This window comes from Budorcas taxicolor, chromosome 17 (genome assembly GCF_023091745.1).
Source record: "Budorcas taxicolor isolate Tak-1 chromosome 17, Takin1.1, whole genome shotgun sequence".
NCBI lineage: Eukaryota > Metazoa > Chordata > Mammalia > Artiodactyla > Bovidae > Budorcas > Budorcas taxicolor.
In genome coordinates this window covers 33458849-33530937 of record NC_068926.1, presented here as the reverse complement: position 1 = coordinate 33530937, position 72089 = coordinate 33458849, and the positions used below count along the sequence as shown (strand labels likewise).

General features: G+C 38.3%; 1 protein-coding gene across 1 annotated transcript; it reads right to left on the bottom strand.

Moving 5' to 3' along the window:
- Window positions 1–20596: 20596 nt before the first annotated feature.
- On the bottom strand, window positions 20597–51758 carry ANKRD50 (ankyrin repeat domain containing 50). The gene is made up of 3 exons (XM_052655031.1): window positions 51214–51758; window positions 27163–27392; window positions 20597–24144 (listed from the first exon to the last, which is right to left on the bottom strand). The coding sequence occupies exons 1-3, from the start codon at window positions 51756–51758 to the stop codon at window positions 20597–20599; spliced, it is 4323 nt and encodes a 1440-aa protein (XP_052510991.1).
- Window positions 51759–72089: the final 20331 nt, after the last annotated feature.

Genomic DNA, 72089 nt, shown 5'->3' with positions numbered 1-72089 from the left:
TATCTGCAGATAGAAGTGGGATCGTTGGATCAAAGAGTCCGAGTTTACAGTTTTCTTATCTAGGAAACTGCTTTCTGTAGGGCCTGCCACAGCTTTATGCCTATCTGTGATACAGGAGCATGCCTACTTTCTCATGGACTTGAAAAGATTTTTAAAATATCAAATTGGGGGATTTCAGCCATTCTGAAAGACCCATAAAATGCCATTTTAGTGCACTTCTTTCATTATTTGTCCCTCTTGGTTATTTTTTGTATATGTGAAAGCTACTGAAAGTATGTATTAATTGTGTCCCTCATTGCTTTATTAAAATCTCTAATTGTCTGTGGTAGCTTTTCAGTTGATTCACTTCAGTATTTCCAAGCATATGACATTGTCTGCACACAGTAATAGCTTTACCTTCTTTACAAACTCAACCTTTTCTTTTTCTAATTGTGTTGATACTAACCTCAGAATAACTTTTATAATGGTGGTAATAGTGAATTTTATTGACTTATACTGACTTTAGTGGCAAAGTAATTCATATTTATTAAGCATAAAGCTGACTTGTATACTAAGAAACACATTTTATTCTATTTCTGTAGTGTTCTTCTAAAGAACTATTGTCATGAGTCATCTGCCTTTTCAGTAGCCATGAAATATACATGCTTTTCTTTTTAGATATGTAATGAGAAGGAGATGGCACCCCACCTTAGTACTCTTGCCTGGAAAATCCCATGGACAGAGGAGCTTTGTAGGCTGTAGTCTATGGGGTCGCTAAGAGTAGGACACGACTGAGAGACTTCACTTTCACTTTTCACTTTCATGTATTGGAAGAGGAAATGGCAACCCTCTCCAGTGTTCTTGCCTGGAGAATCCCAGGGACAGGGAAGCCTGGTGGGCTGCCGTCTATGGGGTCGCACAGATCGGACACGACTGAAGCGACTTAGCAGCAGTAGCAGTAATGAGAAGAACTACTAAGTTAATAGCTTTCTGGATATTAAATCTTGCTCCTCGAATTTCTGGAATAACCCTACTGGTTATAATAAAATATTTTTTAAATGTGGTGCAGGCTTCTGATTGCTAATATTTACTTAAGATCTTTTGCATCAAAAATTCATAAGTGAGGTCAGTCTATTGGTCTGTTAATTTCTTTTTCACGTAAGAAATTTGGGATAGGTTGGGATGTGATTTTGGATAGATTTACACAGGCAGTCCTCACTTTATGCTGCAGTGTGAAACTAAAAATTACCATGCATACTGAAACCTTACACAGTGATCTTAATAATTCTTGGAATCTGGTGCAAATTTCACAGCAATGTAAATATTTGTGTTAACAGTTTCACCAGATAACTTCATATAAGTCAATTCACACTGACTGCTGAGATGACCAAAACAAGCCTTTACTGACTGTGAAAGGTCTTTTTTCAGTCCCCTCATGATCCCTGTTTTCTTTCAATGTAGCAACTAACTCTAGCTTTTTAGCTTGAATCTTAGCTAAACTGGTTGGGATTTTCTATACAGTCTCCACTTAAAAGTAGATGTAAATGCTATGTTTAAATCATAGTGGCTTTCTGTGTGCTTAGTACATTTTATTCCTTTTTTTTTTTTTTTTTTGGTATCAAGGAGTAGAATATGGGCTCTTAGTTTTCCAACCAAGGATCAAACCCATGCCCCCTGCAGTGGAAGCATGGAATCTTAACCACTGGATCACCAGGGAAGCCCCTAGTACACTTAGACGAAAGGATGTTCAAGAAAGTTTAGCTTGGTTTGCATAGTTATCAAACTTTTTCAACGTGGTATGTTCCTAACATCATGCAGATCTAGATCTCATTCTATCTTTGCTTTAATGTTGCTATTTTCACATCTTCTAATCCAATCTACTCTAACATCATCATTTCCCAGGGTGTGACTTTGCCACACTTAAATCTTTATTCACCAATTTCTTCTTTCCATAATCCAATTTTGAGAAGTGTCTTATAGGTTTATCACTGGGAGATAAGGAAGCAACCCAATTTCATGAGTTGCTGTTTGTGTATGAAATGAGTAACAGATAGTGACCAATTGACCAACTACCAACAGACTTTGAAAGAGAGGATATGATGGTCACTGATCACAGTGCATATCTGTTATGTTGATTTGTGGACTAAAGTCCTGTCCATGAAGTTTCTACCTATATAATTACTCATAGTTAATACATCATGGTGACTGAAAGTTTAACCCTGCTATTGAGGAACTTGTGTTATTTAACTAAACTGTAATAACTGAAATTCATGTATATTGGAAACATGTAGTGTGAAGACTACATGTAAAGTATCTGGAAATAGTTTTAAATAACATTTTAGAACAGTTTTAAAAACATTAGACTTTTCTGCTTAGTATCAGAATTTCTCTGTAAAATGATCTATTCTTGCCTCCTTTTTGTTTTCTTTCCCAAGATAGCTATATTTATTCCATGGAAATCAGATGCTTAGATTTTAAAAAAATTTTCTGGGGTCATTAAAGAAGGCTGAAGCACCAAAGAATTGATGCTTTCAAATTGTGGTGCTGTAGAAGATTCTTGAGAGTCCCTTGGACTGCCAGGAGATCAAGCCAGTCAATTCTAAAGGAAATCAACCCTGAATATTCATTGGAAGGACTGATGCTGAACTGAAGCTCCAGTACTTTGGCCACCTGATGCAAAGAGCCAACTCACTGGAAAAGACCCTGATACTGGGAAAGAGGAGAAGTGGGCAACAGAGCATGAGATGGTTGGATGGTATCACTGACTCAATGGACATGAATTTGAGCAAACTCCGGGAGATAGTGAAGGACAGGAAGTCTGGTGTACTGCAGTGCATGGGGTCACAAAGAATTGGAGATGAATTAGCAACTAAACAACAACAACAACAACAAAGGAAATGACTAATTGCATCCAGGTTTCTAAATTTTTAAAAATAACATTAAACATTAGCTCTCTGGGTATACAGCAGATATAAGTTGATTGCCTCAGTTTGATCCCTTACCTTAAGAAAGTGCACTCTTGCTGTTTTTTATTATTGTTGTTGCTGTTGTTATCTGGGATCTGTTGTCACTGGACCATCCTGCTATCTACTTTCCCTGAAAAAATATTTGCTGCTGTTCATTGCAAAAAAAATGGAGGCACTCTTACTTGTCATGGCAGACCTTACCTTTTTAAAGGAGTCTGAATTACCTGTCTTCTAATTTCACTGAAAATGAAGCATGCAGATTTTGTTAGTGTTCATCTTGTAACTTTTACATAATATTCAGACGAGAAAAGGGAAATTGCTGCCTAACATTTAATGATTACAGTAAAAGTAGTCACTGGCTTTTTTTTTCAACACAAAGCTAGATAATTCATTAATTAATATATATATATAATCAATGACATTGAGTTTTTAAATTGAAATTATTTATAAATTATTTTGTCATTGTAGCAACTAGGGGCTTGGTTTGTGGGAAAAGTGTGGTTATAAAAGAGTAGGTGACAGTTTTAGGTGGGGGAGTATTGAGGGGGTGATGAAACAGTTCTGTATGCTGATTGTGGTGGTGGTTATATGAATCTATGTGTGTGATAAAGTTTCACAGAACTATTAAAACATGAAGAGTGTATGAAAAACTTGTGAAATACAAAGAGGTTCTAAGCTTTTTATAACTGTCCCAATATCAACTTCTTGGTTTTAGTAAGTATACTATGACTATGTTATATGTTATCATTGGGAGGATCCAGATAAAGAATACACAGGAACTCTGAACCATTTTCGCAAGCAAAATAGAAAGCTTGCTTGCATTTGAGCAAATTCTTGCTCTAATTCTTTGATCGATTTCCTCATACAGAAACATAAACTTTTTAGATAGTTACATATGATTGTAGATAGTAAGAAACTCAATAATATTGTTTAGTCTACGCACATTCAAGGTTTATAATGTGTTTCATGTGCATCATGGTTGTATTTTCATATAGCATGGTTGTCTCTCACTTGAAAAACTGGATAAAAAAAAAGATTGCCAACAACTGGGTTATACACTGCTGTTTTCTATGCTGATTGCTGACAGGAAAACAGGAGCATCTCTGTTCATAGCATAGCAGGCTGAGAAAGGAAATATGATCCACTGTCCTTTGGAATTATCCAAGTTCACAGTGGATCCCCTTGTGGAAATGGCAGTATGTCGGAACAATCAATGTGAAAAGGAGAACAAAACATCTCAGAGGTTGGGGTGGGGATGGGAAACTATTCAGCTTGGCTTAGGAAGATTTGTCATATGACTGAGACCAAGTTTTCTGAGTCATTCTGTTAAAGGAGGAAGCTAAACTAGATGACCCAAGGCAGTGCTTCACAAGCACGGCTGAAATCCAGAAAATACTGTTGCTAAAGTGATTTTGATGGCCAGCTGGGTTTGGAAAGCCTTTGATCCAAGATAAATTATACATTAAAAAGTATTATTTTAAGCAGGACTATAACAACTTTCATTGCAGAGATAATGTTCCCAACTAACAACCAATTAATTGAAAAAATGTGACAGTTTTTAAACTAATCCATATGTGCATTTCCAGACTTATTTAAAAATTGTTTTTTATCCACTGGAAATTCTAGATCACCTTCGAATCTTCATTCTTAAATGAAGAGTGTATTTGACTGAAATATAAATAGCACCTTTATTGCAAGGAAGTCAAGTTCTCTTTGAAATATTATAACATACTGTGAGTAAATCATACTCCAGATTTGAATAGGGTCACTACCAAAAAAGGAGAAATACTTTGATAAAGCTTCTATATGACTTTATGAGTGATTACACATTTCTTGCTTAACATAAGTTTTATTTTATATTCTCATTAACTCTTATTTGCCTCATTTTCAACATTGACTAAGACTTTTTTTTTTTTCCCTAAAAATATATGTTTTATATTGTTCGTTGTGTTGTTGTGTTAATAGCTCTGTCACATCTGACTCTTTGTGACCCCATGGACTGTAGCCCTTCAGGTCCTCAGTCCATGGAATTCTCCAGGCAAGAGTACTGGAGTGGGTTGCATTCTTCTTCAGAGGATCTTCCCAACCCAGGGATCGAACTCTCATCTCCTGCATTGCAAGCACATTCTTTACCATCTGAGCCACTAGGGAAGCCCTTTATACTGTTTAACTAGAACAATTTTAAATAGTTTAGGTAGAAGAATCTACCTAACTGCCTTAAATCCTGGCTCTTCAATCTATTTTACTGCTCGCTTCAGTTTAAAAAAGTTTACCTTCAAATTCTTTTTCCTTTAATACTATATTTTACCCTTAAGCCATTGACATATTTTAAAAATAGAAACAAAGAAATGTTTCTTCAAATATCCCTAAGGGGCACAGTACAAGAGAGATGTGCAGGATAAGGAGAGATGTTGCCCACACTTGCCCATCTTCTCCCATGAAGGTTTTGGGTGTCACTCCTGGCTCAAGTCCCACACTTGACTCTCATCACTGCCTGTGGGAAGGACTGAGATCTGCACTGACAGAGAATGGCTTTTTTCCTCCCAGGAACCTGTAAGCCTGGGCAGAGAAGACATCTGCATCATATACAGTTAGGCTCCATGAGGAAAACATTTCAAACACAATGACCACAGTCTTCTTCTTTCATAGGAAATTATGAAAGGCCCAATGTTACTCTGGGAATTAACACCAAAGAACAGGTCATTCAGTGCAGCATCATGGGCAAGTGATCTGTCATTAGGCAATGGCATAAAGCTGATCTCTTGCTTGAATCCCAAACTGAGCTCTGGCTGATCTCAACATGTTCCTGTATATTCTTCATCTGTGCTGTGCTTAGTCGTTCAGTCGTGTCCGACAATCTTTGTGACCCCATGGACTGTAGCCCACCAGGCTCCTCAGTCCATGGAATTCTCCAGGCAAGAAATCTGGAGTGGGTTGCCATGCCCTCCTCCAGGGGACCTTCCCAACCCAGAAATTCAACCAGGGTCTCCTGCATTGCAGGTGGATTCTTTACCAGCTGAGCTATTAGGGAAGCCCTTATATTCTTCGTAAATACATGTGTATAATTCTTCAAGTACTACCAAATAGGTGGAGGCACAAACTGACAAAATGTCCACCAAGGATATGAACAGACATGACTCCCAGCATCTCTCTTCCCTCTTACAAAAGCAAGACTGATGAGGTTTGTGTAGCTCACAGGGAGGAGGGTGTTTTGCACTATTAGTGATGCCCAGAGCCACACAAGTTTCACAATATTGGTCTAGGAGAGAGTCACACCCTCAGCCAGTGATCTACCTTAGTATAAGGAACTTCTTGCTGCGCCATTTATTTCCATGTGATAATTCTTACAATGTCTGGGCATGGTTTATCTTTACTACAGAGTGGTGATAATAGTCAAAATCTAAGAATCTTTTAATGTAATATGCACCTCTAACTCCTCATAACTGTTATCACAAATCAGATTTTGACTAAGTCTATAAACACTCCTTAAACTTTCCCCCCAACAAAGTATGTTATTGTCTTTAACATAGCACATTATTAAATAGCAGATTTAAATATAAGTATTTTCATAGAAGTTAAAAATAGATTCATTATGTTAAGATAATTGGATAACTGAATGGAATCTTTAGGACATTTTAAATAGACTGCAGCATGCAAGTTATTAAACAATTACTTACTAAGAATTTTAGCCTAATATACTGAGAAAATCTAACTACAATATTCCATTTGCTATAATGATGTATTTATCAAGTGTTTTTGGTAGCTGCTAAAAATCTTAGGTCTAGAGTGTCTTTTGAGTTAGCATTTGGACATTTCATGATACATAAAGATCGAGCTACTTTTCAGTCACGGCAAGATAGTCACAGTGATTAGTCACATATGTACCAAAGTTAGACCGCTGAGGTTCACTCCTACCTTTTTGACTCATCTACTATATGCTCTTGGGCAAATTACTTAAACTTCAGTACAAACCTTGGGTGTCTCACTCGTAAAATGATGATACTAACGCTTACCTCTGTTGTGAAACTAAATGAGTATATAATATAAAATATCCAAGCCAAGTAACAAGTTGAAATTTCACATTTAATATTTAAAAACCTATAAGATCCTCCTGAAATAAAAACTATAATTAGAAATGAACAACACTTTCAATAGGATTATCAGCAGACTGTACATTGCACAAGAAAGTTAATGAACTTGAAGATGGTTCAATAGAAATTATTCAAACTACAAACATACAGAAAAAAAAATTAGTGAAAATAAACTCACAGAATAGAGGATCCAACTCTGGGACAATATCAAACAGTCTAATATGTATATAAAATTGAAGCCTCAAAAGGAGAAGAGAGAAGGGGGAACAAACTAATTTGAAGGTGCTATAGTCAAGAATTTTCCAAAAGTAGTGAAGAAAATCAAACCATATATGCAAAAATCTCAGAAAGTTCCAAGTAACAAGAAAGGGAACCACATCTAGAGACAGTCTCCCAGGCAATCTTCCCAACCCAGAGATCGGACCCATGTCTCTTATGTCTTCTGCACTGGCAGGCAGGTTCTTTACTATTAGTGCCGCCTGGAAAGCCCACTAAAAGTAATACATAAAAAGGAGATCTTGACGGCAGCCAGGGGTTGTGGGGGTGGGGGAGAACAGTAGCGGAGGTCAGAGGAGGGATTAAATACAGAGAATGACAGTGTTTATCTCACTAGAAACTTTGGAGTCCAGAGAACAATGGAGGAACACAAATAAACAACACAGATGTATATACTCAGAAAAAGTGTTTTAAAAAACTTAAATAAAAGTGAAATAATGACTTTTCAAGCAAACAAAAGGTGAAAGAAATCACTGCCAGTAGATATGGGCTATAAGAACTGTTAAAGGACTTCTTGATCAGAAGATATGGGCTATAAGAACTGTTAAAGGACTTCTTGATCAGAAGAGAGATGGCAATAGATAGGAAACTGAATCTGAAAACAAAGAAATGAAGAGTGCTAGATATGAAAAAGGGCTTCCCTGGTGGCTCAGATGGTAAAGAATCTGCCTGAAATGTGGGAGACCTGAATTTGATCCGTGGGTTGGAAAGATCCCCTGGAGAGAGGAATGGCTACTCACTTCAGTATTCTTGCCTGGAGAATTCTATCAACAGAGGAGCCTTAAGGACTACAGTTCATGGGGTCTAAGAGTTGGACATGACTGAGTGACTACCACCACCACCAGATTTGAAATAAAGGGGAGGGGGGAAGTAAATATAAAGGCTTCATTTTTAAAAAGATCTTTAAAAATAATTGAATGTCTAGAGGGAAAATATTTAGGAATACGTTGTGAGATTTACGTCATGTTTAGATATAAAAATATGATAACAATAAGAGTATGGGAAAGAGAAAGTGGAATTATGTTATATGTAAAGTGTAATCTTATCTGAAGAAACACAGTGATAACGTAAGGATGTGTACAGTAGACCCTAGAGCAATCATTAACAAACAAAATTAAGAGCTGTAAATAATAGCCAATAGTTGGAATAACTTGGAACCATAAAATGATACTCCAAAATTTATTTAGCTCTAGTCTAGCTAAAATTTCCATTGAGAGGCACAGGCCCTAGAAAAGCTGAAAAAGGTAACATGGGAGAAATCATGCTATTTCATATTAAGGTTTAGTGTAAATCTACCACAATCAAGATTGAGTGGTATTGGCAGTGTAAGATTTACACAGATCAAAAGACAGAGAACCCACAGATATACCCACACAAAGATGCAGAACTGATTTTTGACAAAGGTGCAAAAGTGGTGAAAAAAATAATAAACTTTTCAACAAAACTGCTTAAGTAATTGAATTTCATAGGCCAAAAAAATAAAAGAACCTAACCTAAACCAGTCCATTCTGAAGGAGATCAGCCCTGGGATTTTTTTGGAGGGAGTGATGCTGAAGCTGAAACTCCAGTACTTTGGCCACCTCATGCGAAGAGTTGACTCATTGGAAAAGACTCTGATGCTGGGAGGGATTGGGGGGAGGTGGAGAAGGGGACGACAGAGGATGAGATGGCTGGATGGCATCACTGACTCGATGGGTGTGAGTCTGAGTGAACTCCGGGAGTTGGTGATGGACAGGGAGGCCTGGCGTGCTGTGATTCATGGGGTCGCAAACAGTCAGACACGACTGAGCGACTGACCTGAACTGAACTGAATTGAACTTAAACCTGAATATGAAATGTAAACATTGTAAAACATTTAGAAAAAAAGGACAAAAATCTTTAGGGTCTCAGACTAAGAAAAAGGTTCTTAGATTTGATGGAAAAAGCACAATCTATAATTTTTTAAAAAATTGATAAACGGAAATGCATCAAAATTTACAACTTGTGCTCTGCAAGAGAGCGTATGAAGAAAATGCACACAAGCTACAGAGAGAAAATATTTGCAAACCATGTACCTGGTGAAGGACTAGTATCTAGAACAAATGAAAAGCTCAAAGAGCAAAATTAAAAATAAGAACCCAAATCCAACTGGAAAATAGGCAATCAACACAAACATTTCACTGAACAGAATATACAGATGGCAAATAGATACACGAAGAGATGTTATTAGGGAAATTCAAATTAAAACATGAGTTACTCCTATATACTTATCAGAATGGTTGAAAGAGAAAAACAGTGACAGTATCAAAGGCTGGCAAGGATGTGAGGAACTGAAGCACTCACATTGCTGACAAAAATGTAAAATGATATCGTTACTTTGGGGGCTTCCCTGGTCCCTCCATGGTAAAGAATCTGCCTGCAATGCAGGAGACCAGGGTTTGATCCTTGGGTCAGGAAGATCCCCTGGAGAAGGAAATGGCTACCCACTCCAGCATTCTTGCCTGGAAAATTCCATGGATAGAGGAGCCTGATGTGCTATAGTTCATGAGGTCACAAGAATCGAACATGACTTATTGACTAAACCACCACCACTAGTTACTCTGGAAGTTTGGCTGTTTCTTATAATATCAAACATGCAATTACCATGTGACCCAACAATGGAAGTTTGGGCGTTTATTCCAGAGAAATGATACTCTATCTTTACAAAGAATCTATACACAAATATTAATAGCAGCTTTATTTATAACAACTCAAAACTAGAAGATCAACAGCCCACATGCCAAATTGTGAGATATAGATACCATGAAATATTATTCAGAAGTAAAAAGAAACATGAACCTCAACATTATATACTCTGATTCTATTTATATAACAATTTTAAAATAATAAAATTACGAAAATGGAGCTTAGATTAGTGTTGCCAGGAATTAAGAATGGAGGGGCTTGGAAGAAAGCAAGTCACACAAGGGAGGCATGGAACTGTTTTGTATTTTGACTATTATACGGGATACAAGAACCTATGAAAATTAGTCGCTCAGTCGTATCTGACTCTTTGAAACTCCATGGACTGTAACACACCAGGGTCTTCTGTCTATGGGATTCTCCAGGAGAGAATACTGCAGTGAGTAGCCATTCCCTTCTCCAGAGGATCTTCCAGACACAGGGAACTAACCTGGGTTTCCTCCATTGCAGGCAGACTCTTTACCATATGAGCCACCAGGGAATCTGACTGATAAAATTGAATAGAACTAAATGTCCACATGTCTGGGCTTATGGGCACACACATGGGAACATGAAAACCGGGAGAAATCAAGTTCAGTTTAGTTCAGTTCAGTCGCTCAGTCATGTCTGACTCTTTTCGACTCCATGAACGGCAGCATGCCAGGCCTCCTTGTCCACCACCAGCTCCCGCAGTTCACCCAAACTCATGTCCATCGAGTCAGTGATGCCATCCAGTCATCTCATCCTCTGTTGTCCCCTTCTCCTCCTGCCCCCAATCCCTCCCAGCATCAGAGTCTTTTCCAATGAGTCAACTCTTCACATGAGGTGGCCAAAGTATTTGAGTTTCAGCTTCAGCATCAGTCCTTCCAATGAACATCCAAGACTAATCTCCTTTAGAATGGACTGGTTGGATCTCTGTGCAGTCCAAAGGACTCTCATGAGTCTTCTCCAACACCACAGTTTAAAAGCATCAACTCTTCGGTGCTCAGCTTTCTTCACAGTCCAACTCTCACCTCCATACATGACCACTGGAAAAACCATAGCCTTGACTAGACAGACCTTTGTTGGCAAAGTAATGTCTCTGCTTTTGAATATGCTATCTAGGTTGGTCATAACTTTCCTTCCAAGGAGTAAGTGTCTTTTAATTTCATGGCTGCAATCACCATCTATAGTGATTTTGGAGCCCAAAAAAGGTCTGACACTGTTTCCACTGTTTCCTCATATGTTTCCCATGAAGGGATGGGACCAGATGGAAATCAAGTGAGTACAAGTAAAATGGGAGAAATTAGAATGATTAGTGGATACCATTATCAATGATAATATCTTGCTTGTGATATTAGTCTACAGTTTCTCAAGATTCTACTGTGGGAAGAAATTAGAGAACAGGTACATAGGATATCTATTTTTTTTTTACAATTGCATATGACTCTACAATCACCTCAATAAAGACTTTAGTCAAAAAGATTGACAATTCCAAGTCTGGGTGAAAATGTGGAGAAACTAGAAATCTCATCCATTGCTGATAAGAATGTAAAATGGCACAGCCAACTTGTAAAGATTTTATTAGTTTATTATAAATGCAAAGGTATACTTACCTTGAAACTCAGCAATACCACTCCTAGATATTTACCCAAGACCAATTAAATCATATGTTGACACAAATATTTAAATGCAGATACTCATAAGAGCATTATTCATAATAGCTAACAGGTGGAAACAACTCAAAAGTCTGTTAACTAGTGAATGAATTAAAAAAAAAAATTGTGCTATAGCCTTACAGTGGAATAAATACTGCTCAGCATTAAAAGCCACGCTACTCAGCATTAAGAGCCAGGCTGCATACTACATGAATGAACTGCAAACCATTAGGCTAAGTGAAATAAGCCAGGCACAACTATACCTATGTGATTTTATTTATATTTCTAAAAAGGCAAAACTTAAGAAATCAGACCAGTGGCTGTCAGAGGCTGGTGGGTGAAAGGAGAAAATTGATTTCCAAAGGACATGTAAAAAGGAACTTTTTGAGATGATGGACATATTCTATGTCTCAATTGTGGTGGTATTGATATTGTATGTCAAAACTCATCAAACTATCCTTAAAGGATGAATTTTATTGTATGTAAGTTACACCCCATATAAAAAAATTCAGCAAGACTTATGAATACAACTATTTCTATATATAGCAACAAATAGAAAATAAAAATACCATTCACGGCAGGAGCAAGAAGCAACAGATTACCTAAGAATAATAGATGCACATACGTCTGCACAGAAAACTGAAGAGACATTACTGCAAATAATGATCAAAACAAATGAAATATATACAGGTTCATTGATTGGAAGACTAAATGTATAAACAAATCAGTTCATCCAACTCCAAATTGATCTGCAGATTCAATGCAATCTCAGTCAAAATCTTAGCAAGTTTCTTCTTAAAATGACAATTGAGAAGCCAATTTTAAAAGTTCTTTGGAAATGCAAAACACTAAGAAGAGTCAAGGCAGTCTTGAAGAAATGTGTGGAGATTCACACTGCTGTATATTAAAACTTATAAAGTCATAGTAAGTAAGTGTGTCTGATATTGGCTCAAAGATGAACAGGAAGATCCAGCCATGTGAGAATATCTGATTTACGATGAAGAGATACTAAAATACAGGGAGAGAAATAGATGATGCTGGGTTAATTTGCTATTTCATCAAGGTATAACAAAAACTGACTAGAAGAAAACATAGGAGACTATCATCATGACTTGCACCAGGCAAATACTTACATAACAGGACACAAAAAGCATAACTTCTTAAAAAATATTAAATAAGAACCTCTATTAAATCATGCCATTTTGAGTGAAAGGGCAAAGCACAGAATCAGATATTTGCATGGTGCATATTATAAAAAGAATTTACATCCAAAATACAAAAAATTTCTAGGAACCAAGAAAACCAAGGAGGAAAAACAGCAAAGTTCTTCGTGAGAAACCTGTATGCAGGTCAAGAAGCAACATTTAGAATGATACATCGAACAACAGATTGGTTCAAAATTGGGAAAGGAGTACCTCGTTTGTAATTGTCACCCTGCTTATTTAACTTATGAGCAGAGTACATCATTTGAAATGCCAGGCTGGATGAAGCACAAGCTGGAATCAAAATTGCCAGAAATACCAATAACCTCAGATATGCAGATGACACCACCCTTAGGCAGAACGCAAAGAGGAACTAAAGAACCTCTGGATGAAGGTGAAAGAGGAGAGTGAAAAAACTGGCTTAAACTCAACATTCAAAAAACTAAGATCATGGCATTCAGTCTCATCAATTCATGGTATATAGATGGGGGTAAAATGGAAACAAAGGTATTATATTCTTGGGCTCCAAAATCACTGCAGATGATGACTGCAGCTGTGAAATTAAAAGACACTTGCTCCTTTGGAAGAAAAGCTATGATAAACCTAGACAGTGTATTAAAAAGCAGAGACATCAGTTTGCCATCAAAGGTCCATCTAGTCGAAGCTATGGTTTTTCCAGTAGTCACTGAAGAACTGATGCTTTCCAGTCAATCCTAAAAGACATCAGTCCTGAATATTCATTGGAAGGACTGATGCTGAAGCTGAAGCTCCAATACTTTGGCCACCTGATGTGAAGACTTGACTCACTGGAAAATATCCTAATGCTAGGAAAGATTGAGGGCAGGAGGAGAAGGTGGTGACAGAGGGTGAGATGGTTGGATGGCATTATTGTCTCAAGGATGAGTTTGAGCAAACTCCAGGAGATAGTGAGGGACAGGGAAGTCTGACATGCTATAGTCCATGGAGTCATAGAGTCGGACACAACCGAGTGACTGAATGACAACTTCACAAGACTATGCTGCTGCTGCTGCCAAGTCACTTCAGTTGTGTCCGACTCTGTGCAACCCCATAGACGGAAGCCCACCAGGCTCCACCGTCCCTGGGATTCTCCAGTCAAGAACACTGGAGAGGGTTGCCATTTCCTTCTCCAATGCATGAAAGTGAAAATTGAAAGTGAAGTCGCTCAGTCATGTCCGACTCTTAGCGACCCCATGGACTGCAGCCTACCAGGCTTCGCCATCCATGGGATTTTCCAGGCAAGAGTACTGGAGTGGGGTGCCAAATGAAATTCATATGTAAAAGTGTCTACTTTCTGTAATCATCTGAGAAATGCAAATTCAAAGCTCAAATGCAATACTAGTACACAACCACACAATGAGCAAAAAAGAAAACAACTAAGCAGTACCAAGGTTGACAAAGATGAAAAGCAATAAGAAACTATTGTATATGGTTGGAGTGCATAAAAATGGATACAACCACTTGGGAAAATTGTGTGACATTATCTATTAAAGCTAATTATACACAGAAGACCCAGTAATTTCACTCATCATGAAAACAATGCTTACAGGTAGACATCAAAAATATCCACAAAAAGGTTACTGCCTGCAGAATTTCTAAGAGCCCAAAGCCAAAACAATCCTAATGCCTATTAGTAATAAAATGGCTTTTTGAGTGTATAGTAAACTCACACAATGCAATGCTATAAAAGTTTGAAAAGACAGCAATATATAGCATTGAAAAGGGGCAAACTATTATATATTCAGTGTGTTTAAGTTTTAGAAACATAACATTAAGGGGAAGAAAATAGCACAAAAAAAGACAGTTTGACTCTATTTCTATGAAATTTAAACCATCAGTAGCAATATATGGTGAAGAATAGTGGTTTTCTTTGTTGGAGGTTATGTCCAGGAAGTGGTCAACTTCTTGATCAGGGTGATGGTTCAACACGTATGTTCAGTTTTTATAAAAATGTATAGGACAGTTACTTAGAACCTGTGCATTTTCCTGTATATGATATAGTTCAACCTAAGTTTACAAACAAAATGAGTAACAGACACTCATTAAAAATGTAGCATCAGTTCTTTTGGGACATATTTTAGGATGCCTTACTGTATTAGCAAGACAGGCAGAGACCCTATCTGTGTGTGTGTGTGTGTGTGTGCGTGCGTGTGCTTTGCGCTCATTGTTTTTTTAATTGGAAGATAACTGCTTTACAATGCAGAGATCCTATCTTAAAGATGAGTTAGTGGTTAATATTTGCATGGTGAATAAAATTTTCCCAGAAATTCAGGAATCTATGTCTTTGGTATGTATCTCACTACTATTAGTTGGATTCCCTCCAACTTTCAGGTAAAGGAACGAAAACATTAGTCATTGCCAAGTTCCCAGTGTATTTCCTTGGACCACCAGCTAGAAAATTCCATGTATGTTTATTTAGTCAGACAGTTTAAAATTATTCTATGTACAGTACCATCTCTGTTAAAAATTATTAAAATTTTTTAGAGTAAGACTTTTACTATTCTAACAACTTTATAAAGAATGTAAGATAATTACAATAGAACCCTGTAATTACTGTAGAATTACCTATCAGAACATGCCTTGCTGACTTTACAAACTATTTGGAGTACACACACACACACACACACACATGCTGTGTTTCTTCTAGAGGAAGCAGAAAGTCATGAAGTGACTTAAATTTACTGAGTGAAGGATAGAAACTTATTTTGAAAATGAATGACAAGTTTTGCAACAAAATCGCCAATCTATTAAATTTAAAATGCCCACAGTGTTCTGAGGATCAGGGAGGATACATGCATACCATTTACTGGATTACTGTGATTTCAGAGGTGGGAAAGCTGACATAGTGAGAGATATGGTATGTTACTGGGGGAAGGGTAGAGAATATTAAGTCCTTAAAAAAGCTTTAGGAAGATACTAAGGCTAGATCTTTTTAATTTCTACCTTCCTTTGAAAGTTTTTCTCATTGTTTTCTTTGTAAAATGTTTCCAAATTCATCTCCTCAGTACTTAAAAGAAGTTAACAGACAGTTGTTTCTACTGTAAGCATGCCATGCACCTTCTGTGGATTCAAGGATAAAATTAAAACAAGGTATTCTCTGTAAAGCAAATATATTTATTATGCACTTTCATTTACATAGGGATTTTCGCTTAATATAATACAAGGAATAAAATAAAACTTTTACAATGTGAAATTCAATGTACATTTTTAGGCTATTTACATACCCCCAAACCAAGGGACAAATTCAAGAAGTAAAAGCATTTGTCTGCAACTACATTTGCTGCAAGGTGTAAATGGAGGACATTTAAAGTAAAACAAGTATTTGCATAGGCAAACAATATTGGACAAAGTACTTACTCTTGTATTTTGAGCAGTGAACTACTTTTGGTGAGGATTCTGGTAGACATGGGGGGTGAGGGGGAGGGACACAACATTACTGGCTGTATTGTGCAGAACACATTGAGTTCTGGTCCATTTTCCTTCCAAAACCTTTCTACACACATGGAGACTTTATTTTTCATTACTGTATATATATATATTTTTTAATCACTTTCTCTGCTATCAACTCATGACTTTTAGGAAAGGAACACAAATGGAAGGGATAAAACTGTTTAAAAGCATATGGCATCACAGTTGTATTGTGGCAGCAGGTGATTTACAAAATTTAACGTTTTTTATTTAAAAAATAGTTACTTAGGAGTTTTCTATTCATGGGTCTATTTTTACTCTCAATGGAGCAGAAGCTATTTTCAGTCATGGTATTAAATAAATCCCCACAGAAACCAATAAGCAAAGCAGGGCTTCTTCCACCCCCATATTAGCCTTATCCTAACTGAAAGCCACTGCTGTTCTATTCCAAAACTTAGTTCATATAAAAACATCCAGAGGAATATTTACTTCTGAAAAGCATATTTCTCCAACAGGTTCTCTTCCTACCAACTGTTTCAAGTGAATATAGTATGGATATGAAAACACTGAGCTCTTCAGAAAAACAGAAATCCCTTGTGTCACGAGTCATATCTTTGCCCGTTGGCCACAAGGTGCATTTTGTAAAAACAATAAAATTAAATAAATACAATTCCAATAATTCAAGGTTTAATAGAAAAACTGGCAGCTTTCAAGATTCTCTTTCTAAAGAAAAATACACCTAATAAGAAATTAGAGCTTCCTCTTCTAAATTACGTAAATGTACTGTATTTGAGATATGAGTAGAGTTGGTTCTAATAATAGGATGTGTTCATAGTTATTAACAGAATCATTAACACTTTTAAGGCTACTTTGCAAGAGTCCTATTAAGTGTATTTAATAAATGTCCCATAGGGACAAAAATTCAACACTTGAAACATTCACATTTGAGTTATAAATATTGCCATGTCACCTTAATATTGATTGAACTTATCTCCTATTCTGATTATGACTTACCGATGATATAAACACCCAAGTTTTGCTGACTTTAAAAAACAGAAGCAAACACAAAAGCCTTACAGGAAGATCAAGTGAAACATTTATCACGACCAACTACATATTTCTGTTTCTGTGAACAACGCATCATGTATGTGTCTTTCATATATGAAGATGACATTACTGACCTCAGATACTAAGACATTTTCTAAAGATTTTTTTCCAGTAGTCGCAATGGTTTTGTGCTGAATCTCCAAATTCTCTTTCCTATTCCTCTTCATCAACAGCACATGGAAGGAATAGAATTTCTGGGTTTTGCAAGATCCCAGGGCTTTTGCAAAGATCAAACCTGCACCCTTGGTTTCTAAACAATAAATTTGACCCTCTCCAGACATGCATACAACCCACCAAGCTAGCTCAACTGGTTAAAGTGTCCATCTAGGAGGTCAAGGCTGTAGGTCACATGCTCATCTGAACAGTTGACTTTATTTTCCTTGGTTACAGACTTCACCCATAACCCTGGCATCTATCATTCTAGAAGTGATTGTCCAAAGAGTAAAACAGGAAAGAGTATGTGGACAGAAAAGTGCAAATCCATTACTACTATTTAGCAAACAGCAATAAAAAAATACACCTGTGCTATGGCTGATAGGTTAGTAGTGTCATCTGAGAAGGAAAGCACATATTCATCAAGAATACTCATCCAACTAATCATTAAAATTGATCCAACTGATTCTGAGTGGGGGGCTATTTTGGACATGCAGTGATTTACAAAATAGAAATGACTGAGAGAGAAGCCGGCATCGCAGTTTACAGCGGCAGATGTTTTACATAACTGGCTGGAAGAAAGAGGGTAGTCAGTGAATTGTTCAGGGATCAGAAATACACCCTCAGACAGACAGGTGCATCCCCCTCTACACACATGCCACTGAGGCCCGGCTCTGTCCCTGAGAATTTTCAGGCCTCAGGAATGATCGCCTGTCTTCTTGGATGTGGAACGACAAGTGAGAGGAAGGTGAAACTGCATCCCAGTCAATGAAACAGAACTTTGTTCTGCCTATAGTCTGTGTGCGGGTTTTCTTTTTCTTTCTTTTTTTTTTTCACACCTTTAGCTGAAGATTAGGAGGATTCCACGGAGAAATCCAAATTTAAACTACTTAGAGCAGCTCTCTAAAATACTAGACTTTTAAAAAATCTTTCATGAAACTATTTTTTCACCTTGATGTAGCATTAAATAGAAACACATTTTTAACCAATGCTGAAGGTGTAGTGAACATAAAAGAGTTGCATGATTTATTTTATTGAGTGACATTTTTAAGGATACAGGAAACAAACCATACACACTACAAGGTAAATGTGACTGAAGCAGTATGCGTAAGTTTCGTTTGCCACAGAAAGAAAATAATAAATACAAGGAACACTGCCTTTTCATATATATTTGATCATGGCACATGCACACTTATCAAATATTAACTTAAAATACTCAAAATATTTTTCGTGTTTTATCAGGGAACTGCAGTATATATCTGCATTAAAAAAAAAGTGCTTACTCTTGGGTAGTGAATACAAAGCACACAAAATGAAATTTTTTGAGCACAGAGGGTTACATTGAGAAGGCAGCCTTACTACTTAGGCACATGACAGCATTTAAGGTAACTGTACTGCAGGTATCACATTCTTCTTTTTTTTTTTTTCCCAACAAATCAACAGGCATTTTATGTTTTCATCCAGTAGCTGAAGAATCTCTCCAATCACAATGTCTTCTGTTTCACAGAATAGGAAACTAATACAAAAGTTAAAAAAAAATTAATTTCTATGTTATACTTATTAAATATAACTACATACAGTTTCAAAACTACATAAGAAAGGGTTCAACCCCTAGGTTGGGAAGGTCCCCTGGAGAAGGGAAAGGCTACCCACTCCAGTATTCTGGCCTGGAGAATTCCATGGACTGTATAGTCCACGGGGTCGCAAAGAGTCGGACACAATTGAGTGACTTTCACTTTCACATAAGAATATATATATATATATATTTACTATGTAAAGCATAAAAGTAGACCTATTAGAGATTCACTAAGTATAAATTACTTAAATATTCCACAAGGGTTCACCTTAATTTGTATGTTTTATTGTAAAATATATACCCACACTTAATATTTACAAAAGATATCATGAGAATTAGAGGGCTGTACCATCAGAACTAAATATTTTAAAAATAAATCACACTGGAGAATGAATTAACTACTTTTATACAACTTATGTTTGAATAATATTTCACCAGTCTTCCATAGATTCACATTGAAGGGTGTTTATTATTAGACTGTATAGGAAATACTTGTGTATAATTATACAATTATATAAACATACATGTGTATAATTTAGCACATGTACAAACATACTTGTGTATAACTTAGCAAAAATGCCTAATAAAATCTTGAATTTACCTCAAATATGAGAAATGTATTTCTGAAAAAGTATCTATAAAATTATAATTCGATTTTCCCATTAACTTCCCCTCTATAATTAGAATAGCATCCACTGTAGTAGAAAGGAGAAAAAAGTTTTTTTTTAATAAATATAACTTTGAGGTCTAAAAAAATTCTTACACCTAAATATTGGGCCCTGAATACCTTAAATATCTACTTTTGATATGTGTACATTTCACTTGAAAGATTCTTACGAGATCTGTCATAATAAAAATTACCTTTTATGATTAAATTTTTTACTTCTTCCAGGGTGAAAAAAGGAAGGAAATTAACACTCACTACCTACCTATTAAGCATTACATACACTACTTTATTCAAACCCCAAAGAGAAACAGCCCCACCTCTGTTATCATAAAAGAACTTTTAAGGGGGGGAATGATTGTATAGGAAGGAATCTTTAATCTGAGATCCATAAATAGCATATTCATTCATTCACTAATACAAAACATTTTTACTGAGAAACTGCTATGGGTCCAAGCAGTATTCCAAGTACATGGAATACAGTGGCAAATAAGAGAGATTAAAAATCCCTACCCTCACAAGGCTGACATTTCAGATGACAGGGGACAAATAATAAACGTAATAAAGCATATAAACCATGTTAAGAAATAAGTACCATGGCTAATGGGAAGCAGAAAAGGGGGAAAGGGAGTGATGGAGGTGGGAGAATTCAAATTCCGAAGAGTAGGAGGGAGGGTCTTGCTGAGAAGAGGACACAGACAGTGATGAGGTGAAGAGGCAGGTCATGTGGATTAGGGAAAAGAGCATTCTAAGGGAACAATATATGGAGGGAACCATACTTTGGATGTTTATTCTTTATGTTTTATGAAATGTTACCTTTTATAATGGTGTTTCCTTTTTATAGTTGAAGCTAGGGTCAGAACCCTCAATCTGAAGCTTCAGAGCTTGTTTAAGGCTTAATTCCGTCTCCGAGGAAGGGTATCCTTCTAACACTTCCTGATGCCCTCTGTCTTGTATTGTCCGTGGGACTGAAACCCTACCGAGAAAAACCTGGTTGCTCTGCAGATGATAATTTGGATTTGTCATTATTCCGTTTCTCTTCTTCTGTTCCCCACTTTGTTGGTGAATAAGGAACTGCTGTTGAGATCGACCTATTTCTGGCTGAGCTGAAGGAATCATGATTTTACACTGTGAATCTGCTGGCATCGGCTTAGATGGTGCACTGGTCCCAGATTTGGCTGTGGGTCCTCTTTTATCAAACTGAGTCATTTCATATTCCAAGACCTTCGGCTGTGAAGAATTATTTTGTTTAGCTTTTTTCCCAGCTGACCCAGATTTGTTGGAATTTTCTGATTTCCCCCCTTTATTCGTTTTCGTTGACTTCAAGCTGGGCTTGACTTGACTCCACTCAAACTCACTACTCGGTGAATGATGGCTCTGGGCCAAGGACTGTGTTGTGGAAGACGGGGAGACAATCGACTGGCGACTTCTACTGCGCGGCAACGAGTGCTGCTGAATTTGTTCTGTAAATGACAAGCTGTGGAAGCTGTCGATTGGCACTGTTTGAGCCGTTGCTGTAGATGAAGTAGTTCTCAAAGATGAATTTTTTGAGCTTTTCAAGGAATTATTTGACAATGATGACTTCTGCCGATCAACTGTCGATTCAGGCGATTCTGAAGGAGAACTGAATGCATGAGCTGGCCCGTTTGGTAAACTGCGTAACGAAGGCTGCGCTTCCCCGCCACCAGTGCTGCCCGAGCTGTTTGATTTAATTGTTAGAGACTGCATTTTTGAAGACACTGACTGTAGAGGCTTTTGCTCCATCGTGTGAACAGGAGATGGAGAACAGCCATTCAAACTGGAGGCACCATATTTTTCTAATAATTTAATTATCTGAGAGTGTCCATTTTTGGCTGCAACTCGCATAGCAGTACGTCCAAATTGATCAGCATGGTTTGGATCAGCACCGTGCTCTAATAAAACCTGCACAACGTCAATGTGTCCTTCCTGGGCCGCAATGCAGAGCGCGGTGGCGCCCTGATTACACGTGTGGTCCACCACAGCACCATGCTCAATGAGAAGCTGCACCACTTTTACGTGGCCCTGCCAGGCTGCAGACTGCAGTGCAGAACGCTTTTCATTGTCAGCAGCATTGACATCAGCGTGATAGGTGATCAGAACCTGCACCATCTCCAAGTGGCCTTGCCAGCACGAGACATGAAGTGCCGTCCTGCCTTCAGCATCACTTGCTTCCACGTTTGCACCATTTTCCAAAAAATACTCAGCCATTGTAAGCTGATTTTCTAAGGCCAAAATATAAAGTGTTGGCCTACCATCAGCATCTTTGTAGTTAACATCAGCTCCATGGCTAAAAAGCAGTTCAACAATGTCCCGGTGTCCTTCTAATGCAGCAACCCGCAGAGCATTTCTTCCATCATAACCTCTCTGATCAATGTTGGATTTATTCTCCAGTAATATTTGAACACAGTCATAATGACCCTCTTGCGAAGCTAATATGAAAGGTATCCGCCCATCGTTGTCGATCTCATTTGTTCTAGCACCTTGTTCAATGAGTGCTTCACATATTAATCTGTGGCCTTCAAAAGCTGCCATGTGCAAAGGTGTCCATCCAGCATCATCTCTGTGATTTTCATCTAAGCCCCGGTCCAGCAGAGTACGGACTACTTCAACATTTCCTTGGGCTGAAGCTATGCTAAGCACTGTTCTCCCTTCACTGTCAATGCTGTCCACAGCGGCACCCCAAAACAAAAGCGTGTTTACAACTGAGGCATGACCCATAGAAGCGGCAGCTAGGAGGGGTGTACGCCCATTGTTATCCGTGTGGTCAACATCAGCTCCCCCCTCTAGAAGCAAATCAACCACATCGACATGTCCTTCATAGGCAGCAACCAGCAGGGGCGTCATGCCATCTTTATCGCAGTGATCCACTTCAGCACCTCGATCAATCAGAAGGCTAACGACTGATGCATGTCCTTTACTTGCAGGAACACAAAGTGCAGCCACAGAGAGTGCAGTCCTGCCGTCGACATCTTCATGATTCACTTCTGCTCCGTGATCCAGCAGATGTTCCACAATCTCTCTATGTCCCATGTAGGCAGCTGCTATCAAAGCAGTTCGGCCTTCGTTGTCAGCTTTGTTGACCTCAGCACCATGCTGGAGCAAGTTCAGCACAATATCCTCATGTCCTCCCCAGGCTGCTGCTCTCAGAGCTGTTCGGCTGTCGGCATCTGCACAGTCCACTTTTACGCCAGCATAAAGCAGTGCAGACACCACCTCGGTGTGACCACCCCAAGCTGCGGATCTCAATGCTGTCCAGCCATCCTGATCGGTGTGATTAATATTTGCTCCACAACCAATCAGACAATTAACCACCTTGGTATGTCCTTGTCGAGCAGCCAGGGTAAGCGGTGTGTGTCCGTGAGCATCTTCTATTTCTAAATCTGCTCCCCTAGAGACCAGTAAATTCACCACATCGAGGTTGCCACTGTAAGCCGCGTTAGCCAGTAATGTTCTCCCATTCGAATCACACTGATTTACTGAAGCTCCATTGTCTAATAATGTCCGAATGGAATCCTCTCTTTCTAAGGCCTGCCGGACGATGCATGATGTGCGATCATCTTCGCTGTTGACATGAGCACCAGCTTTTACCAACAGCTGCAGCACTTCTTGTTCCTTGGGTATTAAAGTAGACAGGGAGTCTCTGACAGGTGTGCCATTCCATATCATCCACAGAGCTAACTCAGCTGTCTCTAACTGTAAGTTTGAATTAATTAAGTGCAATGCAAATTCTTGTGCTTCCAATGGTGTTAAATTCTTGGCTTGACAGGTATAACTCATAGCCAACATTCGGTGTCCTTCTGCTGCATTGCATAAATACTTTTGAGTGCAGTGTTTCACATCCAGGAGCCACTCTGCAAAACTGTAGTGAAACAGTATTTTAGTATTTCCAAGTCCATCAACAAGAAGTTTGGAGAGGACATCTAACTTGCGTTGAAAGTCTTCCAAGGTTAATGACATATTTTTTGTCCATACTGCATGATATAATTCTGTTATGGTCAGAGGCCGGCAGGCTGCAAGAATCACATTCAAGATAGGCTGAACCTTTGCAAACTGTTTTCTTACAAAAAGTCTTTGACACAGCCAGAGATATAGACCATTTAGAGTTCCTGGGATGTCACGAATCTCTCTCAACATAATAAAATTTTCTACAACTCCATCAAGAACTCGTTCTAGATAAAGAAAGCATCCGCTACTTTTAATGTGCAGTTGATTTAACATCTCTGCAGTTTCTTTCGTGAGGTGTTGTCGCAAAGCTTCTTCTTGATCTAAACGATGAAGGATGTACTGCTGAACATCCTTAACGATATATGCCTTCCGAAGGTCATCTAAACTTATTTTTCGAAAACCTAAGGACAAAAGAGTAGGTGTCAATTGAAAATAATTATCAAAGTTGCCATATTTCAAAGAGAATGTGTTCAACATGTGACAAACTAATAATCAAACAAATTAATAGTAAGTCAATTAATACTAATAAACAAGTCAATCAATACCTAGAAATATAATAAACAGGTTTTTCTTTTTCCCCTGCTGGAAAAACACGCTGATGACAGATAAATGATTTCATTTTACTAACCACAAAGGGAACTATTTATTTGTTTAGTGGTTCAGTGCTCCTCTCACCTTCAACTAAACTCTTATCATTAGAGCATTAGACCTTTTTAGCTATATCAAGTACTCTGGGAAGTTTTTTTGGTCCCTCTCAAATGATTAGGAAAAAAAGTTGCAGAAGACATAAATAAGATTTGTTTTTATAAGCTGATCTTTTCCATGTGAAAAATTTACATATTTCTCTCCACATAACCGAATGTACACTAGTCTTAATTATAGAATTGAATATTTGCATACAATTAGAATAACACTTGTCACCACCTTTAAATTACATTATTTTACATGTTACCAAATTTAAATAATTAAATCTTAGATTGTCAAAACAGCTCCAATCTGAAGATACAACTTGGTTAAACCTCGTTAACAAAACTTCAGCACTGTTAAAATAAAGCAGCTTAATAAAATTCAAACCAACCTAAAAACATACTAGTTAACAGCTATTCAAAACTCACTTTAAGTTCTTTGAAAGGAATTATAATTTCATTTTTGGAAGGGAGATGATATCCTGTTTTATAGATATGGATTTATTAGACAATTGTGTAATTCATCTTCTGGAAGAAAAAACTGCTGAGTGAATGAACTTTCTTAAGAGGAATAAATCTAGAAATGCAGCAAAGATCAGTGATGGTCAATTAATACTGAGTAAAATATTCTCACTCAATTGAATAAAACAAATATGAATACACACACACACATATATATATATATAAAACCTACTATATTCCAGGTACTATGTGAAGAAATGAGACTTTGATTTTGTGATCAGAAGTCAGTGAGAACCAAGACAATAATGTGAGTGGATTTGTATTCTGAAAGACTATTCTAACATCACTAAAGACAAACAGCTAGAGTGAGTCAACACCTGGGATAAAACTTTTTACCGAGTATTCAGTAAAGTCTACCTGAGAATCACTAAAAGTTGCAACAACCTAAGCAGTGGCAGCAGCAGATAACTAAAAGTTAGATTTGGGAATCAGGAGAAGATCATTCCAGTCAGAGGGAACATCAAGCACAAGCCCCTATAGCAGAAAAAACAGATCTGAAAATAACAAATGTTAACTGACAAAAATATAGAGAAAAGGGAAATTTCATGTTTTGCTGGCAGGAATACAAATTATTTCAAGCACACTAGATAGCAGTTTGTCAAAATTAAAGCTCAAAATATACACACTCTATTCTTTAGTAATTCTATATGTTTTTATAATATAAACTTACAGCTCATGTGTGCAAGAAGGTGTGTTTAAGCACAGTCATGAAGCATTTCGTGTAATAATGAAAAACTGAAATAATGTCCATAAATAGGATAATGGAAAAACTAGAGAGTTATTCATGGGAAGGAATAAGATATAGCAGTTAAAAGCAATGAACTGGGTTTAAAAGCAGTAATAGAAACAAGGCTCAAAAACATTGTTTTTGATATACTGTTTTTGTTTTTTGATATTTCTTTTATATAGTGAAATGATAACAGTAGTGATACATTTATGAAGCACTTATTATGTACTAGGAATTATTCTAAGTCACATAATAAGACTTGTCACTTAGACTCAAACACAAAAATACTCTATGAGGAAAGTAATAGAAACATGTAATAACTATCAATTCATAGTCGAGGGCACTGAGGCACAGACTGTATTGGAAGCTGCATAAGGTCACACAGCCAGTGAATGGGAAGAGCTAGGATGGTGTATGCAGCGTTTCATTTATGTAAATTATAAAAATAGAATGAAAATATGAGATAAAAGGACAAAAATAAACTAACACTGGTTGTCTCAAATGAAGAAGGGAAAGAAATGGGATGACACAGACCAAAAGAGGCTTCAACTTTACCTGTACCTGACATACTAAGAGATATCCAAGTTCATCCTATTAATTTCCTGACTTTTATCAACTCAATTTCCAATAACAACAAAACAGAATAGCATAATGGAAACCAAATCAAAAGGTATTATTAGCAAGGCAATTGAAAAGAGAGGGAATAAATGTGGTTAAAGGAAGCCGTTTTTAGCTAATTAGCAAGATTTCACCCTTATGTAAGATGTACAGAACTATCTTAAAGTGATATAGCTAATTAACCAATAACTATTATCTCCCCAATTACACTATAAATCCTATGAGTGGTCCTTGTTTTATGCTCCTTTTCATCCCCACAGCACACAAAAAAAGTGCTTTACATAATCTAATAGGAGTAAGCACTTTCCTGTGGTAGTTAAAAAAAAAAGTAAAGTCAGGAAACAAGAAAAGAAAAAAAAACCTGATCACGTACTTTTAAACATTACATGGATTGCTTTCTCACACATCGGAAAAGGGTTTAAAAAAATAAAGGATCTGCTTCAAGAGGTACCCTAAAAAGCTGTCGACTCTGTCTCTCCTCTAAAACCAGGAAAAACGTCTTAGACAAACCGCCATTGATTTTTAAGGAGGCATTTTCCGTACTCTCAGGATGCGCAGTCTAGTTAGAAGAAATACAAGCCGATCAGGAAACCTCAGCATAAAATATGTAGCCCTCACCTTTGCTAAGGAAGTTATAGGTAAAGAATCTTGAAAAAAGAAAGTTACTATTAAATTAGCTTAAAATATTTTATGGCCTGTTTTTAATACCACTTTAAAAAGTTGAAAATCGCTAACAGAGCAGAACAGCTGAGAGAACAGCCGAAGCAAGGACCCAATTTTTAACGGAGTACTCTCCTCTAAGAAAGAAATACAAGTCCTAAGCTCAGCAATGAAAACCATTTGCAGATGGTAGGAATTACACTTACCAGTAAACATTTTAGTAACAGCTTTGCTCTGTTTTCGGGCAGAACAGAGAAGTAATAGCCACGGTGGAAAGAACTCGTGGTGACCAGCCAAAAGCTCTGCCACAGTCCCAGATAAGCTGGTGGACGTCTGTTCACCTTCAGTAATGTTACACCCTTCGTCCACAGAATCCACAAGAAGATAGAGGCTTTGCTGGGGTGGCTTCATTCCCAAAAGAGGGAGCAGGACGCACCTGTAAACCACATCCATATGAGCACTTTCAGTGTTATTGGCTATGATATTAAGATTTATTATCCGAACACTAGAACTACAGGTTATAAATATTGTTTGAAGAAAGATAAAGTTCTAGAATAAAAATACTGTACAAGTTTCAATTCCTTACCTTAATATGAATACTGGTCCTAAATAGTTCACTTTTTCAAAAACAACATTTTCCTTGACAATAAAGTGTATGAGGGTGTGGGTGAATCAGTGATTCAGTATACTTCAGAAAGGCAGTAGGAACGTGAGAAAACAAGACTTCAATATTCCTTTTCTGATTTTTTATCAATAATAAAAGCTTGAAATGTTTATAACAAAGCTAAAATGTAAAGGAAAAAAAACTGGCGATCACTTCCATAATATAAAAAAAATCAGTTTCTTTATAGAAGATTTTATCATCATGTCTTTCACAAATAGACTGCACTTGATCTAGTCTGTCACACACAAATTTTATTTTAAAAGACTTTTCAAAGAAACTGCAGTCTAGGTCCCATTTGATATATGCTCAAATTTCAATGCAAAGAATAAATTATTAGGTTTAATCCCACAGCAGAACACACCTCCTACTCAGATTGTTTAAACTGAAGTTGAATGCAACTTTTTCATAACTAAAATAATACTCATTCATTTTTAACAAATATGTATAGGAGCATTCCATGTGCTCAATGAAGTTCTAAAAGATACAATGGCGAAGAGGACAAACTCCATCTAATTTTGAACACCAGAAATTTACAGAGGATCCTTTCTACAACTCTCCTCTTAATCTTTGAATTCCAGTAGCAACCAAGATCCAATTTATCACTAAGTCTTGTCAATATTTCTTTATAAAAATATTTCAATCCCACCTTGGTTTGTATTATCACTGTATTCCAAAAACCACAGTCATGTCTTTCACCTGGGAACCATGACAACGCACGTCTTCACCCACTCACTCCAGAGTTCCAAGGTTGCTCCAGCCGTTCTAGCTTTCTTTTGCAGACCCCTCTCCCTACTGTTTTTGAGATATATTTGTATATGTCTTGTGACAGCTCTTCAATAAGAGAACTTTCCTTTGCAGGCTAGTGTATCCACTGTTTAGGTTTCTAAGAAATCTCCTCATGACTCAAGAGTTATGGGCATGAACAACTTTTTTGTGCTTTAACTTTTCTCCAGCCAAGTAAGATGAGACGCTGTGGGGATGTACATAAGGCAGCCTTTCTCACCACAATCCCCTCCCCACAATCCTCAAATGTCTGATTCTCACATACAGCTCATGTGTGACTCATTCTTCCCTGCCCTCATTATTCTTCCTTTCTGCTTAACTGGGTCCAGGGAAACTTCCAGTGTAAGTCTCCTGTCTCCAGTTCCAAGGAGAGCCTTTGTGTTCTCGATAACGTTCATGGTATGCAGATAAAAATGTTCTGTCAGCTTGGTCTGCATCACCATTTGGCATTAACGTCTACGTTTATCTTGAGGTTGAGGTTTACAGGTCTCTGATAGTTTTACTTTCTTGCTATTTGACTGTCTCCCAGGATTCACTCAGTTATGTTAAAACCAGAAGTCAATCTATGGCATTAAAAACGTTGAGCAATTTTTTCTAGCCTTGCCCTCACCCCTAAACTCAAAGCTGCCATCTCCTTATGGATGTCCTACAGGTATCTCAGATTTAATGTTTTTAAAAGTATTCTCTTTCAATTTACACCCTAAATAAGTTCCTCTCCACTCATCTCTCCATGTCAATTAGTGGTATCCCATCCTCCCTAGTTTCTTAAGTTAAAATTCTAGGACTCCTTCCTGAGATCTCCCTTTTGTTCCAGCCACACTGCTCTCCTTTCACTTCTAACACCAAGCTTTCCTCCAGGCAGGGTCTATGTACTTGGTACTCCCTCCACCTAGAAAGCTCCCCCAGGCAGAACTGCTCTTCCTTCAGGTTTCAACACAAAGTTTATTCCTGAAGAGGCTTTCCCTGATCTGCTGCTGCTGCTGCTGCTAAGTCGCTTCAGCCGTGTCCGACTCTGTGAGACCCCAGAGACGGCAGCCCACCAGGCTCCCCCGTCCCTGGGATTCTCCAGGCAAGAACACTGGAATGGGTTGCCGTTTCCTTCTCCATTTCCCTGATCACCATGTCTTAAATAGTCTTTGTCATGTACTGCCGTCGCCCTAACACCTGATCCTGTTTTGCACACTCTGCTGATCATATTCTCAAAGGAACTTACTGTATTACTTGTGTACTGGTTTCACTGTAAGGCTGGAGTGAAGCTCCTCCACTTCCATGCTGCCCCCTGCCCCAGACAACGCCTCTCTTGTGCCGCCAGATGCCCAGTACTCAAAACCATTATTAGCACATCACAGACACTCAGTAAAGTTTGCTTCATGAGTGAATGACAATTACTAGGAAAACTAGTACTTCAAAACACTACATAAAAATGCTACTAGACTCAAAATTCCCATGTTCAGTTTCCTTTCATTTAGTTCAACAAAAGCACCATATGGGGATACCTACACCACGAAGTGACACACAGACCCACTTTTTCTACCAGGTTTATAAAATGACAATCCCATCAAAGTATGTACACACAAAGCCCAGAGTACTTTAGATAGTCTAAAACAGATTTTTCTCTGTTTGTGATTATATATGTATATACTTATAACCGTCAAAATGAGATAATGTAATAGTACTAGGTTATCACATTCATCCAAAGAATACCACCATCTTTAAAAGCACCAGCAGGCTACAGGGTTTTTACTTTGTATATGTATGTGATTAAATGTCCTATATTTCTTAGCTACATTATTAAAATTTAGAAAATATATACTACATTCTTAATATTGTTGAGTTTAATTTAAAGTCCTTGGGCAGCTTTCCCATTTGCAATTCTATCCTGAGTGTAAGCACTGGCAGCACCATGCTTCTGTAGCTGGCCTTCTCATTTCCAGGTCATAAAGCAGCTGAAAGACTATCAGGGCAATTCTGAAATGAAATTCACTCTTTTTTGTTTTCAAAACAGTGAATTTACCTACTGCCCCTTCTCAGGAGGCTAATTAACTTTTAAAGCTGCTATAAGTATTATAAGGAATATACTAATAGATACCACATGTACAATAGTTTCTTAAGGTTTTCACTGTTGAACATGGGGTTTCATCTCCTTCTCTGGCTTGCTCTCTCAGATGCAGACAACTAGCTATACCTTCCAGTCTTACAATAAAAGTCTTTCTTCCACCCTTACAACAAATTAGCCCGACAAGCTGCAAGTTCAAGACTTTTCTTGAACCCATGAGAGCTTAGGACAGAGGGAAACCAACTAGCCCCAAACTGAAGGTGACACAGACATCTGCAGGCAGGCATAGAAGACACCTCTGCTTACCTGGGCAGATCCTCCTAGACACTGGAAAACGACCTCAATTAAAAATAGGCAAAACACCTGAACTGACACCTCACCAAAGAAGCTATACAGGTGGCAAGTAAGCATATGAAAAGAAGTTCAACATCGTATGTCATTAAGGAATTGCAAATTAAAACAAAAAAGCACTGCTACATTTATTTTGGAATGGCCAAAATCCAAACAGTAATAACACCAAATACTGGCAAGGATGTGGAGCAATAGGAGCTCTCATTCATTGCTGCTGGGAATGCAAAATGGTACAGCAAGTCTGAAAGACAGAGTGGCAGTTTCATAGAACATTAAATATACTCTCATACAAACCAGCAATTGTGTCTTCTGGTATTTACCCACATGAACTGAAAATTTATGTCCTTGTAAACCCCTGTACGCAGATGTATATTACAGCTTTATTCCTAATTGCCAAAATTTGGAAGCAACCAAGATGTCCTTCTGTGAATGTTAATAATCGGTTAAAAAACATCGGTTAATAAACATCCAGACAATGGAATATCATCAGCTCTGAGAAAGAAATGAGCTATCAGGCCATGATGAGGTAAAAAGATAGGACACTGAAAGATGAATTCCCCAGGTCAGTAGGTGCTCAATATGCTACTGGAGATCAGTGGAGAAATAACTCCTGAAAGAATGAAGAGACAGAGCCAAAGCAAAAACAACACCCAGTTGTGGATGTGACTGGTGATAGAAGCAAGGTTCAGTGCTGTAAAGAGCAATATTGCACAGGAACCTGGAATGTCAGGTCCATGAATCAAGGCAAATCGGAAGTGGCCAAACAGGAGATGGCAAGAGTGGACATCAACATTTTAGGAATCAGCCAACTAAAATGGACTGGAATGGGTGTATTTAACTCAGATAACCATCCTATCTACTACTGTGGGTGAGAATCCCTTAGAAGAAACGGAGTAGCCATCATAGTCAACAAAAGAGTCCGAAATGCAGTACTTGGAGGTAGTCTCAAAAATGACAGAATGATCTCTGTTCGTCTCCAAGGCAAACCATTCAAGATCACGGTAACTCAAGTCTATGCCCTGACCAGTAACACTGAAGAAGCAGAAGTTGAACGGTTCTATGAAGGCCTACGAGACCTTTTAGAACTAACACCCAAAAAAGATGTCCTTTTCATTATAGAGGACTGGAATGCAAAAGTAGGAAGTCAAGAAACACCTGGAGTAACAGGCATATTTGGGCTTGGAGCACAGAATGAAGCAGGACAAAGGCTAAGAGTTTTGCAAAGAGAACGCACTGGTCATAGCAAACACCCTCTTCCAACAACACAAGAGAAGACTCTACACATGACATCACCAGACGGTCAACATCGAAATCATACTGATTATATTCTTTGCAGCCAAAGATGGAGAAGCTCTATACAGTCAGCAAAAACAAGATAGGTAGCTCGCTGTGGCTCAGATCATAAACTCCTTATTCCAAAATTCAGACTTCAATTGAAAATAGTGGGGAAAACCGCTAGACCATTCAGGTATGACCTAAATCAAATCCCTTACAATTATACAGTGGAAGTGACAAAAAGATTTAAGGGACTACATCTCAGGGACAGAGTGCCTGATGAACTATGGACAGAGGTTCATGACACTGTACAGGAGACAGGGATCAAACCATCCCCAAGAAAAAGAAATGTAAAAAAAGCAAAATGGCTGTCTGAGGAGGCCTTACAAATAGCTGTGAAAGGAAGAGAAGCAAAAAGTAAAGGAGAAAAGGAAAGACATACCTATTTGAATGCAGAGTTCCAAAGAAGAGCAAGGAGAGATAAGAAAGCCTTCCTCAGTGATCAATTCAAAGAAATAGAGGAAAACAATAAGACTAGAGATCTCTTCAAGAAAATTAGAGATAAGAAGGGAACATTTCATTCAAAGATGGGCTCAATAAAGGACAGAAATGGTATGAACTTCACAGAAGCAGAAGATATTAAGAAGAGGTGGCAAGAATACACAAAAGAACTGTACAAAAAAGATCTTCATGACCCAGGTAATCACGATGGTGTGATCACTCGCCTACAGCCAGACATCCTAGAATGTGAAGTCAACTGGGCCTTAGAAAGCATCACTGAGAACAAAGCTAGTGGAGGTGATGGAATTCCAATTGAGCTATTTCAAACCTGAAAGATGATGCTGTGAAAGTGCTGCACTCAATATGCCAGCAGATTTGGAAAACTCACCAGTGGCCACAGGACTGGCAAAGGTCAGTTTTCATTCCAATCCCAAAGAAATGCAATGCCAAAAAATGCTCAAACTACTGCACAATTGCACTCATCTCACATGCTCGTAAAGTAATGCTCAAAATTTTGCAAGCCAGGCTTTAGCAATACATGAACCGTGAACTTCCAGATGTTCCAGCTGGTTTTAGAAAAGGCACAGGAACCAGAGATCAAATTGCCAACATCTGCTGGATCATGGAAAAAGCAAGAGAGTTCCAGAAAAACATCTATTTCTGCTTTATTGACTAAGCCAAAGCCTTTGACTGTGTGGATCACAATAAACTGTGGAAAGTTCTGAAAGAGATGGGAATACCAGACCACCTGACCTGCCTCTTGAGAAACCTGTATGCAGGTCAGGAAGCAACAGTTAGAACTGGACATGGAACAACAGACTGGTTCCAAATAGGAAAAGGAGTACATCAAGGCTGTATATTGTCACCCTGCTTATTTAACTTATATGCAGAGTACATCATGAGAAATGCTGGGCTGGAAGAAGCACAAGCTGGAATCAAGATTGCTGGAAGAAATGTCAATAACCACAGATGACACCACCCTTATGGCAGAAAGTGAAGAAAAAGTAAAGAGCCTCTTGATGAAAGTGAAAGAAGAGAGTGAAAAAGTTGACTTAAAGCTCAACATTCAGAAAAGTAAGATCATGGCATCTGGTCCCATCACCTCATGGCAAATAGACGGGGAAACAGCGGAAACAGGGGCTAACTTTATTTTGGGGGGCTCCCAAATCACTGCAGATGGTGACTGCAGCCATGAAATTAAAAGACCCTTACTCCTTGGAAGAAAAGCTATGACCAACTTAGACAGCATATTAAAATGTAGATACATTACTTTGCCAGCAAAGGTCCATCTAGTCAAGGCTACGGTTTTTCCAGTGGTCATGTATGGATGTGAGAGTTGGACTATAAAGAAAGCTGAGCACCCAAGAATTGATGGTTTTGAACTGTGGTATTGGAGAAGACTCTTGAGAGTCCCTTGGACTGCAAGGAGATCCAACCAGTCCATCCTAAAGGAGATCAGTCCTGGGTGTTCATTGGAAGGACTGATGTTGAAGCTGAAACTCCAATACCTTGTCCACCTGATGCGAAGAGTTGACTCATCTGAAAGGACCCTGATGCTGGGAAAGATTGAAGGCAGGAGGAGAAGGGGACGACAGGGGATGAGATAGTTGGATAGCATCACTGACTCAATAGATATGAGTTGGGTGAACTCTGGGAGTTGGTGATGGACAGGGAGGCCTGGCGTGCTGTGGTCCATGGGATCACAAAGAGTCAGACATGACTGAGCGACTGAACTGAACTGAATCTTAAAATTTATTACCGAGTGAAAAAAGTCAATATGATTTCTGACTGTCAAACATTCTGGAAATGGCAAAACTGGTTAAAGCAGAAAGCTCACAGGCTGCCAGAGAATAGGGAGGCAGTGACGAGTAGGCAGAGCACAGAGGATTTTTAGAGCAGTAAAATATTGTGTAGTTTTACCATACAAAACTATACAGAATGGTATATACATATCATTACACATTTCTTAAAACCAACTGGATATACAATACCAAGAGTGAACCCTAATGTCAATTATGGACTTTGGATGATAATGATATGTCGATGCAGATTGATCAGTTATAACAAACACACCACTGTGATGCAGGATGTTTATAGTGGAGGAGGCTGTGTGTGTGAAGGTGTGGGGATAAACAGAAACTCTCTGCACTTGCCACTTAAGAAGAAAGCAGTGAACCTAAAAATGCTCTAAAAAATGAAGTTTACAAGTTAAAAAAAAATGGTATGGTATTTGCAGAATACCGTAATGACACATTAAGTTAAAAACAGACCACTGTAAATATAGGAAGCTGATTTTTCAGTGTTGCAAAGATAATTCAATCGAGAAAGGAGTTTTTTCCAACCTAAAAAATTATACACAATATTACTTAATTACCCATTTTGAATTCTGAACTCTAAGATCTTACTGCTAGGCTTCTCTCGTGACCCTCTGGTTAAGCATCCGCCTGCCAATGCAGGTGACACCAGTTCGATCTCTGGTCTGGGAAGATCCCACATGCCATGAGGCAGCTAGGCCTGTGCACCACAACTACTGAACCCGTGCTCTAGAGCCCTCAAGCCACAAGCTCTGAAGCCCACACACCCTAGAGCCTCTGCTCCACAACAACAGAAGCCACTACAAAGAGAAGCTGCAACACTGCAACCAAGAGTAGCCCCCACTCGCTGCAACCAGAGAAAGCATGCATGCAACAACGAAGACCCAACATAGCCAAATCGCTAAAAAAATAAAAATAAATAAAAATTTAGTACTACCTGGTGAAATCTGTCATCAAAATATTATACATTTTAAGTTTACCCAGAAGGTTAATCCTATATACCTAGCGCCTTTCCAAAATCATCTGGAAGTACAATGCTGACATAACAGCCTGTCATTTTATTAATGAAATATTAAATTCTTTCAAAAGGCTATGCTTTAAAAGAAATGTTTTAAAAGCATGTGAAGTAGAAAAACTAAATCACTAATAATTCTTACTTAATATATCTTGTCTTAGGAAAACAGACCCAGGTTCTTACTTTTCTTTTTCTCCAGCTTCATTAAGACATATACTTGACATACTACATTTTGTAAGTTTAAGGACTATAACACATGTATGTACATACTGCAAAATGTTACCACAGTAAGATCAGTTAACACCCATTATCTCACAGTTATAATTTTTTTTCCTTGTGATGAGAACTTTAAGATCTATTCTTTTAGCATCTTTCAAATATACATTATTGCTAACTGAAGTCACCATGCTGCATGTACACTCCCAGGACCTATTTATCTTATAACTGGGAGTTTGTACCTTCTGGCCACTTTCATCTAATGCCCCCAACTCCTAATCCCTGCTTCTGGGAACTACAAATATGATCATTTGTATTTCAATGAGTTTGGTTTTTAGGTTCTGAATATAAGTGAAAACATACAATATTTGTCTTTCTGTGTCTGAGTTATTTCAGTCAGCATGATGTCCTTAGGATCCATTCATGTTGCCACAAATATTTTCTATGGCTGAGTTATATGTATGTGTGTGTATCACAATTTCTTTATCCATTTATCTAAATTGATGCACACTTAGGTTGTTCCTTATGTTCTTTTAGCAATGAAATTACCCTCGAATAAATTAAAGCATGTGAAAATGTGGAATAGGGTATAACTGATACCTCAAACCAGTTAGGGATCACATGTTACATATTCATCAAGAAATCTCATGAGTATAATTGATAATTAAAATCAGGTCAGGACTTTAGCCAAAATATAGGGTGAAATTTCTCTCTAAACATTGACCAGGATATTGTAGGGACTTCATGAACTGTTTCCCCATTAGCTAAAATACAGCAGGGAATTATGAAATATTAAAATAAAAGGAAAATACCAGAGTCAAAAATAAAATAAACATTTCAAAGTATCAGACACAGAAAAGAAGCAAAATGCTATAAGCCTAAATGAGCCTAAAACGTTAACCTGTCAAACAAGTCTGCAATGGCAGCCCAGAGATTAGATGGTGGAAGTAAAAACTGTGACAAGTTCTCCTGCCTCTACTAATAGGACTCAGACTCACTGTCTGAAACCAGGGGCTGGAAGAGGGGCTCTCCCTATGAATAATGAAAGAAGGAAACAAAAAGCACAGACTACCGCCTAGGGCTATGGCTTTTAAGAAGCAGCAGGGAGGGCGAAAAATCAGCCTCCACGGAGACAGGAACTGAACCTAAAAAGATCACGGGTCAGTGACTAAATCTACAAAATCACTTGTACAGGCTTGGAGTAGGAGCTTCATATCTCAATTATTGACCATCATCCTAGACTGCACTGATGGTAGGGAGTGGTGGGGGCAATCAGCAATTAGAGCAAGGAGAACAGAGGTAGAAATGGTGATTCAGAAAGGAGAGCGAAAAAATAACAAAATTCTTAGCGCTTTGAAAGAAAGCAGCAACTGGAACAATCAGAATATAGGTTCATGTCCAAATGAAAGTAACCTATAAAACTGCCAAAGAATTTAAAGAAAACCAATCTGTGATGTTCAGATAAATAAAAGACTATTTTATTTATTTTAAAAAGAAGTTACTTAACAAGCAAAGGCACAAATCAAGTAAAACAGGAGAGAACCAGAGAAATTTTCCTCATAGGGACTTTCACTGCCAGATAAAATGCAGTAGGTGGCAGCAGCCCAAAATTCCCACAGCAACAGCTAGAAAATAATGTTATCCATTACAAAATTTACATTTTTAAAGACATGAGAAGGTTGTTGAAGCAAGAGAGCAAAATGAATTAGAACTCCAGAGGACAGGAATTCATCCAAAAGGAAAAAAAAACAAAAAAAGAAAGAAACTACCTGCTGATTCCTTCTAAGGGGTCATTTGCTGATTTGGGGCATGTAGTGATTTTAGGTATGGACGGAGAAGCAGACTTGGGCCACCCCGAGGGACTCTGCCAAAGAAATAACATCACCCCAACTTTTAGAGGTCAGACATTTCTCTTTCAGAGAGCAGAGTCAAATCTGAATTGTCCCTAACAACAGACGGTTTTCTCCAAGGTATCTGTGCTAAATTCTGGATTGGGGAACTAGGATTACTGTGTCTAAAAGTCCCCCACCGTCTGCATGTTGAAGACAAAATTCTACCAAAGGGAGGGAACTTGCTTTAAACACAAAACCCACCCTCTTCAAGACGTTTGTCAGAATTTGAAGGTATAAAGGGCAGGGAGTCGAAAAACTAAATGGATACTTCTTGGAGAAGAAGTGAATTATCAACCGTCCTTTTGGAGCTCTCAATCAAAAGCTGAGAAGGTCCACACCAAAATGACAGAAATAAACTAGCAGTCTCAGTAAGACTTCAAAGGAGCCTCAGCCCAGCTCAAGCTCTATTTACAGCAGCCCCTCACTCTCTGCCCAAATGAGAAAAAAAGCAAGCCTTCTCTGATGAAAGATATTGTCTGGAACTCTACAGTACTTGACACACTATCTGACATACAATCAAAACTCATCAGAAAAAGGGAAGAAATATGTGATTGGTAATTTAGAGGAAAAAGAAACAATAAATACAGATTCAACTCTAGATACTATTGTTAGCATAAACTAAACTAACCATAATTAAAATATTTAAAAAACAGATTAGGAAAAAAATGAAGAATTTAAACCAAAAAAACTCAGAATCTATAAAAACAAAGAACTAAAATTTCACTTTAGAACTAAAAAACTGTATGTATTTGATGTCAGAAATTCTTTGGGTATATTCAACACCATCCTGATAACAATGGAAGATGAAACTAACAAATTCAAAATAAAGGCCAAAAGGAAATACCCAAGCATGAGAAAAGAAGGCTAGAACAGAGTAGTGTGGAAAATACACGAGGAATTCATTTGAAAGGTACAACTTACACACAGTTGTGGTCTGCAAAGAAAAAGAATCAGATGAGACTTTTCTAAAACTAATGAAAAAAAACAATCCCCAGATTTTGGAAACTCAGTAAATCCAAAAACAGAAAAACTACCAAGAAACCACACTTATGCAAGACAAAGTCTAACTACCAAAAAACAAAGAAAAAACCACAAATACAGAAAATCTTGAAACAAAAAAAGGGGAGAGAAGGCATTATCAAAGAAGCAAAAACAAGTCTTCAAGAAACTTTTCAACAGAAATGAAGATGTATAAGACATGCTAAAGGTATCTTTAAAATGATGAAGACAATATGTGCATGTGCACACACACACACACACACACAACACACACACACCTTCTAAACCTCTAACTCTGTACCGATCGCAAACTGGAGCCTATTATACAGAGTGAAGTAAGCCAGAAAGAAAAACACCAATACAGTATACTAACGCATATATATGGAATTTAGAAAGATGGTAACGATAACCCTGTGAGACAGCAAAAGAGACACAGATGTATAGAACAGTCTTTTGGGCTCTGTGGGAGAGGGAGAGGGTGGGATGATGATTTGGAGAATGGCATTGCTGCTGCTGCTGCTAAGTCACTTCAGTCGTGTCCGACTCTGTGCAGACCCCATAGACAGCAGCCCACCAGGCTCCCCCGTCCCTGTGATTCTCAAGGCAAGAACACTGGAGTGGGTTGCCATTGAAACATGTATAATATCATATATGAAACAAATCACCAGTCCAGGTTCGATGCATGATACAGGATGCTTGGGGCTGGTGCACTGGGATGACCCAGAGGGATGGTATGGGGTGGGAGGGGGGTTCAGGATGGGGAACACGTGTACACTCCTGGCGGATTCATGTTGATGTGTGGCAAAACCAATACAATATTATAATTAACCTCCAATTAAAATAAATAAATTTATATTAAAAAAAGGAAATATACTTCAAAAGTGAAAGTGATTAGAGAATAACAATTAATGAGTGGACTTCACAAGATGCTTTGTGACAATGTCAATATATAAAAATCATCTGAATCCCTACACACTAACATTTTAAAAAACACATAAAATAGTATTTACAAATAATATCATTTACAATAGTACCAAAAAAAATCAAATAGTTGAAAATAAATCCAATCCAAGATGTACTGGACCTATATACTAGAAACTATAATACACTGCTGCGGAAAATTGGGAAAAAAAAAAAAATCTAAGTAAGTTAAGATGTACCATATTCATGGATTAGGGGATTCAACATTGCAAACAGGTCAATTTCCACAAATTAATCTAAAATTCAATGCAATCCTAATAAAAATCTCAGTCAGAATGTTTATGCACTCAATCTCTCATGTGGCCCTCACCATATCCTCAAAAGAGAATGAGAGTGAAAAAACAAATACTGCGTTGTGTGTTACTTTTTTTTTTTTTTTCTTTCTTTTTTTTTTTTTTTTTTTTTTTTTATTTTTTTTTTTTTTTTCTGTGCCCAGGAGCTCAGTTGCATCTGACTCTTTGCAACCCCATGGACTGTAGTCTGCAAGGCTCTTCTGTCCATGGGATTTCCCAGCCAAGAAAACTGGAGTGGGGTGCCATTTCCTCCCCCCGGGGATCTTCCTGACCCAGGGATCGGACATGTGCCTTTTGGGTCTCCTGCATTGCCAGGCAGATTCTTTACAACTGAGCCACCTGAGAAGCCCAGTTTTTTTTTTTTTTTTTTTTTTTTTTTTTTTTTTTTTTATTTTTTTTTAATTTTAAAATCTTTAATTCTTACATGTGACCTTGCAGGGGCCTACACCACAGGTGGAAAAGCACCAAACCATCCATGCCCCCACTTGCCTAGAGGACTATTTCACACTTTCCTCTTCTCAAAGTTCACTCCCAACTACTGACCTTGCTTCTTAGATAAAACATTATTTAAACACTTCTCACTACCTCCACCACTTCACCAAAGTCCAAGTATATTATCTCTCGACCTTAACTGCTGCACTCGTCACTTACTGGTTTCCTTGTTTGCATGTTTACCACCCCAGTTCTTAACACGGTAGCTAGTGTGACCCTTTAAAACCGTAAGTCATATGATGTTTTACTACCCTGTTTAAAAGACTTAATGTCTTCTCATCTCCTCAAAGTAAAAGTGACTATCCTTATAACGGCTTCCAAGCCCAAGTCCATGTATTACGTGGCTCCTAACTCCATCTCTACTTGTCTCTTAGTTTCCCTTTGTTTTTCTTGGATAATACCAAGCCAGTTCCCACCACAGGACTTTGCACTTGGAATTTTCCTCACTCTGGATACTTCCTACAGAATGCCCTAACTTTCCCTATATAAATAGCAACTCTTTGGCCCCAACCTACTCAGCGTTATCACTCCTATCATCCTTACTCTGTTCTGATTTTCCACATGCCACCTATTATCTAGGGATATGCTATATATTATATACTGTCCTCTTAAATTTTCACTTTTCTACCAACTACCCACACCAACCCTCAAAATATAAGCTCAATAAATACAAATGATACTTGGCACATTTTAACTAATATAACCCAGTATTAAGAATGCACCTGGTACATTCCTGCTATCTAATACATATTTGATGAAACAACAAAGGAATGAATAAACCAAAGTTGAATAGAGAACTCAGAAGTACATGCCTGTGTGTGTATGTATGTGAGTATCCGACTGCAGTACTAGTAAAATCAATAGTGAAAGATGAGCCATTCAACAAGTACTACTAGAACAATCAAGTAGAAAAGAAGTTGTTAAATTTTAAGACCCCCAAAGGCCAAACTATAAAGGAAATCATGAAAAGACTGATATTATATTCATTTTGTACATTTCAAAACAAAAATTACACAAGCAGAATGACAAGGCACAGGATCAAGGATATTTAAAATAATAAGATACCGTTTCACATTCACCTTCCAACACATAAAGAACTCGGAAAATATGGCAAGCATAGATCTAGCAGAGTAATGGGAACTCAAATTATGCACTCTTAGAAGAGTATAAACTGATTTAATTTTAAAGAGTAGTTGGTACTATCTCTACATTGAAAATGGATATACACACCTTAAGATCCAAAATTTCACTTAATACTTGAGTATTTAATTCAACTTGGAATCACCCTTCATTTCTTTATTCTTAATATATATGCACACTAGAATACCCAAGAATGTTCTTAACTGTTTTGTAAAGTTATACATCTTAAATGAGTATCAACATGACAATAAATGAATTATAGTATAAAAAATGAAATTATATACTAGAGAGTGGGTTTGCCTGGTGGTACTAGTGGTAAAGAATCTGCCTGCCAACTCAGGAGACCTAAAAGACATGGGTTCTATCCCTGGGTGGCAAAGATGCCCTGGAGGAGGGCACAGCAACCCACTCCAATGTTCTTGCCTGGAGAATCTCATGGACAGAGGAGCCTGTTGGGCTACAGTCCAAAGGGTCGGACAAGACTGAAGTGACTTGGGATGCGTGCACGCGTACCATAAAGTGAACCATGTAGATCCACATGTAACAACATGGCTAAATGCACAAACAAAAAACAATATTAAAGAAAATATTGCAGGATAGTACTAGCAACACAACACTATCTATACAGAACAATGTTTTTCAAACTATAGTATGGGATCCCTAGAAGTCCCTAATCAGGGTCATCATAAAACTAAAATGTTATTTGCCTTTTTCACTCTTGTTCTTTCTCAAGGATAAATGGACTTTTCCAGAGGCTGCATGCAGAAACATAGCCATGATAGTCCAGCTGTCTTTTATTAAGTCTAATATTAAAAAGATTTGCAAAACAATGTAAACCAATGCTGCTATGTGTTTTTTTTTCCTTTTGTCATGGGCAATTCAGTTATTCTTTCTTTAAAATATTATGTTAATATGTAAGATTTATTACTATTAAATATGTTAATATATATTAAATATTAGTTTAAATTTCAAATAAACAAATATTGATACACAGACATAATCCACATAATCAAATTCTTTGTGGTACTCAATAATTTTTAAGAGTATAGAGGGGACCTAGAATAAAAATGTTTGAGAATTGCTGATATGGAATTAAAAATATACAGAACTAAATCATGTAACAAGTATGTATAAATACATATATATCTCCCCATGTATATAAACTAGTCACACTACATATGCATAACAAGTAAATTCACAGATGGGACACCTAGGGAGTCACCTAGATCAGAATTAGAATGGGATACTTCAGTGGTTTCAAATGTGGATTATCTTTTTTTTAAAGAAACAGAAAACTCAGATTTAGAGTAAATGCGGCAAAATGAGTAGGTACATGCATGTTTGTCTTTCTATTTTATTAATTTTCCTGTATAATTGAAGCTTTGGGGATAGTAGCAATGTATCATTTCCTCTATAATTTATTTTCTACAACAATTTCTTCCCTTTTAGTGCCATTATTACCTTTCAATTCCTGTGAAGTCCACCATTTTGCAAGTTGCTTCTCTCCTTAAAGTAGCAACTTCACAAACATATTAACTGAGATTTAAACTGCAAAAGTTTTTTCTCCTTTCTAAGTGAATATGAATTTTAAATGACAATGTCTGAAAGAATGATAAGAGTTTCAAGATGAAACTATGGATTTATAGAAGAGAGGCAAAAGGTGACATCACATGACTCACATCACGTAACATAAACCTGTTATTAAAAAGTTTCCATTTGATAAAAATTAATTTCAACATGAACTGTAAAAGACACTAATATAAAGTCATTAAAATGCTGGTTTTAAATACTTTTCATCTATAAATATTTTATCTATATGTATAGATTATTCCACAGGAAAACAGAATATTTCAAAGCTGAATATGTTCAGAGCAAATTATCAACGTGACAAAATTATTAATTCAGGAAGTAATGAGTCTCTGCTATATTCTAAGCCCTAGAGATATAAAGGTACAAGACAACAAGCACTCTGCTCATTTCAGAAGCTAGCTAGAAAGTAAGTATGCACAAAATAATTCCCAATCATGATAGACACTGAAAATTAAGACAAAAAGAAAGCAATTGGGATGATGTGATTTAAGAAAATGATTGGCTGGGGCGACTCATTGGACAAAGATAACTCTCCAAGGAGGAAACATTAAAGCTGGTACACCTAAGTGATATCAGAGCAAGTGGCCATACAGGTTGGCCGGAACGTGACCTATTATAGAACAATAATAAGGACAATGAGGATGAGGAACAAAGAACAAGGCTGAGAACAGTACAGGTCAAAGTCAATGGCTAGGCAAGGGCCAGACCATGTAAAGCTTAGAATTTCTTATAAAGGTAATGAGAAGCTATCTGCAAGTTTTAAGCAGAGAAATAACAAGATCTGATACCCTTAATTAATCTGTGAAGATAAGAGGGATAACAGCAGCAAGAAGACTAGTTAGGACATCACTGCAAGGTATATGGGAGTAGCAGCAATGGAGAAGAAGAAAAATTGAGGTATTTATCTTGGAAACAGAACGAAAGTAGCTGACAGAATCGGGGAAGGGGAGGAGTGAAATTGGGGGATCAATGAGGACTCTCAGATTTTTTATGAAAATTAATGATTTTCTATTTGAAATATCATTTCCTTAATTTTTGGATTGTTAGTTTTTTCCACAAGAGTGGTATACCACAACCACCTCAAAACTCAAGAGCTTAAAATAACAATATTTATACTTTGTCCTGTGTCCATGCATCTGCTGTATTCCAGGCTTAGAGTCAAGCTTTGAGTTGGGTCAGGTTTGCACACATCCCCCTCATCCTCTTGGGACCAACTAGCTGGCCAGAACATATCCTTCTCAAGGTGATGAGCCTCAAAGAGGAGCAGCCCAATCACTCGGGCACGTGCCAAGTCTCTGTTTGAATCATATCTACTAACTTCCCCCATATCACAAGGCTGAGCCAAAATCAAAAGGCAGAGAAGGACGCTTCTCTAGTAGAAGCGCTGCAATATCATGTGGGAAAGACCAAGGATACATAGAGAGAAGAACAAAAGCAAATAAAAGCACATAATTCAATCCACAGCAATACCTACGTATTCACGTCTGGAATCTACGTATTCACTTCTGGAATCTACGTATTCACTTCTGGAGTCACAACGGTAAAAAGGCTACAAGTTCTTGAAACAGTCCAAATTGTTTTTCAAGATAGCCACAAATAAGATATGATTCTCTTAATTAATTCTTATTTTCATTAAGTAATTGCATGAACATTTTCAAATTCTACATTATTATCAAAGATTATTTAGCTACCCTGGGCTTCCTGGGTGCCACCTGTGCTAAAGAATCCGGCTGCCCATGCAGGAGACGTAAGAGAAGTGGGTTCCACCCTTGGGTCAGGAAGATCCCTGGAAATGGCAACCCACTCCTGTATTCTTGCCTGGAGAATCCAGTGACAGAGGAGTGTGGTGGGCAAGAGTTGGACACGACCAAGCATCTGAGCACAGCATTTAGTTACATTACATGTGTTGTAGAAAAGAAAACGATAATACGGATATTTCTGAAATTAGGATAACATGAAAGAGAAGTTGGTTTGAAATTTAAAACAATTATATATAGTATAGTCAAGACAGGACTTTCCTGGTGGCTCAGATGCTAAAGAATCTGCCTGCAATGCAGGAGACCAGGGTTTGATCCTTGAGTGGGAAAGATCCCCTGGAGAAGGAAATGGCAACCTATTCTAGCATCCTTGCCTGGGAAATGCCATTGACCGAGAAGCCTGGTGGGCCACAGTCCATGGGGTTGCAAAGAGTCAGACACAACTGAGAGACTAACACACTAACACAAAGAAAGTAGTAAAATAACTAGAGGATAAAGACAGGCAACCAATCAGAACACACTCCAAAGATCTTTTTTACGGCAAGAAGAGTATTTACTTATTTTACTTTATAAAATCAAACCATTTCATTGTATAGAAACCATTTAAGCAAAATTACTAAAAACAAAGTTAAAACTTAAAAAATCTGCAACCTATAACAAACAAAAGGTCCATATTCTTACTAAATATATTAAGTTCTTACTAAACAATAAGAAAAATGAGAATATTCTTATTCATATCTCTTATCAACTTTAACATTGTCTCAAAAGCTTAAAAATATTTCCTGAAAGAATAAATGAGCTTAATGTGTTCTGGTGAAGTCTGGAAACATAATACATACTTTAGATGGAACAGAACCAAATTGTAAAGAACTTTTAAAGTCAAGTAGACAAATTTAAATTTGTTGTTTACATTATCACAGGCTCAGAGGAATGACCTAAAGAGAGCACTGTTTTACTTTGGTTAATTGGCCATTACCAAAAGGAATCACAATACAGAGATGCTAAGATTAAGAAGAGCACCTAGGAGGTGATGAACAAAAATTCTAGATTAGGGTAAAAGAATTCAAGAACCATTCCAAAAAAAAGATGAGATACCATAAGATAACAGAAAAAAAGTCGAAAGGAAACTCTAGTATCTACCCTGAGCAGTGCTTCTCAAACTTCAATGTGCACAGAATTCACTTGAAATCTTTTCAAAAGGCAGATTCACTTCAGTAATTTAAGATTCTGCTTTTATAATAACCTCCCGGGTTATGCCAATATTGTTGATCTCATGATCATACTTTTAAATAGAAAGGGTTTAGAAAATAAGAGTAACTATGGAGCAACTTAGATAATGATCAAGCCTTATATTGTATGTTTTCTTACTGGCCTGTGTCCTTCCTTCTCAGCACTTAGCAAAGCTGCATTTTTTAATTTTTGTGATTATTTGTTCAATGTATTTCTCCCCACTTCTCAATGTCCTGTTTGGTTCACCACTTCAGTCCTATTATCTGCACATTAGCACACATCTGGCACACAGCAGGTGCTGACTTTTTGTCAATGAATAGAAATGCTAAAAGAGATGATGGGTTGAACAGAGGAAGGTAGGTGAGGGACACTCCAGTGAAAAGATATATGTTGATTAGAGTTAAGAGAAAGGTTGTTGATGTAGACTGGACTGCCATCATGTTAGACATAAGCATTGGTAGCCATGTAAGTAAATTATTGAAGGAGTGTATAAACAAATGGAGACAACCTAAAGAGGCTTTGTTGGACAGCCACAGAGAACCTAGAGAAAGTCCCATCAAAGAATACAGTCAGACAGAGGATTCTGAATAGAAGAAAACACTAATAATGAAAAAAAATTACTAACATATATCATCTAAGGCTAAAGATAGATTAAAAGTGGATTCAGAAGCTTTTAGGCTTAAACATCTTTCTGTAAATATGTAGATATCAGATTTAGTAGTTAAGAGTATAAGTAGTCTTAGATATACAAAACAGATAATGGAACGGAACTATTTTGCCCTGAAAATACCCCACCACTGAGGGTAACAAGGAAGAACACACTCCAGTCCCATTCCGTCCTTTGCCCCTTTGTTGAGTTTGCCAAAAACACTTGGAGTCAGTTGAGACCGAAGATAGACATCTGGCCATGTAAAACTATCTGGACCAATGCCACAGTCATACAGGCTAAAGAGCAGACATCAGGTTAATAAATTAATAATCACTATACCAGCCCGGTCTGCATTTAACACTCACCTAAATGATGTAACATTTCAATTTCCTTTCTTAGGCAAGAGCTTCAGCTGTCCTTCAATCAGGTTCAAACACATTCTAGATACGTGAATAGCAGTATTTATTCACTCAAATACTCAAACAGCACTTACGATATGCAAAATGCTGTTCAAAGTGCTATTCTAAACATAAAATATTAATCAGCCATGAATAATGTTATGAAGAAACATATGCCTAATAGAGGAGATAAAAAAACATGTATGCATAAGTAATTACAAAAGAAGTTAAGAATCTGAAGAGCTATAAGGGAAGAAGTACAAAATGTTTAAGAAGGAGATAAAAAAATTAGAAAGAAAATTCCACTATTCAAGGATTCCTATTCAACATAAGGAACAAATGTCAGAGTCCAGTCTTCTAGCTCCCAATCTTTTTCTAACAAGCCACTGTTACCTTTCAACACTTTTCATAAAATTTTTCTGCTAAACTCTCAAAGTTTAGAGTCATTCATTCTTAATTCATCACAACTTTATTCCATTTATACTTAATTTGAGGGTACCACTGAAGATGTTCAATAATTCCTATCAACATTACCTGTAGCTCAGATGGCAAAGAATCTGCCTGCGATGCAGGAGACCCAGATTTGACCCCTGGGTTGGGAAGATCCCCCGGAGAAAGGAATGGCAGCCCACTCCGGTATTCTCGCCTGGAGAATCCCATGGACAGAGGAGCCTGGTGGGCTACAGTCCACAGGGTCGCAAAGAGTCGGACACGACGGAGCGACTAACACCACTGCAACTATCAATGTTACAAAGAACAAAATCTTTTTACCCAACTTGGAAAATTGACATCACACAGAAAGTTCACATCTGGCCTTGCCTATTGTTAATCAGAAATAAAAGAAAATAATATCCACTAGGAACAAAGCTTTGTACTTCCACTCCACATCCATCTATCTCTCCAAAAAGACCCTAGCCTTGTGTGTGTGTGGGGTGTGGGGGTGTGGGGGGGTGGGGAGGAGGATGTCAAGGACCATGATAGTAAGGCTCAGAAAGAAGTTTTCTGATTGAAAAAATAACCATCTTTCATTGTGCTTCTGAACCAATCACAGGATCTAAAACCACTAACCCCTCCCTCATTCCTTAACTTGATCGTTTGGTCAAAAACGACTAGAATTTGTTTTACGGTTATAAGACGGCTAGGAAACTCTACCGCTAACTCTAGAAAAGTCAACTCAACAGAAAATGCAAAGTTTTCCCATATAAGCCTGAAACGGGAGGCAGAACGAAATAAATCAGCGTTTGGTTCTCTAAACAAGTAAAAACATAACGGTTGTCATCTTAGTTCCATCGATAGAAATAAAAGAAATATATATATTCTAAGTGTAGTAACAACAGCTTTGCACTTTAACCAGTGAAGAAAGAAAAATGGAAAAGGACAAAAATAAGAAATTAATGTGTCTTCATTCATCATTCCCTTTAACGGATGATCCAATCCCATCAGGTTAAAATGTGTGTGCTGCATCTACACAATAGCAACTATTTACCCAAAGTATTATTTTTTATAGAAATAAGGTAAATGTTAGCGTTAACAACTTAAAACTCCATGAAGATGGTGTATTTTCTCTGTTCTATTCACTAATTCATCTATAGCTGAATTCTACCTAACACAGAGACAGTTCGCAATAAATATCTGTAGCTGAACTGTGCTTAAAACATAAAAAGCTCTCAATAAACATTTGCTGTAAGAATGAATGGATGGATGTCAGAAGAAATTTCTTGACAACTAAATCTCAGAATCAACAGAGTATACTCTACTATGTCAGAAAAAAAGTAGGAATATTTAACTAAACATGAAGTTACTTTCATCATGAAGAAAATGTGATTTCAAAAAACTGGTAATTAACAAGTTACTACTTAACTATGTGACTCCATGTAAGAAGTTAGTTTGCAGCACTGCATATTGTATCCAGTATCATTAAAGGTAAAAAAAAATAGGGATTAAAAAAATTAGGAAGTAAAACTGAAGAAAAGTAGATAAAAAGCATCAATTACCAAATCACTCTGAAATTCCCCCAATTTTATGGATCTGTGAAGAACTATATCAAATTTCTATTAAATTATTTCACACATAAATATATGAAGTCATCAATATTAATTATCCAGTGTTAATGTTAAGAAAGTTACAATACACAACCTGGTTTAGGAGATTGCTTTTGTCAAAACCGAAAAAAACAATTACTTTTCTTTGTTTATATTTTATCTCCCATCATGTTATGATTAACTACATCCATCTGTCTCCCTCAAAATATTGTTTAACTCTTTGAAAATAAGGACCTTTTGCTCCATTGTCTACTTGTTTAATTACATCTATCCCTGCCTAAATAAAATATATGCCTATTAAAATTCTCCAAAGGATTTATTTAACAAGTCAATCAAACACCAGTAAAACCCACAATAAAATCTTAACTATTTGTCCAAAAGCTGAGATCTAGGTCATCTAACGTCACAGACTATGTAAAACTATCTATTTAACTTTTAAGTACGTTCTTGTCTGCATTTGACGATGGTTATATTACTGCTTCACAGTCTCAAAGAAACATGCAGCTCTACGAATGATCAAAAACAGCTTTTCCAATACCAAGGGGTCACGGTGAAGATCGCTCAGTCGTGTCTGACTCTTTGCAACCCCATGGACTATAGCCTACCAGGCTCCTCTGTCCACGGGATTTTCCAGGCAATAGTACCGGAGTGGATTGCCATTTCCTTTTCCAGGGACCTTCTCGACCGAGGGATCGAACCTGGGTCTCCCACATTGTAGGCAGACACTTAACCGTCTGAGCCACCAGGGAAGTCCCACCAAGGGGTTACCTAATTTATTTAATGACTCAATTGTGCATGCTCAGTCTCAGTCATGCCTGACTCTCTGAAACCGCATGGAATGCAACCTGCCAGGCTCCTCTGTCCATGGGACTCTCCAAGCAACAATACTGGAGTAGGTTGCCATTTCCTGCTCCAGGGATTTTCCTGGCCCAGGGATTGAACCTGTGTCTCCTGTGTTTCCTGCATTGGCAGGCAGATTCTTTTCCACTGAGCCACTTGGAAGCCCACTGATTCATTACTTAAGTGAAAAAGAAAGTGACCCAAGTTTTTGAAAGACCCAGTAGAAAACCATAAGAGTACCAGAATGGTACAAGTAGAAACACTAGACTTTCCCTCCCCAAGTACAGACTGGGAATACAAAATGATTAGATCCTTCTGTCAATCAGAAAATCAATACTGATGTGGTTTTTACACACAGCTGTATATCTGCTTCTTATTCACCTTCAATTAGTCACTAAAATTCACCCAGTGGGGGAAAAATGTAGAAAATGAACTGAGTAGAAGGATCTTTTTAAAGAAATCTCTGCTACTATAGAGAAAGACTTACTCATGATCAGAATATATCAAAAATATACAGTTATTAGACTTGATTTTAAATATTTTAAAGTATTAAAATTTTACATAATTTATTTAACTAATTTCAATCAAAATACATAATTACATACTTTTAAAGTTCGACTTAGACTAAGCTTTTCGAAACACTTTCTAAGATTTCAATAAATCCACAATTCATGAAATTACTTATCGGAAATGAAAATTCAGCTCTTCAACGAGTGACAGTACCTCCAGAAAAAGTAGTAAGTCAAGAGGAAAAGATTTGTTTGTAAGTCTCTTAAAAAGTAGAGTTTAATATTCAGGTTTGCATTATTGATTATTCCATATTGAACACTGTCCATCAAGTTTGGCATCTCAAATTTGTGATACAGGTATTGCCTAACAGATTTGCTCATTAATCTCAGAATGATATAACAGTTCTGACCCGATTTTGATAGCTAACAGCAGAAGAAAACAGATTCACCCTGAGTTTTACTGGATGGCACTCACATGTTAAAAAGTCTGCAAGAATATCACACCTCTCTAAGTTTCTTCAGTGCTTCACACTCTGTTATTAAATAAGTAAAAGATAATACTTTTAATTAATATCCCTACAATACAAAGCTTAAATTTTGTTTCCTTCAACATTCAAAGTATACAAGTGTTTCACAACCACAGATTATCCCCAAATACACAATTAGAGTAAAAGTACTGGCAAAGTTAAGAAAAAATACAAAACACCAAAAAAAAAAAACTTTAATTTTTTCAAAGAAACAGAACACCATGACCATGACTTATTTGTTACCTTTTAAATGCTTCTGCTGGGTTTCTCTCACATTCCCCAGGCTGTAGGAGGCTTTGAACTGCTGGATCCCTTAGTTTGTCTTCATATCCTTGGAGTAGTCCACTACGGCAGATCTGAGCAACGAGACCTCTAATAAACCCTCCAACACACAATGTATCAGAGTCCTGAGCTTTGCAGAAATGAAAGGCCAACGCCTGGCGATGTAAACCTCTCTGCAAGCTTGTAGGTGAACTTGGCCACAAGAGTTCAGTGCATAAGGCTGTCTTGCCACTGCCAGGCCCTCCTACCAATAACACACCCCAGGCAGCTCCTTTCCCAGAGACAACACTAGCATTATTCCCAGAATTCATTACAAGCGGTGGTGTGTTGACAGCACTGTTGCAGCAGTTAGTCTTCTCCTGGAGGCAATGCTGAAGCTTGTGGAAAACCCACTCCCTACAGTAAAACTGCTTCCCCTGCAGTAAACTCGTTTGAGCCATTTTGCAGACTTTCTCTTCCCAAGGGTTAGTCATAATAGGTTTCTTATCATTAACATTTGCTAGCATCTGGGTACATCAACACAGGTCTTTACATCCATTTGGACAGAACTTGCATATTAAGTTGACTTTGAATGGCAGAGTAACCAGTTACAGTAAAATTCAACAGCCACAGAGTCCATCTGCCAACAGAATGTGTGTGACTTTATTTGGCTCTTTATTCCTGATAATGAGCAGAGAATATATGTTTATATTAATTGTTGAACTGGTGGAAAACTGCCTGTTTCCGAACCTTGGCCACACTTTTCCTATATCTTGATGGGTCGCGTAACTCCATGGTTACATCTGGAGTTTATGTGACTGTGGATATTTCAAGTATGCAGATGAGACAATACATCTGGAAAACTGAAGAGAAAGCCCAATCTTTCAATTTGTATAAAATGCTTCTCCAGATTTCCAGCGTTAACTCTGTATCTGAAAATTAGATGCAGAAAAACGTATCCATTACAGGTAAATGCTATCAAAGGGATTAAAATTATACAGTAGATTGTTAGTGCTATACTTCTGGTTGAAGGATAGTCAAAGTACTAGACCCTGCAGGTTTTAGGTATTTGGACAACTGCCAGAGAGGGAACTGTTTCAGATTACTGTCTCTTATGTGGCAAAAATGGCAAACCACTGTTAACATCTTCTTAATTCAAAGCATTCATAAAATGCATTTTTCAAGATAGATTCTTAATGAACCTGTTCACAGGTTTCTGCGTTTAAGATGTCTAGGTAATCAATAATTCCCACTAGCAACTAAAATAAAACAAAAATACCTTCGTGCAAAATATCACATGATAAAAAGCTCATTTGTCAAAGAATACAATTATCCAGTTACAGTAATCTCAAAAACTCATACACTTCATCTTTGGCACTTTTAAAAAGTTGGATAACTACACCAAAATCATAATTACATTTTCCCTTCTGTATTTCTCTTCCTCTATAGTTAGGCTTCCCAAACAGCTACATTTGAATCAAGTTACCCTGGATTTTTAAAACCTCACCGTAGAAAGGAGAAATAAAGACTTTAGGCACATGCAGTATCATCCTTAACTCTAGCCAAAAAGGTCTTTCCGACAAGCTTGGCAGAATAGCGCCAGGTAGGGAAGCTCTATGAACTTGCACAGACCAGCTAGTCAAAGGGCTCTGTTGACTGGCCACACTCCTTTGTTGATAGGTTGCAAAATCTAGCGGATGATTATCAGGGTTGCGGCTGAATGGGAACGGGCTAAAAAGAAAAAGGGGAAGGGGGTTGAGCTTACAGGAATGATAAAATCCAAACACAAGTACTACGCGAATCTTTCTTTCCTCTGCGCCAAAGAGGAAGGTTTCGGAGAGGGGGTGAGGCATGAAATCTACTACTGTGGCCGGAGAAAAGGCTGCTGGGGAGAAATCCTTCCAGGCAGGAAAGGGATAAGGAATAGATGGCTTGAGCTGGTGGGTGTTTGCCTACAGTTCCGGCCTCTAGTTCAGCTGATAGACAAAAGGAACTCCGGGATTCCCAGCGACAGGAACCTCCTTCGGGTTCAGTGGCCCCAAGGAGCCACAGGAGGGCCACCTCGGAGAGGCCACGGACCGAAGTGCAGCCTCCACACTGAGATCTTCCTTCCAGAAGGCTGGGAACGCCTAGACACCCGCCCCGCCCCGAGATCGGGGTGTGTCCTCTGAAGGGGGAAGGGGTGCCCGACGTCCTCGCCAGTCCTAGATGTAGGGTCGCTTCGGGTCGGTGTCCAGCTCCGCGCCCCCAACCTCGGGCGCTGCTCCCGCCCCCGCCCGGCCCGCCGCGGAACGAAGCGAGAAGTCGGGTCTGGAGCCCGGGGCTGAAAAGGCTGGATGGGTGGGTGAGGTCCGAGCCCAGCCACAGCCCCCGAGATTCCGACCTGAGGGTGGGGCCTCGTTTGCACCGCCGCTGCCGCCGCCGCCCCTCGGTTACCTCGGTCCCGGCTGCTGCCGCCGCCGCCGCCGCTGCGGAGTCTCAGTCTCAGACACTTGCTTTGCTGAGAAGCCACCGCCGCCAGCGCTCCCTGAACTCTCACTGCAGCCGCCTCCTCAGCCCGGCCCGGAGAACGCTCCCGGCTCCAGATCCTCCTCTTGGTCCCCGGCAACTGCCAGTTCCAGCTGCCCCAGCAGCTCCGCCGTGCTCCTCCCAACCCCCACTGGCCAACCGCCGCCGCTGCCGCCGCCGCCGTCAGGGCAGTGACTGTCTCAGGCAGCCCGGGACCGGGCGGCTCCGCCCCGCCCCGCGGCCCCGCCCTCTCTGCCGAGGCCCCGCCCCTCCCGGCCGCCCGGCCTTTCTTCGGCCGCCGGCTCCGCCCCCTGCCTCGCCCCTCCCCCACTGTACCGTCCGGTCGCCGCCTGCGCCTGGGTGTGTGCGGCCGCTTGGGACCGGCTGCTTTGCACCGCTGGGAGGCCTCTCTGAGGGCTGCCTGGCGGCTCCGCCTTTCTCGAGGATGGGGGCGGAGAAGGGGGCGGGGGCTGCGTTCTCACGTCCCCGAGCTCACGCGAGTCGCTGCCCCCACCCACCCCGTCACCACTCGGCCCTGAGCCTTCCTTTGTCTTCCTGTCTGAGGGACTCGCTGGCTTTTGGGGCCACTGCTAGGAGGGGCACTTGAGCTGGGAGAGTTGCCCCATGCCACTCCCTTAACCTTTTTGTCCCCAAAGGGCACTCCAGGCCAGTCCTTTTCTTCAGTCATCCCGGTCCCCGTTCAATCTATTAAATTCCGGTGATGGTTTAACTTTGTCGATCTGGGACTAAAAGAAACAAGTAATGATCGGGAAGGAGGTTGTGAAAACTAAAAATAGTAGGGATTTGGGGCTATGTTCCTACTTGCCTCATGAAAAGGACATGGCCTCCATCAGATCTAGTTGAAAGCTATCACTATTGGATCTCAGGCAGCTAGCTTCCCTTCTGGACAGATTGATTACTCGCAGAGGCCACTACGGGAGAAAAAGACCGCGGTCGAGGTCAGAATGCAGAATAAGATGAACTGCCCTGGAGGACCTGACCACAAGCAGTTACTTTTGAACTAGATGAGCCAGTTTGCATTCACGTGAATCTGGATTAGATTCCAAATTTCTGCTGGGAAAGTACTGTCAACTAATAGATTAGGAAATGTAGTATCTTTTTTATTATTTATGCTAAAACCATCAGCTCTCCTCCCAGCTTCCATTAATTTAAATAGTCTTCTATCTTAAATGCTGAACCAGTCTCCCATCTGTTTTTAGGAATTTCGAAGTATAGCTGTCACTCTTTAACTAGAAAAATGGACTGTACTTATGCTTACTCTTCCATTCTGTTTATTCTCAGGCTATCTATGGCAGTTGAGGTTTGTTGACCTTTAATTTTAATGCACTTGTTGCAAATTCTGAGGTTTTTTCCCAGAACAAAGCAAAGAGTATAAATTCACCAGAATTAGTGATAAAATATTATTTTTAAAAAAATACCACTTTGATATACATTTTGCTTAAGCCGTTTTAATTACCGCTTAACTTGTCATACATTATTGCCATTGGAATAATGACTCCAGTTTCATGGTTGTAAAATTATATGTTTAGGGGAAATTTAAAGAGTCGGACACGACTAAGCGACTGAACTGAACTGATGTACATCGTATAATCATTTCCATTAAACTATTTGTTAATATATTAAAATAATTTCTGTCCAATAGAGAAGTTACACAAACCTTTGGTTAACTGAGCCTATTTTTATTCAGTTAACTATCATGGAATGCTGTTTTAAATACTTCAGCAATAACTAAGCTATAATCTTCAGACTCATTTAGAATTTTTTTCCTTTAAAATTTATTGCACATTTCATTTTTATGACTTTTTGCTTTCCCTAATAGAAAAACTTCTGAAAAAGAAGGGACTATGCACTCCGCACCCTTGTAGGTTTGTAGCAAGTTTCCCTGCATGTAAAGCATGTCTGTTCTTTTATTCCACACTCAACCTACATAGAGACTTCTACACACACGGTATTGTGTTGGCTGCTGCTGCTGCTAAGTCGCTTCAGTCGTGTCCGACTCTGTGCGACCCCATAGACAGCAGCCCACCAGGCTCCTCTGTCCATGGGATTCTCTAGGTAAGAATACTGGAATGGGTTGCCATTTCCTTCTCCCACTGTGTTGGGCATAATGATAACTTACAAAAATGGACAGACACAGTTTCTTCAAGTCTGGGAGGCTGTTGCAAGGCAAAGGTAACTTGGGACTACTCTAGCCGTTCTTTCTTTTCAGAACATCCATTTATTTTACCAGTTTTTATATGAAGCAATGATGTTTTTTAAGCTCTTTCAGACTCCCCGTGGCCAGATTACTGTCTTGGTCACCCAAAGGTGGAAGTCTCCACTGTTGAAAAAAAAGTCATATGGTGGCTCACGTAGTAAAGAGTCCACCCGCAATGCAGGAGACCCAGGTTTGATCCCTGAGTCCAGAAGGTCCCGTGGAGAAGGGAATGGCAACCCACTCTAGCATTCTTGCCTGCAGACTTCCATGGACAGAGGAGCCTGGCAGGCTACTGTCCATGGGGTCACCAAGAGTCAAATACAACTGAGCAACTAACACTTTCACTTTTCGTATATGGTTTAGTGGGCCTATTAATTGACCCAGCTGGGATATTTTTTGAGAGCGGAAGGAACTAATAAAAACAAAACTATGTAGTTCTTAGGTGTACTTATCTGCTGACCAAAAATTTGGTTCAATTATATTTGGTAGTTACTAAATAGTTCTATTTAAACATTATTTTTCAAAAAATAACAATAAAATATATATTAAAACATAAATATGTATTTACCTACCAGATTTTACAAAATGTCTTTTTATCAATTACCTGAATGCTATTTTTAGCATTTGTACTTACTTTCAGTACATTTTCACATACTTTAATCAATTTCTTAGCATACTTCCTCCACCATCAAATACTGATATTTTTCTAAAAAATACATTTTCTTAAATACAATTTTCCTGTTTTTAAATTTATTCATAAAATTGCCTGAAATCTTCATGGTTACATAAACAATATATCATTGCCATCTTCAACGAATGCTTCTCTGTAGAACATATTTTTTTAACTTTTTATTTTGTATTGGAGTATAGCTGATTGACAATGTTGTGATAGTGTCAGGTGGATAGCAAAGGGAGTCAGCCATATATATACATGTGTCCATTCTCCTCCAAACCCCCTCCCTTCCAGGCTGCCACATAACACTGAGCAGAGTTACCAGTGCTTTACAGTAGGTCCTTGTCGGTTATTCATTTTAAATATAGCAATACGTACCTGTCCATCCCAAACTCCCTAACTAACCCTTCCCCCATCCTTCCCCACCTCTAACCATAAGCTCATTCTCTAAGCCTGTGAATCTGTTTCTGTTTTGTAAATTCATTTGTATCATGTCTTTTTAGATTCTGCACATAAGGGATGTCATACGATGATTCTGCTTCTCTGTCTGACTTCACTCAGAATGATAATCTCTATACCATAATGTTTTTAGTTGAAAATTTTCTCTCTAAGTACTGAGGTACCTAGTAAGTTCAAAGCAAGCTCTGATTTTAAAAAATATATTATTATTTATATTCTTTATATTGAAATGTACAAATTTTTCAGCTAAAATCTTTTTACAGGTATGTCTTTTTTAAAACTTTCAGTAGCATCTCTCAACAAATATTTTCTCAAAACAAAGCTCCTTATATAAATTTTGTTTATGTTGATGGCTTCAATTAAATTTAGATATCTCAAAATTATAAGTCTTCTGGTTTTTAACCCATTTGGATACAAAATATAATTTTATCCAGTTAAAAACAGCAGCTTTTTAACTGGATCAAAAGATTCTCCCTACAAGTTGAGATATTCCAAAGCCCAGTGATAAATTTGAAAACTAGGTGTTTTACAATATTTGTACAGTCATGTAATACATTTAATTTCTTCTTTGATTGGGAGAGAAAAATTTCAGTTCTTCCTATTTAAAATCTTTGTAATTACAATTCTTTAAAAAGCTGCGGAAGACAAATACTTTGATTTTAAAGTTTCAGTGATTTTAAATGAAATGCTGTGAAAATTTAAAGGACTCATTTTAGGCCTCTAATTAGTGTAGGTCACTCAGGTTGATTTACAGAGTAATTCATTTTATTAAATTGAAATAGAGTTGCTATACAATGTTATATTAAATATAATAATGTAATTTTAGTTTAGGTGTACAAAATTCAACATTTTTATAGGTTATACTCATTTAAAGTTATTACATAACAATAGCTATATATTAGCTATAATAATGTAATTTTAGTTTAGGTGTATAACATTCAACATTTTTATAGATTATATTTCATTTTAAGTTATTACATAGAAATGGCTATATTTTCCTGTGCTGTACAATATATTCTTGTTGTTTATCTATTTTATACATAGTAGTTTGTGACAAAGTAATTAAGAACATCACTGCAGTCTTTCAGATTCTATCACAAATTTAAAGAACTCTTTGATTGTACAGGAGCATTCAGTCTTGATATATGCTCTATTACAGGGTGATTCAGTCTCTGTTTCGCATGTTTCAGATATACCTTAACTTTACTTTTCTACATTTACCACTGATTCTCAGAAGTGGCAGCCTGGGGGGTTCATGAACATCTAAGGTGGCAGCAGCAGGCTAGGGCACACCTGACTAGCACACCAAGTACCTGGTAGGATCAGCAGGCTTGAAAGCTTCGCTGGTTACTCCCAAGACCAGGAGTTAGACCACTCTCCTGGTGGCTCAGATAGTAAAGAATCTGTCTGTAATGCAGGAGACCCAGGTTCAATCCCTGAATCAGGAAGATCCCCTGACAGAGAAGGGGATGGCTATCCACTCCAGTATACTTACCTGGGAAATCCCATGGCCAGAGGACCCTGGCGGGCTACAGTCCATGGGATCACAAAGAGTTGGGCACAATTAAAGCAAATGAGCAGTCTCTCCTATCAAGCTGAGTTTTGTTTTTTCAGCTAGTATCCTGCTCACTATCCCTGAAAGGAAGGGGTAAGTTACTTTGCATCTGGAAAGAATCCGGAAAAAGTTATTGCTGGCCGTCTTTCAGGTTTCCCCACACATTTAAAGAACTCTGTTCATTGCTCATGTATCTCACACACTATTAAACATGACCATGGCAGAAGCTGGAAATAAATATGAAGGTCTACCAAACCCATGCCAGGTTATTTTAATACTGCTATTAATAACAGTGCTTGGTTTACACAAACCTGTGCAAGTTATGTTAGTTATGTTAATTGGACTTGACGTGGTACTAGACTATAGAAAGTCTTTGATTGACAGAGTAAGCATAATGATAGGAACATCCGGCTGTGGCTGCCCTCTTAAATACCCTTCTTAAAAGAATGCTTATTTAAGTCTTACATGTGTAAATTACTGTTGCCAGCTGTATTTGTTCCTGTCCTTGAAGACAAGCCTAAAAATAATTTTGTGCTTATAAAATGTGTAAGGTAGAGGCCTTTCCTTCAAAGAATTAAACAAACTCCAAAATAAGATGTATTTTGCAGAATTCCCAGCCAAGGGAAATCCAGACTCACTAGCCGTGGTTACAGTGCTCCACCTTATCCTACAGGCTTTTAGAACAAAAACTCTCAATAGGCTCCAAAATTACACCTGCAGTCCACATGCTAGAATGAATCCAAAATTCATCATCTTGTGCACGTCTCCAATACAAGAAGGAATTTAAAGAAGCAAATTAAGGTCCTCTAAAATATGTCCCTCCAATGGATTCTCATAATTGCATTTTCCTACTTTTTCTTCCAGAAGCCCATGCTCAAACACAGAGTCACCATCACCTTTTTATCAAATATTTCTTTCTGACAAAGACCATTCATGAAGTATTCTCTGAACATCATTTTGAATATCTGAAGACAGTGGAAACTGATACAGCAATATTATTTTCCTGACTCCTATGTTACATCCTTATATGTAAAAATAGCAATTGTTCAGTTGTTTAGTCACTAAGTTGTATCCGACTCTTCGCAACCCCAGGGTCTGTAGCCCGCCAGGCTTCTCTGTCCATGGGATTTCCCAGGCAAGAATACTGAAGTGGGCTGCCCTTTCCTTGTCTTCCTTCTCATTTCTTCTGAGAAGGTCCTTCTCAGGGGATCTTCCTGACACAGGGATTGAACCTGTGTCTCCTGCTTTGAAGCTGGATTTGTACCACTGAGCCATGAGGGAAGCCCCCCAAAATACCAATAATTAGATGTAATAACAGTAATCTGAAACTAATACTAAATGTCATTTTAAGAAGTTGACTTCTGTAACTTTATTATGTCCACTATGCATTCTTTGACCAAATTACAGTGAAATACTAAGTGCAATTAATTTCTTGATTTGCTGCACATAGTTATTGACTTAGGTTCCTAGGTAAATAAGAGAGATTATTTTATTTATTGTCCTCAGTCTTTCTGGTCATCTAGAAGCACACCTTGTTTTGTCTTTTTCCAGGTCTTGTCACTCACTAGGCCAACATGCCTTGGTATTTGCAACCTCTGGGAGGTAGGTTGTATTAATTTGAAAGATAAATATTATATACTTGAAAGCATAAAAAGAAAGTGAACGAAGTGTCTGTGGGAGTACCTCATCTTGGAAGGCATTTTTTCTAAGGTCACGGAGGCTTCTAGGAATGCCACACTTCCCATCCCATGCACGTTGCCAGGGAACTCATTATATTGATGATGAAGATGGAAGCAGAGACAGTTGAACAACACAGCAGTGCAAGAGGCCTATAGCAGGGAGGTTAACTTCTCATAAGCTCATTTTGTTTTTCTCTCTGTTAGGCTAGATGCCAAATAACCTCCATAAGGTAACTGATAATTTTCTTACTAGTCAGTTTTATCTGGGTATCTGTATTTCTTATTTTGCCTTTTTGTAGGCAAAAGTGCTGAAGAATGTTCAAACTACTGGATAGGTGTGCTCACTTCCCATGCTAGTAAGGTCACACTTAAAATCCTTCAAGCTAGGCTTCAGTAGTACTTGAATCAAGAACTTCCAGATGTACAAACTGGGTTTAGAAAAGGCAGAGGAACCAGAGATCAAATTCCCAACACTTGTTAGATCATAGAGAAAGCAAGGAAATTCAAGGAAAGCATCTACTTCTGCTTCATTGACTATGCTAAAGCCTTTGACTGTGTGGATCACAACAAACTGAAAAATTCTTAAAGAGAAGAGACTACCAGACCATTTTACCTGCCTCTCGAGAAACCTGTATGTGGATCAAGAAGCAACAGTTAGAACCTTACATGGAACAACAACTGACTGGTTCAAAATTGGGAAAGGAATATGACAAGGCTGTATATTATCACTCTGTTTATTTAACTTACATCCAGAGTGAGTGCACGCATGTTAAGTTGCTTCACTCATATTCAACTCTTTGTGACTCTATGGACCGTAGCCTGCCAGACTCCTTTGTCCATGGGATTTTCCAGGTGAGAATACTGAAGTGGGTTGCCACTTCCTCCTCCAGGGGATCTTCCCAACCCAGGGATCAAACCCACATTTCCTGTGGACTGGGGAAGCCCCTATATGCAGAGTACCTAATGCGAAATGCCAGGCTGGATAAGTTACAAGCTGGAATCAAGATCGCAGGGAGGAAAAATAACAATAATAATAATAAAGATTGCCGGGAGAAACATCACACCCTCAGATATGCAGATGATACCACTCTAATGAAAGAATATGAAGAGGAGTTAAAGAGGCTCTTGATGAGGGTAAAAGAGGAGAGTGAAAAAGCTGACTTAAAACTCAACATTTAAAAAACTAGGATCATGGCCTCCAGTCCCATCATTTTATGGCAAATAGATGGGGGAAAAGTGAAAGTAGTGACAGATTTTTCTATTCTTGGGCTCCAAAATCATTAAGGATGGTGACTGTAACCATAAAATTAGAAGACACTTGCCCCTTGGAAGAAAAGCTATGGCAAACCTAGACAGACAGAGACATCACTTTGCCAACAAAGGTCCATAGTGTTAAAGCTATGGTTTTTCCAGTAGTCATGTATGGATGTGAGAGTTGGACCATAAAGAAGGCTGAGCACCAAAGGATTGATGCTTTCAAACTGTGATGCTGGAGAAGACTATTGAGTGTCCTTTGGATGGCAAGGAGATCAAACCTAAAGGAAATCAGTCCTGAATATTTATTGGAAGGACTGATGCTGAAGCTGAAGCTCTAATACTTTGGCCACTTGCTGAAAATAGTTGATCTTCTCATTGGAAAAGACCCTGATGCTGGGAAAGATTGAAGGCAAAAGTTGAAGAGGGCAGCAGCAGATGAGATGGTTGGATAGCATCACCAACTCAATGGACATGAACTTGGGCAAACTCGGGGAGATAGTGAAGGACAGGGAAGCCTGGAGTGCTGCAGTCCATGCGGTCACAAAAAGTCAGGCACGACTTAGCAACTGAACAAGAACAACAACATAATTCTTATTAGCACTTGTCAGTTAGCCTAAAATGTGATCATTCCTTTATATTGTCAATTGAGTAACCCCCCTCTGTTTTTAAAAATTCTTCTGACAGAAAAATGTAACTAACATCCTAAATCTGGAAATGAATTGGTTGAGGTACACCATATACCAAGTCTTTTAACCATGAAAGATAACAAATACCCTACCAGAGATATTGCTATACTAGAAATATGCTGAAATTACCATCCAAAATTATTTTCTGAATGCCACATGTATAGATCCCCACTCTACTGAAAAAAAAGCAATGTTTTTATGTCTTTTTCCAAGTATGAATGCTACCAGTCCAAACTAGGTAGGACAGAGATGCCCCCAAGGAACCATACCTGATGACATTTATACCCTTAAACAGGTGTCTCACATTGTATCTGGTCTGACCTGTGACTTGCATTACCCAATAAAATGTGGCAGGAGTGATGTTATATTCATTCCAGACCTTGATCTGAAAAGGATTGGCAGCTTCTATGTCACACTTTGGAATGCTCACCTTTAGGAATCACTATTGAAGAAGTCTGGGTACCCTACTGAAGGAACCATGTGGAGAAACCATACAAGAAGGCCATGTGGAGAGACCTTGAGGTCAGATGGAGAGACAAAGAGACCCAGCCAGGCTAGCATCTAGTTGGTCCTGCTGATGGCTCCAGCCCCAGCTGCCATTAACTGCAACCTCACAAAGAACCCCAAGTGAGCCCCATGGAAACATTGTCTGGTTGAGCCCAGTCAAACCACAGAATGATAACAAATGTCAAAATGATTGCTGTTTTAAGCCTCTAAATTGTGGAGTCATTTGTCGTTGGTCAGTGGCTAAGTTGCACCCAAGTCTTTGCAAACCCATGGACTGTAGCTTGCTAGGCTCCTCTGTCCTTGGGCTTCTCCAGGCAAGAGTATTGGAGTGAGTTGCCACTTCCTTTTCCAGGAGATCTTCCCGACCCAGGGATGGAATCCACGTCTCCTGCATTGCAGGCGGATTCTTTACTGCTGAGCCACTGGGAAGTCCCAGAGTCATTTGTTATTTAGTAATACACAGTCAAAACACTATCCAGTGAAAATAAGGAATATCCTATTGTTCTGCCATTATTACTTTTCTGTCTCTCTCTTCATCTTGTCTCTTGGGCAATTGAAATAGTTCTGAAGAACCGAAACATTATTCATACCATCCCAGTTTTCTATACACTATCCTTTTGAGAAATAATGAAAGAAGTGAGATAGAAGTTAAGTGGACTTTTAAAATTATGTAGACTGAATGAGAATTTGTATTTATTTCCAGGTGTCTTTTCTCCCCACTGCATATTTCTTATCACATTAGAGGCCTTTGCTCAATAAGAACATCTCTGATTCTAGCCTGCCAGACAGTCATATAATACTTTCAAACAAAAACATCTGGTTCCAGCCAAGTGCCTTATAATAAATGAGAATCAGAAGCTGTGCTCTCAATTTACCAGCATAGTTTTACATATAATTGGGCTGGTGTGTCAGGGGTGATCTGAATCAGAAGCACATTCTCTCAATAATGTTGATTTAATTTCTGAATGCCTAGACATTGACTACTTCAAAATTTAAAAAGAGTAAAACATTTTGGTTTAGACTTGGCCTTAAGTAATAAAAGCTTTTGTTTCATTTCTGTTTCTTTTTTCTTAGGAGATTCTATACTTTCCAAAGAACACATTATTAAGAAATTTAGGCAGATGAAAGATATATCTGTTTTGGATGAACAAGCTCATTAATAATTTATTCAAAATTTTAATAAAAATTTTAATTTAAACAATTTTAAAATTTAATAGTAAAACTGAATATTTTTCAATCAAATCAGGTGAATTAAGAGCCCAGAGGAGGTGGAAAGAGAAGTGACCAATTTTTATCCTGGGACTACGGTTTGGAGATATTTTGAGAAGTGTATCAGCATTGTCTGTGAGGTTGAATCGTGGTTGGAACATTAGCAGGGTCACAGCTTTAGAGAAGTATAGTTTGGGTTGGGGTCACCATATACAGTTGCATGGGCTATTCACTGCACAACTGGAGGTGACACCATCCAAATAGACTGTGATCCGATTCAAACTGACCAGATTGTGTCAAGGTAGTGAGTGCAGTTAGAGATCATGTTTGAGCACATGTAACAGAACCCACATTCAATGACTTGATACATAAGGGCTTATTTCTCTTGTGTAATAAAAAGCCTGATGGCATGGCTTATAGTAAGTAGCTCAGCAATACTCAACCCTTTTATCTTTCTCTCTGCTATCCTAAGTGTCTTTTAGTTCATTGTCACCTCATGGTAAGATGACCAAATTGTCTTGGTTTTAAAACTGAAAGATACACAGCTGAGAAACCCCCTTACTCCCTGGTAAACCAGGACTGTTGGTCAGCCTACCTGGGCTCAAGATGGCATTCTACCTCCAGCTTCTCATATCCACTGGGGCCAGGAAGAAAATGAGGGGAGAATTAAGGAATAAGAAATGGATGGCACCTGTATCAGAAAGGTAAAACTTTTCCAGTAATTCTCAGCACACATCTAATTTACCAGAACTGTAGAAAATAGGCTGGGAAATTGTGTTAGCTAGACACATTGCTGCCCTGAAGAAAATCAGGGTTCTGTTCTAAGAAGTAGAGACAGTTCATTAGGAAGACAATTGGTTTTATCTGCTTAGTTTTGTGACTTTTTCTAGGAATGCTCAGCATTCTTGGAGCAGGAATGAAAAAACAGACAAGGAGGGCAAACCAAAGTTGGTGATTGTCAAAGAAAAATATCAGATGGAAAAGGAAACACATTATTTTGGTGTATGCATGTCATTATTGAAATGGCTCATTATGCAGTGCAGATTGGGGAAGAAGTTCAATAAAGCTAGGAAGGATGTCACCTCCTAAGAAAAATGATAGAAGACTAGTAATTTGGAATCAAATATCATGATTTTTTTTTAAATCCTAGGGAAAAAATTTTGACATGGGTCAATAATTTCTTTCATTTTATTGGCATCAGATTATTTTGCTTCAAATTAATATTCATCAAGTAGTTCTATTTTGTTTAAGATTCTGAACTTTAGGGAGGAAATTTTACTTAAATTTATCTTAAAATTATAATATTTCTGTTACACTGATAATAAATTAATAGAGATATTAACAATGAAAATTGAATATAAAAACAGATAGTGAGTTCATAACTGAGAGCCTTTTTAATTTTAATGAAAATACATGTGAAAAGCTAAGTTAAGCATTTTTATGTCACTGGACAATTGAATAAATGATAGATTGAAAAGCAGCTCCATTTATCTGTAAGTCATCAACGACAACTGAATTGAGATCACCTTCTATTTAAGTTAGACCACATTTGAATTCATATTATATGCATGTATTCAGATCAGGAATAAACAGATGAACGAAGATATAGACCAGATGGTCTAAATATATGATTATTTTTAGTCAAGGCCCAGTGAATACAAAATGATAAATTTTTCAGAGGGAGAATCGTTGCCTAAGAGACTTTTTTAAAGTTCAGATTGGAGATTCTATATGTTTGCTTAAAGAAAGGCAGGAAATTCCACTAACAATGTTGCAAGTATTTGAGATGAAGAAAAATGATAAGACATGCTTCCTAGGTACCTAAAGAAAGCAACGTCATAGGTGTATCCTGGTTTTCAATCTGCAGAAGGAAAAGGAACCGACAGAAGATGAGATGGTTGGATGGCATCACCAACTTAATGGACATGAGTTTGGGTAAACTCCAGGAGTTGGGGATGGACAGGAAGGCCTGGCATAGTGCGGTCCATGGGGTCACAAAGAGTCAGACACGACTGAGCAACTGAACTGAACTGAACTGAAGCAGGTGGATTGCTTCTTCATCTAGAAAACAAGATTTCCTAGATTGGTATAGATCAGTTGGACCCCAAAGGATTTTTTACTTCTCTATGCCAAGGAGGAAAAAACAAAAAAAAAGAGAAATCAGGCAATAATGGGGCAGAGCAAATATTCAGAGAAGCTGAATATGGTTTAGGTCTGTGAACTTTTTTAAAAAAATTGTATTGACGTACTGATTTATTTTTAATTGGGTGCACTGGTTCTTTGTTGCTACGTGATGGCTTTCTCTAGTTTCAAGGAGTGGGGGCTACTCTTCATTGCGGTGCATGGGCTTCTCATTGTAGTAGCTTCTCTTATTGCCGAGCACAGGCTTCAGCAATTGCAGCTCTCGGGTACCATAGTTGTGGCTCAAGGTCTCTAGAGGATGGGATAAGTAGTTGCGGCGCATGGGTTTTAGTTGTTCTCAGGCTTGTGGAATCTTCCCATATGAAAGATCAAACCCATGTCCCCTGCATTGGCAGGCGGATTCTTAATCACTGGATCACCAGGGAAGTCCAGGTCTGTGAACTCTTGTATTGGTAAAATAATCCTGGAAACCTTTGACTTCTTCAAAAGAAATTAAATCCACATTTATGTTTTATTTAATAAAATTTAATTTTAAAATATTTTATTACAAAAGTTCTGTAAGGTAATGCATTTTTCTGAAAGTCAATGCTAAGTCCTTTTGACTTACAGAGTAGAAGAGAAATATCATCATCAAATGTTGATTAAAAGTCTCCTTTTTTAGCACTTTTCAAAAAGTCTCTGTAGTAAAGTGAAAAGATTTGTAGGTGAACTTGCTTTTTGCCTCTAAACCAGCTTTTTTGTGGAGTGTTAGATTTTCAGTGTATCAGTCATCTCTCACTACATCACATACCCTAACCTAAATGATGGCTTAAAATCGCACTGATTTATTGTTTCTCACAATTCTTTGGATCTAACGGGTGGATCCTCTGCTGATCTCTGCTGTGCTATGTGTGCTATGTCATTTCAGTCCTGCCAACTCTGCGACCCCATGGACTGTCGCCCACCAGGCTCCTCTGTCCATGGGATTCTCCAGGCAAGAGAACTGGAGTGAATTGCCATCACTCCCTCATTTAGGTGCATTCAGCTGATTTCACTCATGTTTGAGTCACCAGCTAGGTTGGCTGCAAAGAATGAAGTGACTTTCTCCATTGCTTCTTCACAGCAAAATGTCCATGGAATTCTGTGAAAGCTGAGGCAGGATCTGGAATACCTCTGAAGCCATGCTCTGGAAAACACCCAGTGTCCCTTCTGCCGTATTTTATAGGTAAAGAAATTCACAAAGACAGATTCAGGGGGGTGGGGTAAAAGACTCTTTGGATGGGATGGTCATGTTCTTTTAAGTACGGCAAACAAAAATCGTTAAGAATTTAACAAATAACATAAGCTCTTCACCAGAAGAAAAAAAAATGTACATATACACAAAGTCTGCATTAAATTTAAAGGAATGATGCTGTTCCATGTCCAAGGACTCAAGATTAAAAACTAAGAAACTCTGATTTAAACATCTTCCCCTAAATTCAATGTGCAACTTAAAAGGAATAAACAAGAATACAGTCAAAAGATAAAAAGCATATGTCCATCTGCACTGACATTTTTTCACTGTTAATTTTTGTAGCTATAAAAAGTTATATTTTTACTCCACGTAACAGGAATTTGAGGAGCTAATCCTCAGAAAATGTGAATATCAGAGTTGAACAGAGATGGATTATTTGTTTGACCTGGAATGGAACATAACATATAAAATTAATATATAAGAAAAGACAATACTCTCTTTCTAATTCTATAAATATTCTGCTTATTTTAATCAACTTATTCTATCTCTAATTAAATTCTTTTAAACTAAGGAGGTTAAAAGGAACTATTTATATCTTCTTTAGTTATGGTGGTTGAAGGAAATTCCCTCTAACAGGAAAGTGAAGTACAATTTTTGCTTAATTTTAGTCTTTGCTTAGCTTTAGTTAATTATTAAAAAGTTAAATGGTGTATGTTGAAAGATACATCAATGTGAACATTTTTCAAAAATAATTACTGAATAGCTACTGAGTAGGTAATTATTCAATGGTAAAGAATTTGTCTGCCAATACAAGAGACATAGAGATGCAGGTTTAATCCCTGGGTTGGGAAGATCCCCTAGAGGAGGAAATAGTAACCCACTCCAGTGTTCTTGCTCAGAAAATCCCATGGATGAGGAGCCTGGCGGGCTACAGCCCATGGGGTCACAAAGAGTTGAACATGACTGAGCATGCATGGGTGTGAACTGACATCAGCAATGTCTTCTCAAGATATATTTCTTATTTAATATAACCTTTGTAATGTTAACAGGTCTTATAATACATGGTAGTTTAATTTGGCTAACTTCCAATTAAAATGAATATGAAATTTATTTTCCTTGTATTTGTTTATATACATTCATTATTTGCTTCCAGAATAATTTAGAAATGTTACATAAGTAAGAACCTGGCATTTCAGTCTATAATCTGTAATTGATAAGATGAAAGCAAGACTTTCAGGTAGGTACACAGGTTACATAAAGGAAATTCTCACACAGTTCCTGAAATTCAAGTGGAACAAGGTGCTGTTATTTGATAACAACAGCAAGAGCCAGGAGAGAAGAAAATATTTAATCAAGGTTTGCTCTCAGATGAAGCAGAAATGATTATTGAAAATCTTATGGGGGGAGGTTATATCAGAACCAATGTCCACAAATTATCCACTAACTAGAAATGAAACATCACAGTTGAAGCCTCACAATATAACTAAACAATATTGCCAACAATAGATGGCAATTTTCAGATAGAGTCTGTCTTTTTTTTTTTTTTTTTTTTGATGCAGAGAGCTTGGAGTCAAAAGGATTTAATGTATCATTGTTGCCTCCACCATTGTGGAGAAGGACAGGGTCATGTGCTAGGACTAGAAAGTGACTGCAAGGAGCTAAAACTGCCCCAAAATACTCATCTCACATGCCAACAAAGTAATGCTCAAAATTCTCCAAGCCAGGCTTCAATAGCATGTGAACTGTGAACTTCCAGATGTTCAAACTGGATTTAGAAAAGGCAGAGGAACCAGAGATCAAATTGCCAACATCCATTGGATCATTGAAAAAGTGAGACAGTTCCAGAAAAACATCTATTTCTGCTTTATTGACTATGCCGAAGCCTTTGACTATGTGGATCACAACAAAGTGTGGAAAATTCTTAAAGAGATGGAAATGCCAGACCACCTGACCAGCCTCTTGAGAAGTCTGTGTGCAGGTTAGGAAGCAACAATTAGAACTGGACATGGAAAAACAGACTGGTTTCAAATCAGTAAAGGATTATGTCAAAGCTGTATATTGTCACCCTGCTTATTTAACTTATATGCAAAGTACATCATGAGAAATGCTGGACTGGATGAAGTACAAGCTGGAATCAAGATTTCTGGGAGAAATATCAATAACTTCAGATATTCAGATGACACCACTCTTATGGCAGAAAGCAAAGAACTAAATAAACAGCCTCTTGATGAAAGTGAAAGAGAAGAGTGAAAAAGTTGGCTTAAAACTCAACATTTAGAAAACTAAGACCACTGTATCCAGTCCCATCACTTCATGGCAAATAAACGGGGAAACAATGGAAACAGTGACAGACTTCATCTTTTTGGGCTCCAAAATCACTGCAGATGTTGACTGCAGCCATGAAATTAAAAGACACTTGCTCCTTGGAAGAAAAACTATGACCAACCTAGACAGCATATTAAAAAGCAGAGACATTACTTAGCCACCAAAGTCCATCTAGTCAAAGCTATGGTTTTTCCAGTAGTCATGTGTGGATGTGAGAGCTGCACTATAAAGAAAGCTGAGTGCTGAAGAGTTGATGCTTTTGAACTGTGGTGTTGGAGAAGACTCTTGAGAGTCCGTTGGACTGCAAAGAGATCCAACCAGTCAATCCTAAAGGAAATCAGTTCTGAATATTCATTGGAAGGACTGATGCTGAAGCTGAAACTCCAATACTTAGGCCACCTGATGCGAAGAATTGACTCATTTGAAAAGACCCTAATGTTGGGAAAGATTGAAGGCTGGAGGAGAAGGGGACGATGGAGGATGAGATGGTTGGATGGCATCACTGACTCTATGGACATGAGTTTGAGTAAGCTCCTGGAGCTGGTGGTGGACAGGGAAGCCTAGCATGCTGCAGTCCATGGAGTCACAAAGAGTTGGACACGACTGAGCGACTGAACTGAACTGACCCTGGAACCTGCCCAAGCCTATCTGGACTTCTGATATGTAGAAATTGTGAGATACGAAGTGGAAGCTTTTTTAACTCCTAAGTTTGTGATCATGTATTTTGCAGCAAAAGGTAACTAATACAGATTTTGCTACCAAAAGGGCCTCCGTAACAAATGTCCAAGGGACTTCCCTAGTGGTTCAGTGGTTAAGAATTCTCCTTCGAAAGCAGGGGACCAGGGTTCGATCCCTGATGGTGGCGGGGGGTGGGGGCTGGAGGGTGGGAAACAAAGATTCCACATGCCTCAGGGCAACTAAGTCTGTGTGCCACAACTAGAGAAGCTGGCATACTGCAATGGAGACCCAATAGAGCCAATAAATAAATAAAATGTAACAATAATAAATGCCCCAAAATTTGGAAGGGATTTTGAAAGGAGGCAGTGAACAGAGGCTCTTAGAATTGGGAAGAACATGATAGAAAAAGTCTAGACTGCTTGAAAAGAAAGATGACAAGTGACATCCAACTCTTATGATCCCATGAACTGTATAACCTGCCAGGCTTCTCTCTCCATGGGATTCTCCAGGCAAGAATACTGCAGTTGGTTGCCATTTCCTTCTCCAGGGGAACTTCTCTACCCAGGAATTGAACCGAGGTCTCGTCACTGCAGGCAGAAGCTTTACTGACTGAGCTATGCTGGATAAAACACTGTTAGTAGAAATATGGACACTAAAAATGCTACTGGTAAGAACTCAGAAGGGAGTGAGGAACACATTACTGGAAATTTAGAGGAAAAGAGATCCTTGTTATGTAGCAGTGGGAAGTTTAGGAAAATTGTTTCCTGTAGTTACATAGAGAGTATAATTTGTAAATAATAAACTTGGGTATTGAATTGAAATTGTTTGGCAAACAGGAACCAAGGCGTGCTGATTTAAGATGTTCTCAGCCTATAGAAGGCTTCCCAGGTGGTGCAGTGGTAAGGAGTCTGCCGGCCAATACAGGAGATGTGGGTCAGATCCCTGGGTTGGGAAGATCCCCTGGAGAAGGAAATGACAACCCACTCCAGTATTCTTGCCTGGGAAATCCCATGGACAGAGGAGCCAGGCAAGCTAGAGTCCACAGAGTCACAAAGAGTCAGACATGGCTGAGGGACTGAGCACTCATTCACACAGCCAGCAGAGGTGGCAAAAGATGCTAAAATTACGAGATTACTCCTGAAAGGGTGGAGAGAGTAAAACCTGTACAATCTTTTGCTGCAACCCTGGGAAGATCAAAAATTCAGGGTATTCAATCACCAGCGGTTAAAGGTGTGCTTCACAGATCACAATCAAACCAGAAAGCCTCTAAGAAGCTTATTGGCAGTATCCTTCAGCCGTCTCAGCTGAAGCCCAAAATAGAAAAGGAATTATTTCAGGGAAAAAAAATAAATCTGTGGATGAGCCTTTTGTCCAATGGATTGATCCCCCAGAAATCCATATAAAGCCACAAGGTACTTGGAAATACTTAATCAGCAGGATCACTGCCAGATGAGGTTGTAAGGGACAGAAAGAATATAAAATAAAAGGAGACTCTCCGCATCCCCAAGTTCTCCTGGCAGGAAGCAGAGTTACTATTCACATACAAATAGGATCTATCTTTCATGAAAAGGGGTCTTTCAGACCCCCGAAGTAAGAGAGGGAAGACACAGTTGGGATATTTCCAGGCCTGGAAAGCTAATGGAGTCTTCCAAAGAAAATTTAAAGCTGATTCCATTATGTTTGGGGCCCAGAGTGTTTATAACCATATTAGTTTTCTATAGCCATATAACAGATTACCTTGAACATAGT

Bases quoted from the DNA above. Each gene is read 5' to 3' on its own strand.
- ANKRD50 (XM_052655031.1), bottom strand. From the start codon at position 51,758: ATGCTAGCAAATGTTAATGATAAGAAACCTATTATGACTAACCCTTGG. The intron at 27,393-51,213 runs GTAACAAATAAG...TGTGGTTTACAG, and splicing joins CCAGCAGAAGCATTTAAAAG to GTGCGTCCTGCTCCCTCTTT. The intron at 24,145-27,162 runs GTAAGTGTAATT...TTTTGTCCTTAG, and splicing joins TGTTACTAAAATGTTTACTG to GTTTTCGAAAAATAAGTTTA.